General features: G+C 39.9%; 1 protein-coding gene, 1 long non-coding RNA gene and 2 pseudogenes across 3 annotated transcripts; all 4 read right to left on the reverse strand.

The window, feature by feature from the left end:
- Positions 1 to 1,295: 1,295 nt before the first annotated feature.
- On the reverse strand, positions 1,296 to 6,769 carry LOC103933368 (annotated as a pseudogene).
- Positions 6,770 to 24,043: 17,274 nt separating this feature from the next.
- Positions 24,044 to 36,923, reverse strand: LOC103933353 (annotated as a pseudogene).
- LOC125478570 (triosephosphate isomerase, cytosolic-like) lies at positions 30,328 to 30,883 on the reverse strand. The gene has a single exon (XM_048586854.1). It carries the CDS (start codon positions 30,823 to 30,825, stop codon positions 30,328 to 30,330), a length of 498 nt encoding a protein of 165 aa, XP_048442811.1. The 5' UTR covers positions 30,826 to 30,883.
- Positions 36,924 to 53,902: 16,979 nt separating the features above from the next.
- Positions 53,903 to 55,277, reverse strand: LOC125478627. 2 transcript variants are annotated; one of them, XR_007259420.1, is made up of 3 exons: positions 55,197 to 55,277; positions 54,376 to 54,545; positions 53,903 to 54,093 (listed from the first exon to the last, which is right to left on the reverse strand). It is a non-coding gene; the product is annotated as an uncharacterized LOC125478627 (long non-coding RNA). The 2 variants fall into 2 exon arrangements; XR_007259419.1 differs by lacking the exon at positions 55,197 to 55,277 and adding an exon at positions 54,847 to 55,061.
- Between the last annotated feature and the right edge of the window lie 7,620 nt (positions 55,278 to 62,897).

Consider the following 62,897-nt stretch of genomic DNA (forward strand, 5'->3'; position numbering starts at 1 on the left):
AGAAGTAATCAAATCAAAATGCAAGCATAAACATATATTTCGAATCCCCCCCTAGCCAAGGGGGGGTTTAGTTCCTCATACAAAACAAAGAGAATTGAAATTAAACATTGAAATCAAAGAAACACCTAAACATTCCAACAACTCAAACTTGAATTGTATGAACGTTTAGGCCCTCTTCTCTTCCTCTTTATTGTAGCATAAGGTCTAAGGATAATTGGTTTGGGGGAATGGAAGTGTGGAATGGAGTGAGGAGTGATGGAAATGGAAAGATGGTTTTTGGATTACAAGGGAACTCACGGCAAAGAGAAGGGATGCATGTGTGTTGGTGTGTTGTGTGATTGTTTTGTGGTTGAATGATTAAGTGGCTGAATTAAAGAATGGGAGTGCATGTGGCTTAGGTGGTGTAATGATGAAGTGGGAATTGAAAGAATGTGGTTGGAAAGTGGAAGGGAAGGCACGGCACAAAGGGGGAAGTGTTGGAAATGCATGTGATGCATGCCAATGTTGTCTTTTGGTGCATGCGTGTGTTGAATGGTGTCCTTTAATTATGCACGGTTTAGGGCTGTTAAGGGGAGAGAAATGGGAGTGAATGTGGCTTAATGATGAAGGGGGAAAGCTTGGAAAGCATGTGGCAAGGTTGGTTGCATGATGATGATGCATGTGAGTTGAAATGCATATGTTTAAATGGTTGAAATGTGTAGATGATTATGAGTATGATAAGTGATAAGTGAATGATGTATTAAGTGATAAATGAATGATATGTTAAGTGATAAATGAATGATATGTGGTGAGTGATAAGTGAATGGAAGTGATAAGTGAATGGTTTGATAAGTGAATGATATGATAAGTGAATGCTTATAATAAGTGAATGATATGATAAGTGAATGCTTTAAGTGTTTAAAATAGGGAACAAAGCCCTTCCTTGCATGGCAAGGAAGGGAGACACAAGGAAACACACGACAATGTCCTAAGGTTGCAAGGAATGTTGTTTTTGTGTTCTAAAATGCGTAGGAGTCTTCAATGATGCTTAAACATGAGGTCTTTTAGGATTTAACTTTCCTACTTCAAGTCTTTAATTTCGTCCATCCTCTTGGCTCCAAGCATATGATATCCATTCCAATCTCTAATTTGCTCCAAAAGGCTCCAAAAGGCATCCTTTTGCATACCTTGCCCTTAGAACCTGAAAACACACAAAAGAAGCATAAAGGACTAAAATAACTAGAGAAACATAACGTAAATGCACGAGAACAAGCCATTTAAGTCGCATGAATATGCTCCTATCAAACTGTGAAGAATTAGAGTGCTTTAACAATATCCTGAGAATTTGTTTGACCTCTTTCTGAACTAATAGTGTCAGTGGAAAAAATTGAGAGTGACGTTGCAGGAGCGAAATAGGTGGCCACCGGCATCTTTGATGGGAGATTAGGCAATGCAACTTCGGAGTTAAGCACTTGAATCGCTTGTTGTACTGAAGGTCTGAAATGAAAATCCGGGTGAGCACACCACAGCCCAACAATCATCAAGCGCTCCATCTGTTCCTCATCAAAATGTCCGTTGAGTTTTGGATCGCCTGCTTGAATAAATTTCCCTTCTCCGTAAAGCTCCCAAACCCACTCCACTATTTCAATTTGACTACTTGCTAAACTGAGATCGATGGCTTTTCTCCCGCAGGCTATTTCCAAAGCAACAACTCCAAAGCTGTAGACATCTGATTCCTTGCTTGCCCTTCCTGTGGTAATATATTCCAGAGCCATGTAGCCCCTGGTTCCCGCCACAACTGTTGTCTGTGACTGTTTTCCATGGTCCACAAGTCGAGCTAACCCGAAATCCCCAAGTTTTACATTGAAGTTTGAATCCAGCATAACATTGCTAGACTTGATATCCCTGTGCAATACACATTGTTCCCATTGTTCATGTAAATAAAATAACCCAGAGGCTAAACCTTGAACTATCTTGTATCTTGCCGGCCAAGATAACAAGCTTGTTTCTTTAAAAAGATGGGAATCTAAACTACCGTTGGACATGAACTCATAGACGAGTAGTAGTTTGCTCTCTTCATGGCACCAACCAATAAGTTGTACCAAATTCCGGTGTCTAAGCCTACTGATGATCCTTACTTCTGATGCTTCAACCCTTGTTTAGATCCGCCGGATATCTTCTTAACAGCAACATATGAGTGTAAGTCTTTTATGAAGCCCTTATAAACCACTCCGAATCCTCCTTCTCCCAACTTCTTGCCCTCCTCAAAATTACTTGTCGCTTGAGCCAACTCGGACCAGCCCCCTTTTCAATTTCCTCATCGATCAAGTTATTAAGAAAAGGATTCTCATCACGTTCCTCAACTGCCTTCCTCTTCTTGCAGCAAAATGAACCAAACCAAACCCAACCCACCAACCAAGATTAGGGACCCGACAACACCCAAACCAATCAGGAGTCCACTATTGGCATTTCCTGACTTGGGTTGAACACCGGGGCTTGGTGCAGGAATTAGTGGTGTGTTGTCTGTTTCATCCAAATCAACCAGAGCAGTTGATGTAAAATTCCATGAGACGACCTTATGCGCAGCAACTTCATTACCCGTTGCAGCAGAGAAACCGACAATAACCCAATCCGGCAAGTATTGTTTCAGATCAACCGTGTAGGAAAGATAACTGATTACATCCACTTGGGTATCATTTGTATTATTTCGAAAGCTAGTGAAGGAAACAGTTAGATTTTTTGAGCTGGAGTTGTAACTAATCCAAGCACTATTTCGTTTTCCTTCCTCAATACCACCATTCCAAGGCGTGGTAATATTAGACTTGAGAGAGTTGATGTCGATACCGACATGATCACCATCGGGATCCCTGATAGTTGGTGCCGTATTCTTGAAGATATCAAACTCCACAGCCACAAACGGATACTGAGCCCTCGAGATGTCTCCTGGGAGGTCTTCGACAGGAAGGCCAAGCTTAGCACCACTCCCTGCTGCACTATTGAGTAAGGATCCGTTTGGCGCTACAAAGTGTTAGGATAAAAGATTAGGATTGTTTTACATTGCCAGGTGTCACAATTGTATTGGGTACTCTAGAAGTCAGCTATGTGTCATTGTATTTATAAGGATGTATGATGTAATAGTTGGATATAATGATAATACTGCTTCTCTCTCTGCATTCTCTCTCTTCGAATGCTTTCTTGAGTTCTTTATAATTTCTTCTTCATAGTTTGTTCTTAGCGTTATCATGGTATCTTCGCCTGCCATGGTTAACACCTGTGATTAACGATTCCTGTGCTTCCGCTCGTCGTCGTCGTAGTCGTAGTGGTCGTGGTTGTTCCGGTGACCGACATCGGATCCTTGCTGGTTGTTCGCAATTTCAGAGCAGTGTTAATTTCTCAAACCCTAAGTCGGTGGCATTTCTTCTTGTCGGTTGTTCGTTCTGCTATTGGAGACTGTTGATCTGTTCGTCGATCTGTGCAGCTACTGCCGTGCCGTGATTCGTGTAGTCGTCAACGGTTGATTTGTTCGTCGATCTTTGCAGCTGCCGTCGTGATCATCTTGAGGTGTTTTCTTTCGATTTCTCAGTATTGATATTTGCAAGATTTTGTCTATCAAAATTATTGCTTCGTGGTACTTCTTGCTGCGTGATTCTTGAGGTGTTTCTCTGTTGATTTCTTGATCTATTGATTACTGTTCGTTCATTATGGTTACGGCTGCACAATTAGCCCTCACTCAATCTCCAATTTCGTCGCTTATCCCTAGTGTTGGAAACACGGTGACTGTGAAGTTGGATGATTCCAATTATGTTACTTGGAATTTCCAGATTTGTTTGTTACTAGAAGGGAATGGAATTATGGGATTTATTGATGGAACCATTCCTTGTCCTCAGAAATATACTGCGTTGGAGTCTGATGCTGAGTCGATTGTAAATGATTCTCCACCGACTGTTGCCTATCAAGTTTGGCATATTCATGATAAAGCTCTTATGACCTTGATCACTGCCACACTATCTACTGCTGCTTTATCTTGTGTTATTGGATGTCAAAGCTCCAATGCTATGTGGAATCATTTGAAAGAACGTTTTGCTCATATGACTCGCACTAGTATTGTTCAAATGAAGATTGATCTGCAGAACATTAAGAAAGGGTCAGAATCGGTTGATGCTTACTTGCAGAGGATTAAAGAATGTAGGGATCAGTTAGCTATTGCTGGTGTTGTGATTTCTGATGAAGATATTGTGATTGTGGCTTTAAGGGGATTACCTACAGAATACAATATCATTAAGTCCGTGATTCGAGGCAGAGAAAGTTTGGTCTCTTTGAAGGAACTTCGGTCTCAGTTGAAGGCCGAAGAGTCTACTTTGGAAGAAGGTCTTAAACAACCACATTTAATGGCAGCTATGTTTGCTAATGCTTCCAACACAACTTATGAAACTGGTGGATCTTCCAATTCTCGTCCATATACTGGAAACTTTGATCTGGGTTCTCATACTGGTCCATATGCTGGTGGTTCTTCATTTTCACCAATGGCTCAGTTTCAACAATTGCCATTTCCATCTCCCAATGGTCCTGTTGCTTTTGTTTCTCAGACTGGTTCTGGAACTTACAACAATTTCAGGGGGACTAACTATCGGAACAAGGGTAAAGGGAAAAGGTTCAACACTGGTTTTCAACAACCTTCTGGACATCACAACTTTGCTCAACCCTCTCTTCCGTCACAGTCTCAGTTTCAGAATTCTGGATCTCCAATGGCTTCGGGACACTCTTTTCAACCACTGCTGATTTGTCAAATATGTGATAAAAAGGGCCATGTAGCTTTGAACTGCTTTCAGAATGGCTGCCAAATCTGCCACAGAAAAGGACACACAGCTGCCACTTGCTTTGACAGGAACAATACTGGATCTACACCTATGCCTACTTTCTCCGCATCTCCTCTGATGTTTCCGCAGCATTCATATCCTCAGACTTCTTCACAGTTGCAGCCTCATCCTCACTCTTCACCTTCATTTTCCTCTCAAGTGCAGCATCCTACTATGCTGTCTTCATCACAGTATCCTAATGGAATGATGTCTCCTCCCAATAATTCGCAGGCTGCTTTTACTGCACGCACTAATTTCTCACCATCAGCCCCCACACATGAGTATTGGTTGCTGGATTCGGGAGCAACTAATCATATGACATCTGATTTGTCAAATCTGCAAGCTGCTACTCCATATGCTTCATCAGAAACTGTGACTGGTGCTAATGGTGAAGGTTTACAAATTTCTCATATTGGTCAAGCTAGCTTATCCACTCCTTCTCATACACTTGAGTTAAAATCTGTGTTACATGTTCCACAATTGTCACAGCACTTACTGTCTATGTATCAATTATGCAAAGACAACAATTGTAGGTGTATTGTTGATGAGTTTTCTGTGTGTATACAGGACAAGGTCACCAACAAGGTTCTCTATCAAGGACTGAGTAACCAAGCTGTCTATCCTCTTCCACTTCTCAAACCACCAAAGACTAATCCTGTAGCTTTTCTTGGACAGAAAATAAATGATTCTTCTTGGCATTGTCGATTGGGTCATCCCACCAATTCTGTTTTACAAGTAGCTCTTAGTAAGTCAGCTATTACTTCCTCTTGTAATTCCCCATCTCAAACTTGTACTGCTTGTCTCCAAGGCAAGTTCACCAAGTTGCCTTTTCCTGTAATGGCTTCCAAATCTTTTGTTCCACTTGAGGTCATTCACACAGATGTATGGGGTCCATCTCCTACCAAGTCTATAGAAGGGTATAGCTATTATGTGTCGTTTATTGACGAATGTACACGATATACATGGATTTTTCCCATGAATAATAAAGCTGCTGTCTTTGAGATCTTTGTTCAGTTTCATGCCTATATTCAAAATTATTTTTCTGCAACTGTCAAAGTTTTGCAAAGTGATGGGGGAGGGGAATATGTTAGTGCTCGATTTCAAAACTTTCTCACCACCAAAGGCATTGTCCATCAAAAATCTTGTCCATACACCCTTGAGCAAAATGGTTTAGCCGAAAGGAAAAATAGGCATCTTGTTGAAACTGCTGTTACATTACTTCAAAAAGCCTCTCTTCCATCTAAGTTTTGGTTTCATGCATGTGCCACAAGTACATATCTTGTTAATAGACTACCTACTTCCGTGTTGAAGATGCAGTCTCCATTTGAAGTGTTGTATAACTCCCCACCTACACTTGATCACTTGAGGGTTTTTGGTTGTGCTTGTTACCCTTCCTTAAAACCTTATAGAACCAATAAACTTGATCCTAAGACTACTATGTGTATATTTTTGGGGTATGCTGCTCAATATAAGGGGTATATTTGTTATGCTATAAGAGATAATAAACTAATTGTCTCTAGGCATGTTTTGTTTGATGAATCTGTCTTCCCTAGTACATATGGTCTGTCTTCTTCATCCTTCAGTCCTACTGTCTCTTCTGCATCAATTCCAGTTTCACAAAGAACACCATCCCATCAGCACTCCCTGAATCGATTATGAATGTGAAATTTGTGGTAAAGTCTGCGAGTTTTCCAGTGGCATTTTCCTTCAGAAGGAAGGGCTCGCGGTAAGTTGCTCGACCGACGTTCCCAGTTTCTCCAGGGCTTCTGGTGAGTCTGATGAGTTGGGTATCAATATATGCTTCTCCCTCAAGGGATATGTTGGTCATGCCATTGGGAAAGCTTGGGAAGTTGAAGGTTAAAGCAGTTGCAAAAGGGTAGAACAGAAGGAAGAGCAGGAGATATAAGAACACATTCCCGGAGTTATTAACCATATCTAACATTTTGTAGTGGTTTTTTCCCAGAATTATCATCTAATTATATGACTTGTATACTGAAGAACACATCTGCAGAATAATTGTTCGGTAAATGCACCATTTTGTATACCAATTCAAATCGAAACAAATTCATCGACGACCTGAGTCTTAGTCCACACTCAAGAAAGTGCTGGGAAACAAACAAGCAATTGAGCTTGATGTATTGTTTGACATTGTATTTATTTATGTGAACTTTTATCCATATTTTGGTTTGTAATGGTATTTAATTATGTTTTGGATTTTTATCACAAATGATCCATGAAATTGACTTATCCCATCAGGATGGTCTTTGAAATTGAAAATCAATCAATGTAGTCCCTGAAAATGGGTGTCACAAATCATTGTGATCATTTCATCACAATTCCGTTAAAAATTCAGTTAAGTGTTGATGTGACACTTAAATAGGTTCCACAAATTTAATAACATATTATTTTATGAATTAAAAATATTAAATAATCAACAATGACCGTATTTATTCTACAGGAAGTTGCACTCGTATTATAATAAAATATTATCTTTTGTTGCAAGCCAATCGCTCTCGTATATACCTTTGAACCATATTATCGTTAATTTAGTGTGAGATTAAGATCATCTTCTTTTTTTTAGTGTAGATAATATCGGTTGTTAAAAAAAAAAAAAAGTTAAAAAAAGTAGAGAGTGACTATACCAGACCACGGTGACGGTCTGAAATTTGTTGTTTAAATTAAAGAATGGCTCATGTAGTGTGTGGCAGGTGAATTTTTCTTTCTGTCCAATAAACATTGACATAGAAACGGCTAGGACTTGACCAAAAATAAAAAGACGAAACGTCTTGGAAATGGTTAGAAATCAGATCTTCGAGAAGGGTTCTTCCACTAATTTTCTCATGAAAGACTTACGTACATGCGTGCACGGTTATCGTGGCTTTTTATGCTAATGGTACAAAAATTTATGTAAATTTTTAATTACATGGCATTATATCATAGAACGTTGCGGTAACAGTGTAATCGTACCTTATAAATTACTCCTAGTCATGGGTACATTTCTTTCTATTATTTTTCTCTATCAAAGATCTAGAATTATCTCATTTTTTTTTGTTTTATTTGTTTGTTTTTTAATTTGTTTTGGTCATAGCCATATGAATGGGTAAAAGAAATGAATTATAGAAGTGAGTACTTGACCCCTTCATACACGAAAGAGATTTTATCTAAATACTTACGCAGTTAAAAAAAAAAAAAAAAAAAATGAATTATAGAAGTGGAGTACTTGACCCCTTCATACACGAAAGAGATTTTATCTAAATACTTACGCAGTAAAAAAAAAAAAAAAAAATGCCGGTAGGTTTGCTTAAAAATCAGAACAAAAAACTAAAAGGTTTGGTATGGCCAAATTCGTAGGAGATTTCCTACAAGTTTCACATTACTTTTCTTCCTCCGATGATATTGTATGGTTACTTTGTAGTAAGGTTTGTGGTTATTTTTGGTGAAATTCGTGTTCTCTTTCACCTTTTACTAGCAATCACACATGTGCTATGAATGTGTGGTTGGGTTACATAACCCATCATATTTTTCTTATTTCAGATGTGTAGCCAATTTAGTCCATGTTACAATTTTTCTCACCAAACGTTGATTGGATTATAAGTCCAATTTAATTGGAAAAAACCCATCCCATCTTACCCACCAAACAGGGCCTCTAAGTCCAAATCCGTTTTGATGGTTGTGACTGGACATGAGTAGTATCCTCAAGTAGAGCTCCAATCTTGGGGAAGGAGCTTGTGTCTCTAATATGTAGGACATTTTTTTCAATGTAGTTGATCTACTCAACCCATTGTTACGTTCATCAAACATATGGGACACGACATGTTAATCCATTTAAATTGCTTCTATTTAGTCTCAGCCAACAAATAGTAAAATCAGTTCATCCGTTTTGTGAAGCAGGTTGCTTGCATTGCAAGAAACAAGCACTAGGGGAGATTCTAGGCGTGAAATGTAAAAGAGCTCTTCTTTCTGCACTTCTTCTCCTTAATTATGTCAAGTGCTACTGAATCCCCTCTTTCCTTCTAGTCATTAGATTGAATTAATCAATTGAAAAGCAAGGTAAATACTAGAAACTTCATCTTTCCTTTAAAGAAACGTAAAACTTCTTCTACAAGATTGTATTTGATTGAATGAATAAACAATTACATGAATGTGTATACATATAGCCTTTGGCTCTTTACATTTATACCCTTAATTGCCTTAACTAAACTTTAACCATTCGAACTAATCACAACAAATAACAAAGCTGACCACATTTGGTTTTTACCAAACTATTTTTCCTTAACAGAAATGGATGACTTATCATCTTCCTCAATACACCCCTCAAGCGAGATGAGGAATCAGAATTGATGCCAAAAGGAAGCTTGGAACATAAGTATCGAAACCTGCTTTTGGACAAGGACTTGGTGTGAAGATCAGCTACTTGATTTGCACTACAAACAAACTGCACTTTAAGAAGATTGGCTAAAACCAATTCCCGAATGTAGTGGTAGTCAATCTCAACATGTTTAGTACGAGCATGAAAAACAGGATTAGAGGCTAATGAGATTGTGGAGATGTTATCACACCATAGTGTAGGCAGTTTAGGGAGAGGACAGTGAAGATCACGAATAATTTTGCAGACCCAAGTGAGTTCTACAGCCGTGTAAGCCAGAGACCGATATTCTGCTTCTGTAGAGGAACGAGCAACAGTGCTTTGTTTCTTAGCACTCCAGCTGATGAGGTTTGAACCAAGAAATACACAATAGCCACTAGTTGATTACCGATCAAACGTGCAGCCAGCCCAATCAGCATCTGAATAGACTGACCAGATCCCTTGGTAAACCATAGACCTTGTGAAACAGAGCCCTTGAGAAAATGAAGAACTCGTTTGGCTGCTTGAAAATGTTGGTCTTGCGGAGCATGCATGAATTGACATAACTGATTAATAGCAAAAGCAAGATCCGGTCGAGTCCAAGTGAGATATTGAAGTCCTCTAACAAGAGACCAATATTCAGTTGGATTGGATAGAAGAGACCCACTGTGATCCAGTTTCTGGGAGCCAAGAGGTGTGCAGCAAGGTTTTGTACCCTTCATATTTGTCTTTTGGAGAAGATCAAGCAAATATTTTTTCTGATGAAGGAAGATCCGTTTGGTAGACCGTTGAACTTCCAATCCTAAGAAGTAGTGTAAAGGACCGAGATCCTTCACTGGAAATCTATCACTAAGCTGTTTAATGAACTGATGGTAGAGGGTAGAGTTAGGTCTAGTGACTAGAATGTCATCCACATAAATGAGAACGATAACCAACTGAGGACCATGCAGTATAAATAAAGAGGCATCATATGATGATTGAGTGAAACAAAGATCATGCAGTGCTTGAAACAATTTATCAAACCAAGCTCGAGGAGCTTGTTTGAGACCATACAAGGATTTTCTGAGCTTGCACACATGACTGGGAAAGAGAGGATCAATAAAACCAGGGGGTTGTTGCATGTAAACCTCTTCTTTTAAATCACCATGAAGGAAGGCGTTGCTAATATCTAATTGGTTTAAAAACCAATTGTGTTGAACAGCAAGAGTAAGAAGAATCCGAATTGTAACCGGTTTAGCAACTGGACTAAAAGTTTCTTGAAAATCAATGCCTTTTTGTTGATGAAAGCCTTGGCTACTAGCCGGGCTTTGTATCGATCGACAGTGCCATCAGTTTTTGTCTTAACACAAAACACCCACTTACAGCCTACTACATTTTGAGAAGAATAAGAAGGAACTAAAGACCAAGTTCTTGTAGAAAGTAATGCATTATATTCATCTTGCAAAGCAGCTCTCCAGTGAGCATATTTAGATGCTTGTAAATAGGTGTGTGGAACAAAATCAAGAGCAACTGAGAGTGGATGTTTAGTTGCTGCATAAGCCTTAGGTTTGTAAATGCTTGTCTTAGATATGGTAACCATTGGATGTACATTAACAGAAATGGGAAGATGACTTGGTGTAGATGGGAACAAAACTGAGCTTTCAGAAATAGAGATAGGAGGAGATGCATCTGGAGGTGGAGATGAATGCGGGCTAGGGAAAATGAAGAGGCATCACCAGGGAGAGAAGGTTGAGTATACTTACTAAAGTAAAGATCCATAGAAGGAGAGGAAACTGGAGAAACACTGTCGGATCGAGATTGATGAAGTTGCAGTGACTGAAAAGGATAGGTGTCTTCATTAAAGGTTACATGTCTCGAGATATAGACCCGGTTGTCACTATGATCAAAACACCGATAGCCTTTGTGTTGAAGACTATAGCCCAAAAACGCACAACTTTTGCTCTTAGCATCCAGTTTACTATGAACATAAGGTTTGAGCCATGGGAAGCATTGGCAGCCAAATACTTTGAATTTGGAATAATCTGGATGCTGATGAAATAGAATTTCCCAATGAGACAGTGTAATACCAGAGATGGGAAGACGATTGATCAGATAGATGGCAGTGGAGAAAGCTTCAACCCAAAACACATGAGGTACATGAGAAGCAACAAGCAAAGTTCGAGCTGTTTCAACAAGATGCCTGTGCTTTCTCTCAGCACAGCCATTTTGTGCAGGAGTATATGGACAGCTAAATTGATGAAGTATACCATGTGCACGGAGAAAAGATGCAAATGAATGACCCGTGAACTCACCCCCTGAATCTAAACGCAGCACTTTTATTTTATTACTTACATAGTTTTTGAAGACAATAAATGTAGAAAATACATCGGACTTGGCCTTCAAAGGAAAAAACCAGCTGTATTTACTAAAGTCATCAACAAGAAGTAAGTAATACTGAAAACCACCACTAGATTTAACAGAAGCAGGTCCCCACAAATCACAGTGCAAAAGTTGAAGATTATGAGTTATGGTTGAAGAAGCCACTCCAAAAGGAAGCTTGTGGTTCTTAGCTAAAGCACAGTCTGAACAGAAGAAATTAACCGTAGACTTGTCATGCACTGCAAGATTACTAGTAGACATTACCCTGTGAAATATGGAAGAAGACGGATGACCCAAGCGCCTATGCCACACTTTGACAGAAGCTTTAACACTGAGGAAAGCAGAATGCAACGGAGGAGGAGAATGATTAGAACTTTGCAGTGGATAGAAACCATCTCTAACCAGTCCCCGCAAAAGCATTATCCCCGAAGTACGATCCTTGACAGTGGATCCATAAGGGTTAAGTGTTAATGAACAATCATTATCCTTAAGAAATTGATAAGCAAACAAAAGATTATGTGTCATGGAAGGAACATGAAGAACATTCCGCAGCTTAAAAAAATGATGAGGAGTGTGTAGAGAAGAAGAACCAACATTATGAATGGACAAACCGTTACCATTGTCATCATACACTTTGTCTTCTTCAGTGTAGGGAGTGGGAGAAGAGATATTTGCAACATCATTGGTGATGTGAGATGTTGCGCTGGAATCAATTAACCAAGGCTGAGATGATTTAGCAAAGTGATGTTGCACACACATTGCAGCAAGTTTAGCCGGAGGAATACGACCATAGATATCCGGATTCATACGATTGAAATAGTCAATAGCCTCATGACTGGTAGAGCCACAAATTTGACAAGGAACTTTGAAGGTAGAAGAACCTTGGTGATTTCGCAAGCCTTGATAAATTCGATTGCCATGATTTAAAGTGAAATTGCCACGATGAGGTTGAAAATTGCGCTTGCCCCGATTAGAAAAGAAGTGACCCCGAGGAGACTTACCACGGTTAGAGTTGTATCGAGAGACAAATTAAAGATGTGAAGACTGAGCAGCAAAGACAAAGGGAGTAGGAAGTAGAAGAGGTTGAGATTGCACCGAGAAAGCCTGAAATGGTTTAACAACAGAGGCTGAGGTGACAGTCTTCCGTCGAGCCATAGAAAGTTCCTTGGTAAGTAAGAGACCGTGGAGCTCATCAAGAGACGTAGAAGACAAGCGAAGCATAATAGAGTCAATGAAGGACTCAAACTCATCAGGCAAACCATGTAAGGTAGCAGTAAGAAGATCACGATCGGAGACGGAAGCACCCGCAACATGTAATGAATTTACAATTTCCTTGATTTGCTGAAGATATACAAAGATAGAATTTGAGCCTTTCTGAACCGATTGAAGGCGCGAGCGCAACTGATGAATGTTAGCCTCGAAACACCATCGAAACGTTGTTCAAGCTTCACCCAAAGTTTGTGAGAGGACGAAACCCCAACCGTGAACGAATTATCTCTTCAGAAAGTGTGGAATTCAACCAGATCATGAGATTTTGATCTTTTTCATACCATTCCTCAAAAGCAGGATTCAGCAAACTATCAGGCAAGAGAGGCGGTGGACAGATCTCAGATCCATCAATGACGCCCAGAAGCTTGTAGCGCCTAAACATGGGAGCAAACAACACTCGCCATGGAAGATAGTTAGAGCTTTTCAGTTTAATCGGCACCATACTTCCAATGTTATGAATCGTAAAAGCAGTATACGAAGTCAGAGAAGGGGTATTAGAAGAAAAATTAGGGTTTGGAATCGGAGAAGACGATCCAATCGGAGACGATTCAGAGGGAAAAACCATGACCCAAACAAGAACAAATCAACGAACAAAAGTGAGATCGGAGAATTAAAGTTGAAATAATAAGAAATAATCAAGAGAAGATCAATCGAAGCGGAAGGTGGAAACGATGCTGTGAAGCGAAATGGCGAGATACCATAAAGAAACGTAAAACTTCTTCTACAAGATTGTATTTGATTGAATGAATAAACAATTACATGAATGTGTATATATAGCCTTTGGCTCTTTACATTTATACCCTTAACTGCCTTAACTAAACTTTAACCATTCTAACTAATCACAACAAATAACAAAGCTAACCACATTTAGTTTTTACCAAACTATTTTTCCTTAACAGAAATGGATGACTTATCATCTTCCTCAATATCCTTATTTCAGTTATTATAGGTTGCGTCATTCTCATTAGTCATCGCTTTGCATTTGGGGAACTTCCAGATTTTTAAAATTGGTGCCTAATCACAATTTCTGGTATTTTACGCAAAACTCATATCTCTTTCGTTTTGTTTCAATTTTTTTTTTAATTTGTTTGTTTGATCATTTTCTTTCAATGTGGGTCTTGAATCTGGATCAAATTTTTTTTTTTTTTTTTTTGATAATTTCGATATGAGCTAAGCTTTAATTGAAAAATGAATGATCAACGATTGAAAGTTCATGAGACAACAAAGCTCTCGAATACAGAAGGTACAAATTTTGCTACTCTTTTTCTGTACATGCTGACATTTCTTCTGAGTGAAAACCTACAATCGAAAACACAGCTACTACTACAAATGTCGATTCGACCTTGCGCTTTTTTCAGAAATTGAATATAGGAATTTGATTTGAAATGCACCGTCCGCATGACTTTGGTAATTCAAATAACAAATGCACTTTTATACTGAACTATATGTTTATCTTAGCCTTATTGTGCACTTTGAAATGTTGTTGATGGTGTCACAAATTTTGTTGTAGAAGATGGGGTGATCGTGAGGACAGGGGGCGTTCTTGAAGACTGAGTTTGACCTCTTTCAGAAGTCATAGTGTCACTGTCACTGACCAATGTTGAGAGTGATGTTGGAGGAGTAATATAGGTCGCCACCGGCATCTTTGATGGGAGAATGAGCAATGGAGCTTTCAAGTTAAGCACTTGAATCGCTTGTTGTATTGAAGGTCTGAGTATATATTCCGGGTGAACGCACCATAGTCCAACAATCATTAAGCACTCCATTTGTTTCTCATCAAAATGATCATAGAGTTTTGGATCTGCTGCTTGAATAACTTTCCCTTCTTAATAAAGCCACCCACTTCACCGGTTGGATTTGGCTACTATATGACTTGAAATCGATGGGTTTTCTCCTGCAAGCTATTTCCAAAGCAACAACTCCGAAGCTGTAGACGTCTGATTCCTTACTAGACTTTCTTGTGGTAACATATTCCAGAGCCATTTAGCCTCAGGTTCCAGCCACAATTGTTGTTTGTGACTGTTCTCTGTGGTCAACAACTCGAGCTAACCCCAAATCCCCAAGTTTCTTCATGTAGATACAATAACCCAGAGGCCAACCTTTGGCAATGTTGTATCTGACCTGCCAACTCAACGAGCTATTTTCTTTGGAAAGATGGGAATCTGAACTTATGTTTGACATGAACTCATAAACGAGTAGTAGTTCTCTTTTTCCAGGGCACCAACCAAGGAGTTGCACCAAATTCGGATGCCTAAATCTGCTAATGATCCACACTTCAGATCGTACTCCAATGATTTGCGTTAAGATTGACAAGAATTGAAAATCTTCGATAGTAACTCGCAAGTAGGGCTAGGTTCGGTTCAAAATGGTTCGGTTTTTTGCCAAAACCGAAACCGAATCGAAATTTCGGTTTGGTTCGGTTCATTTTTTTTTCGGTTTGGTTTTTTTTCGGTTTCGGTTTTTCCGGGTCGGTTTTGGTTTTTTTCGGTTTTTTATTTTTATTTTTAAATGATGTAAATGGAAGGAACCTACCTATCAACCTCCCAGTTCTCATATATCAGAGAATTGAGAGCCTCAAAATCATAAATATATTCAAGTAATTCAACTACTTGTGATCAAGCAGAACAAATTCAAATTTTCAAAGGTTAAGCAAATACATAAACATATATTCTTCAAGGAAATGTACATCGTCAGGATTCAAAATTCAAAAACTTTAAAATTTACAAAATCATGAAATAACTCAATAAATTAACTGATCGATGCAAATCGAAAAAAAAAAGCAATTGGGTTCTTCTAAATACCATAATCGGACTTCAATAGTGCATGCCCAGTGCCCACATTCAAATTCATAGTCAAGTCCACAATAGATCTAGAAAATTCCAAAACATATTCAGAGAAAAATACAAACTTTTTCACCTTAAATTACATAAATTTCAAATGGGTAACCATACAAGTAAAAACCTATGAACTGACAAATAAATAAAACCACAACCTTTGTTGCAGCGATATCGCCATGATCGTCGCAAGCTCTTTCAATTCCTCTTTTTGTCGGATCTCGAAAAGGGCAAGGGAAAATCATGGTTTGGAAGAAGGAATCCGCGAGGAGGACAGGAGAAGATTGGAAAGAGAGTGATTTGGAGGAAGAGAGGAAGGAGAGGGAAAGGGAGGGGGAGAGAGAGAGAGAGAGAGAGAGAGAGGAAGCAAAGGCAAAGAGGAAGCAGCGGATGGAACAGAGAGGTGTTTGAGATCTGAAATGAAATGGGAGTGAGACGACTAGGGTTTGTAAAGTTAAGAAATTTTATAAAACATTAAACATAAGAAACCTATAAATAAATTACTGGTACAATTATAACAACACAAAGCCTACAGTCAAGTTGGCTTGCAACAACCAACCCCAACCCGCAGGGAAAAGGTTCAAACCTTAACGGCAACATGTATTTTTTAGTATTTATATATGATTTTTTTCGGTTCGGTTCAGTCCGGTTCGGTTTCCAAACCTTATAAACCAAAACCGAACCAGCCAAATTCGGTTCGATTCGGTTTGGTAGTTACGGTTCGATTTTTTTCGGTCCCGGTTCGGTTTGGTTTTTGGTTTTTTGAACCCATCCCTACTCACAAGTCATATTTGAAAATCTTCAGGAGACAACGTTGAGGATCTAATTTTCTTGTCTATATATATTTGGATGACAGCTGATTTTTTTATTTATGTTTTGTTGTCTGAATGCATTGACATTGAGAAGACTTGGATGTCGTCGTTGGAACTTGGTACTTTGGTAGTCCTATTGAAGTATAAAATTTTATCGAAAAACTTTCGATACTGTTCACTTTAATGAAAAGTTATATTTTTACACTAAAAAACCAATCCTGGTACTATTCACTTTACCCTTTATTTTGTCCTTATCGTTCAAACTCAAAGTTTTTAAGTTATTTTCATTTGTTTTCCTATTTAAGTATTGGGTTTTTTTGCTGATCTAGTCGTCACCTTTGTTTTATTTATTATTATTTTTTTTTGTTAGAAGAAGTTCTGAATGCAGGGTGATGAGCGTACGTGACTAACTCAGTCAGTGTTTAACGATGATCATCTCTCTAGCGGAATAATTTATGTCTTCAGAGCAGAACCTCTTAACCCCACATAAATCATTCCGCTAGAGAGATGATCATCGTTAAACGCCGACCGAGTCAGTCATGTATGCTCATCACCCTACATTCGGAACTTCTTCTGACAAAAAAAAAAAAAACAAGCAAAGGTGACAATCAGATCAGCAGAAAAACTCAATACTTAAATAGGAAAACTAATAAAAAGAGCTTGAAAACTTTGAGTTTTAACGACAAGGATAAAAAAAAAAGGTAAAATGAATAGTACCAGAATTGGACGCGAACTCGTAAACAAGTAGGAGCCCTCTGTTTTCATGGCACCAACCAATGAGTTGCATTAGATTCCGATACCTAAGTAGATTGATGATCCTTTGCCGTGTACATTCCTTCATCACGTTTAGACCGACTTGATACTCTCTTAACAGCAACCGTTTATAAACCCCACCAAATCCTCCCTGTCCAAACTTCTTTCGCTCGTCGAAATTACTCTTGTATTGAGCCACTGTCTTGTATGAAAACTTCTTCGTGTTGGAGAATATGATCTCATATTAATCATATGACAACAATACACAATTAATATATGAGAATTTTCACTTTGATATCGATGGTTTTTGTGATAAAATTTAACACATAGTAATATGTGATTAAGTTAAGACAATATTAATGACATTGGTGGTTGGCCATACTTGAACTTATAAAGTTGAACACTTCGGGCTCGTTCCCTTTTCGAATCCTTTATCGATCGAGTCATTCACCATAGGTCTATTGTCATCACTACTTTCCCATGTTTCGCCCTTCCCCCAACAAATGCACTAAACCAAAACCAACCCACCAACCAAAACCACAAATTACCACCAACAAAAAACCGAACTAGTTCGACATTGACCCCATTTCCTTCCCATGCTCAACAATGGGGTTCTGCCGGCACAGAAACCACTGGCGGCACGTTGTTCATCGTATTCTCATCGCACAGTTCCGTCGAATTAAAACTCCATGCATGTGTTGAACTTGTGCAGGGCTAAAAAAAGCCCTTCTTGTGGCACAGAACCCAACGACAACATTACCCTGCAAGTACTCACTCAAATCAACCATGTAATAAAAATAGATAATGCTAAAGAGACTAAATTTGAAGACAAAATTTGTAAATTAAATGATGTGTTATCAATAAGAATGAACACGTTTATCAACGATTAAGTAATAAACCAATCATCAACTTCCATATCCTTTATTTTCTAAAATTTTGTCTACAAATTTAATCTTCATAGCATTTACCCAATAAAAACATATTACTAAACCGTAATAATAAGTGACAAAATACTCAAATATGGTTCTATTTTCTCATTTCCAATTCCCGTAAAATACATTAAATACAAAGATGAGTACTATAAAAATATGGATTATGTAGAGAGAGCCATGGATATGGTATATTTTTTAGGGTAAAGTACAAAAAACTACCTCAACTATTGGGATCACGACAGTTTCATACCTCATCTTTTAAAATTGACAATGTCATACCGCATCTTACGAATTTGTGACAATGCCATACCTCCATCAAATTTTCTGTTAGTTTTTCTGTTAAATGCTGACGTGGCAAGAGACGGAGACCACTTTCTATTAAAAAATTAATAAAATATTATTAAAAACTAAAAAAATATTTAATATTTTTTAAATATTAAAATAATAAATAAAAGTAAAATTAAAAAAAAAATAGGGTAAAGTACAAAAAACTACCTCAACTATTGGGGTCACGACAGTTTCATACCTCATCTTTTGAAATTGACAATGTCATACCGCATCTTATGAATTTGTGACAATGCCATATCTCCGTCAATTTTTCTGTTAAGTACTGACGTGACTTGATTCGGGACATACTTTCTATTAAAAAATTATTAAAAACTAAAAAACATTTTTTAAATATTTTTTAAATATTAAAATAATAATAAAAAGCAGAGGAAAAAAAAAAAAAACCATCAGTTCGTCCCTCCCCTCCCCCTCCCCCTCCTCTCTCTTCTCCCCATCTTCATTTTCTTCTTCCCCCACCTGCAAACCCAAAAAAATTAAAAAAAATTAAAAAATTTTGAAAACCCAACACCCCCTGCGGAAGAACAAGAAGGAGAAGAAGGAGGAGGAGGAGGAGGAGGAGGAGGAAGAAGAAGAAGAAGAGGAAAAAAAGAAAGGAGAAGGAGAATGAGGAAGAAGAAGAAGAAGAAGAAGAAGAGGAAGAAAAGGAGGAGAGGAAGAAAAAATAAAAAAAAATTTGAAAACCCATCAACACCCCCCTGCGGAAGAAGAAGAAGGAGAAGGAGAAGGAGAAAGAGGAAGAAGAAGAAGAAGAAGAAGGAGAAGGAGAAAGAGGAAGAAGAAGAAGAAGAAGAGGAAAAAAAAAGGAGGAAGGATTTTTTTTTTTTTTTTTTTTAAACCATCAACTCCCCTGCGGAAGAAGAAGAAGAAGAAGAAGAGGAAAAAAAGAAGGAAAAAAAAAATTTGAAAACCCATCAAACCCCAAATCCACCACTTTCATCCATTCTCCACATCCTCTTTCGCACCTATCCTCTACCTTCTCTGCTCACCCATCTTCCCGCCGACGGATCTGGGGTTTTTTTTTTTTTTTTTTTTTTTTTTGGGTTGCAGGAGGGAGAAGAGTGGGTGTGGGTGTGGGGAAATTGGGTGTGGGTGTGGGTGTGGGGAAATTGGGTGTGGGTGTGGGGAAATTGAGTGTGGGTGTGGGGAGAAGACAAATTGGATTTTTTTTTTTTTTTTTTTTTTTTTTTTTTTGTTGGGATTTGCAGGTGGGGGAAGAAGATGAAGATGGGGAGAGGAGAGAGGAGGGAGGAGGGGGAGGGGGAGGGGAGGGACGAAATGAGGGGTTTTTTTTATATTTTTTTTTCTGCTTTTTATTATTATTTTAATATTTAAAAAATATTAAATAATTGTTTTTAGTTTTTAATAGAAAGTAGGTCTCGAATCAAGCCACGTCAGCACTTAACAGAAAAATTGATGGAGGTATGACATTGTCACAAATTCGTAAGATGTGGTATGACATTGTCAATTTTAAAAGATGAGGTATGAAACTGTCGTGACCCCAATAGTTGAGATAGTTTTTTGTACTTTACCTTTTTTTTTTTAATTTTACTTTTATTTATTATTTTAATATTTAAAAAATATTAAATATATTTTTTAGTTTTTAATAATATTTTATTAATTTTTTAATAGAAAATGGTCCCCATCTCTTGCCACGTTAGCATTTAACAGAAAAACTAACAGAAAATTTGACGGAGGTATGACATTGTCACAAATTCGTAAGATGCGGTATGACATTGTCAATTTTAAAAGATGAGATATGAAACTGTCATGATCCCAATAGTTGAGGTAGTTTTTTGTACTTTACCCTATTTTTTATCTTGATATAGGTGAAGCCGTACAACTTCCGTACTTTTGAAATTCAAATTAATCTAGATTCCAGAAATTTCAAATTTGATATTAATTTCCAAGAAAAAAAAAGCTAGGAATTGCAAATACAACAAAACGAAAGGGTAAGTAAAAATCATTTTGGAACAGATAAAAGTTCTTATATATTGAATACTATATTAGGTAAATATCTACTGACGACAAACTTGTGTCTCTTATATTTACAAAAAAGATAGGGAAAAATAGGTATTATTTATATTTAATTTTAAATTTTAAATTTAAAAATAATTTCTGATCGCACGATATAATATAAACGGTCATGATCACGGGATCTTCGGAATCCTCACAAAAATAATCCGACGAGGATCCTTTTCCAAGAGATAGAAGACAGATTGTGATTCTATTGACAAATATAATAGGACATTTTTATATCTGTCTCCTATGAACACTCTTTATAAATGGTTTTTTTTTTTTTTTTTTTTTTTTTTTTTTTTTTTTTTTTTTTTCGGTTCTATCCGGCTCAAAAATGAGGCATAGTCCTAATCCAACTTGTATGCGGTTTTAACAATTATTAGGTTCAGTAGCCAATTTTTTTTTTTTTTTTAATATAACAATATATTTTACACTTAGAGAATTTGTCACATCCCGGCCCGGGCGGGACCACTTCCCGGGCCCACTCCACCACTGTAGCACGATATTGTCCGCTTTGGGCCCCGACCATGCCCTCACGGTTTTGTTTTTGGAAACTCACGAGCAACTTCCCAGTGGGTCACCCATCATGGGATTGCTCAAGCCCCCTTCTCGCTTAACTTCGGAGTTCCGATGGAACCTGAAGCCAGTGAGCTCCCAAAAGGCCTCGCACTAGGTAGGGATGAGAATATACATTTAAGGATCACTCCCCTGGGCGATGTGGGATGTCACAATCCACCCTCCTTAGGGGCCCGACGTCCTCGTCGGCACACCACGGCCAAGGTTAGGCTCTGATACCAAACTGACACACCCCGACCTAGATTAGGGCATGCTGGCCGTCACTTCCACGTGACGGCCAGCATGCCCTAATCTAGGTCGGGGTGTGTCAGAATGGAGGAATTCAGTTAAGCCATACAACCTAATTTGGTATCGAATTCGGCATCCACAAGATTCGAACGTAAAACCTCTCACTAAAGGGAGGGAGTAGTTCAGTTGGCACTTAGTACTACGGTGTAGTGATACTCCTCTTTACTTGTAAGTGTGAGATCTTACGTTCGATTTTCACCAAAGGCGAATACATTATTATTGCTAGCCCATTATGACACTAAGCCCACCCTCTTCCCCTAATATAAAAAAAATCATTTGTTCAAAAAAAAAAAATGGCCTGTTCAAAAAAAAAAAAAAATTATTAGGTTCAGTTTTATTAATGGCTTGTTAGATTAAGTCTCAAACACTTAATGCAAAAGGATAACACTTAGTACTCATTTATGAGCTCACAATTGAAAAATATCACGTGTTCCTTGATTTTTAACACCTAAGAAAAATTAATAATGTGTCAATTATTTTTTAAAACAATAAAAGATGTTAAAATATTATTGAACAAAATTAAAAAGTGAGTACCCAAATATTATCCTATACAAAATGAACAGTCTGGAGCCAAAAATAATCACAAGACGACATATGGATTTTTGGATAAAAGATGACAAAAATACTCTTGAGGCATATTGGGATTCCTATGCGCGAGCAGTGGGCAATTATCCCTCAACCAAGTCAAAAATGCCCAAAAAAGGTAATAATTCAAAATTCATCTCATTAAATCCCTTTTACAAGGTAATTCTCAAAACCTATTTCATTCCATATACTTTTACCTCTTTTTTCCTCTTTTAGCTAATCAATTAAGCTTTCATTCCATAACCTCCCAAAAAACATTCCTTTTAATTAGCCAATTAATATATTTATTCCTAATCAATATATTAATTGCTAATTAAATCACCAAATAACACCCAAAAACACATAAAGGGCCGGCCACTCTTTCTCCAAAGATGACCGGCCATGCCCTATAAATATGACCCACTTTTCTCTAAAAACCTAGTTCCACACTTTTACAAAACTCCCAAAAGCTCTCCAAACACTTTTCTCTCTAAATTCTAACTTTGGCATCGAAAGTTCTTCGGCCAAAGCCCCCCCATCCCCATTCATCGTGGACGCGTAAGGCTCTTGGCCTTGACCTAAGGTGTTATTTGTTTTGTAGGTGTAATTTTATCCAAGAACAAGGAGGAAGAAATTTGCATCCACAAACAGGTACGCAAACACATTTGCTTAACATCTAGCTAGAGTTAGTAAATTTTATCTTAAAAAGGGTCTCAATTGTTAACTTAGGTTTTAAAAGTATCATTTTATCTAGAGTTACTAAACACTAAACTTAGGTGGCACTTATTTATGCAGCTATAATTTAGTAAAATAGACAAGTTTTAGATAATAATATTTTAAGATGAAAACTAAAACTAAAAAAGTTAATTGAAACGAATTAATTTTTTTAAGTACTATAAAACTGTCACATAAAATACTAATTATGAACACTTTTAAAGATGGAATTTATTTTTGTGTTTTAAAAAAGGGAACTTTAACGAAAAGTTTTTGGTACTGTTCACTTTAATAAAAAACCATATTTTTACATTAAAAAGTCAATCATAGTACTATTCATTTTACTCTTTATTTTGTCATTATCGTTAAAACTTAAAGTTTTCAAGCCATTTTCATTAGTTTTCCTTTTAAAAAAATGATAAAATTTACCACTCTCTTATAGATATTTACGTGTGACTTGTTGTTGGGGTCGGTGGTTGTAATTTCTTTGTTCTGTTGTCTTCCTTTTTGCTATTTTTCCCTTGCTCTCCTTTCCGATCTGCCCATTTCTTCATACCCCCATCGGCATTCCTCCTTGCTCATCTTTGCTCCGATCTACAGCCACTTCAAAATCGCAGTTTGTTGCAGTTCTTCGAGATGGTGTGTAGAGTTTCGGTGTTCCCACCAGCTTGGATGTTCAACACCACCACCTTCTCACTATTTGCCTTTGTTGGCAGTGTTGCTCGTGGAATCCCACAGGCTTCCTTTACATGGTTCTTGGTTCTCGTATGTGTGGTTGTGTTCGGACAGGTGCTCGTGGTTGGATGTTGTAACGACGAGGTGTTAGTTGGTTGGTGGCGAATGTTTGTGCTGGTAGGGATGCTCGGTGGCGGGTGCTGCAAGGGAAGCTTTGGTTTTCTGTTGTTGTATTCTAGGGCTTAGGCCTATACTGTTTGTTGGGTCTTTTGGGCTAGTTTGGCATGTCCTATTTTGTTTGTTTATGCTTCTGTATCTTTGGACCTTATACTGTTCATTTGTGTTTGGTAATTAAATTTACCCACTTCCAAAAAAAATAATAAAATAATAAAAAGGTAAAAAAGCAAGTCTCCTCATCATATGAAAAGAAAATGTACTCTTAAAATAAATAAATAAAAATCAACACACACTACAATTTTTCTTCATCATTCGAATTGCGCAATAGTACAAAAAATAAATGGTTATAATTAAATTAGGAAAATGTTATTTTTACTTATTTGTTAATAAATATTTTCCTAATTTAATTTAATAAACATAAAGTTAGACTACTCAGTAGTCTGTACAAGTCCTACCTAAAACGTTTGATCTCCACCGGGGTCCCCCTTCCTAAGGGACAACTTACACATGACTTCCAACAAGCACTACTCAATGAAAAATCATTGTCCTTATTAGAAAATTAAATAAAATAATTTATAGTTTCTAATGGGACCATCTTTTAATAATACCATTTCTCAATACCTCCTCACTAGTGAACCCATAAGGCAGTCTTGCCACAACATCTTGAATCATCAACTCTTTCACGCTCGATATGCTTGCATGGTAAACTTGTAACCCTAGGCCTTTGAGTGCATTCATCAACTTAGCATATGGGTAGTCTTGATCCGGACTCTGAACACGTATCTTGGCTTCTGAAGCCATAACCTTCACGTACACATCCACTTCCACAACGGAAGCAGCAGCTGCCCTATTACTATTACTAATAGTATTATTATTAGCATTAATATTAGACTAATGATGCTGGTCAACTATAGCGCTGGTGCTTTGGCTGGATTGATGATCAAGATTGTTACTTGTATTATTGCCCGCTTTAGGCTTTTGTGTTGTTCTTGGACTTTGGCATCCAACTCCTCAACTTTTGATTTGAGTTGATTGATGTACGCCACGGCATCGGCAAGCAAAGCGGACCTGTCCATTTTGGACACATTGGGAACAACTGACCGGAGGACACAGAATCTGTGGTTGAGTCTCTCCCTCCTCTGTTCTCGGCCTCAACGTGGTTTGACAATTGTGATTGTCTACTTGCAGCTCCATTGTTTGATGACCTTCCTCGGTTTTTTGATCGAGTCTTGTTCTTAGTATTCTCGGAGGTGAAATTACCAACGGAGTTAGAAGGTGATTCTGGTGATGAGCCTCCTACATTGATAGGTGCAGCTTCGTTTATTCCACCTGCATCTGGAAAAAAAGAAGTACTGAACATCATGTTAAATTAGGTGTATTACACGTAGGTGACGCAGTGTAATTTACTGATGGACCTTGTAAACACGAAAAATTCCTGAAACAAGAAACAAGAATACGTGTACAAAATATATTTTTTGTTTGTATTGATTTTGGGGTTACAATCTCTTTGTAATTTGATCCTCTGATTCTATCTTCGTAGGGTGTAGGTTTGTGGATGAGCTGTTGATCCAAAGGGCCGTTGGGGCTTGATCTAAGGATGAACGGATGATGAACACTTTCTTCAAGGGCCGTCGGGGCTTGATCTTGAATAATGGTTGTGTGGATTTCTTCAAGGGCTTTTGGGCTTGATCTTGAATGAACGGATGATGAACGATGAACACTTTCTTCAAGGGCCGTCGGGGCTTGATCTTGAATAATGGTTGTGTGGATTTCTTCAAGAGGCCGTCGGGGCTTGATCTTGAGGGTTGATGGATGAGCGGATCTTCAAGGGCTTTTAGGCCTAATCTTGAAGACTGAGTGTATGGATTTCTTCAAGAGGCCGTCGGGGCTTGATCTTGAGGGTTGATGGATGAGCGGATCTTCAAGGGCTTTTGGGCCTAATCTTGAAGACTGATTGGATGTGTGGATTTGTTGAGGTTGTTGATCTAAAGGGCCGTTGGGGCTTGATCTTAGGACGAACGGATGATGAACACTTTCTTCAAGGGGCCGTCGGGGCTTGATCTTGAGTCGGCGGAAGTTCTTCAAGGGCCGTTGGGGCTTGACCTTTGAAGGAGGATTTGACGAAGAACGAAGAGTGTTTTCTTGATCCTTCGGGATTTGCTTGAGAACTTTAGAGTTTCGAGGCTTCAAGGTTTTGGTGTGATGTAAACTCCTTTTCTTCTTTCTTTTCTTCCTCCCTTCTTCCCTTTTTTTTCGAAATGAATGCCTTGGCCTCCTATTTATAGAATTCCAAAACTTGATTTTTGGATTTAAATAATCAGATGAAATAAATCATTTCTGCCAGATATTGACACGTGTCCTATTTGATGACCTTTCCAATTTATTTCGATTTTTCGTTGAGTCACACGCTACATGTAAAATTTATGTGACACGTAAGCGTTGAAATTTTAATTATTGGTTAACATTCATTTCACCGAAATTTCGATGTCTACAAATGCCCCCACTTCAAGGCGCGTCGTTGACATGTGCTTGTCACGTGTATGAGATGCGTTTTGAAGTTCCTTAATGTAGATGTCGATCCAAGGGCCGTCGGGGCTTGATCTTGAATTGGGCTGGAAATTTCTTCAAGGGCCATCGAGGCTTGATCTTGAGTTCGACTGGAAGATTTTCTGGTTTCCTCCAATCGTTGATTTTCCTTTGTGCTACTCTTGAACTGGGCTGGAGGATTCTTTTGGTCTCCTCCGAAGGTCTGAACTTGCTCCTTTTATATGGAGTTGAATTTGATTCAAGGGTGGTGAACACTTGATTTTGAATCGGACTTGTGATTTCTTCAAGGGCCATTGAGGCTTGATTTTGAACTGGGCTGGAGGATTCTTCTGGTCTCCTCCGCACGTTGATTTTCCTTTGTGCTACTCTTGAACTGGGCAGCAGGATTCTTTTGGTCTCCCCCCGAAGGTCTACGAGCGGTTTCAGGATATGGCAGGCAAGTACAAGGTGGAGGTGCTGACCTGTTTCTTTGTTCAATCTTTCCAATTCGTATTGAAGAGGGTTGGAAAGATTGAAGTTTCCTTGTCCCTTCTCTGGCAGTGTATCAACCGTTGAAGATGACTACTCGAGAGCAATACTAGGTAAACAATCAGGAATAGATTCCAGGTAGTCGGTTCCAGATCGGAAGACTGACTCCAAGTGCCGCTGACTGCTCTCTTTCACTTTGCCATGCGAGTAATAACAAAGACAAAGGAAAAGACAGGGAAAAAGCATGATATGAGATACCTTTGCTTTCGAAGAAGCAGCAAATGAATCAGCACATATATTTGTTATGCTTGTCTCCACATGCTTCGATGTATCATTTTCACTTGCCTTACTTGCTCCCCTTTGCAGAAGTGGTATTTCCTTATGCAGGTTTAGCATTTTCTCTTGTAGTATTTGTCCTCCGATGCAGGAGTTGAATGCAACCTTTGCATTTAAATGGTGCTTCACTCCTTGGTGGCAACTGGTTTGAGTGGAGGTTCCGACATATTGCTTCCTCTGTCCTTGTCTTGGCAGGTGAGAACAAGGGCAAAGGAAAAGATAGGGAAAAAGCATGATATGAGATACCTATGCTTTCGCCCTTGATGATATGAGATACCTTTGCTTTTGAAGAAGCGGTGAATGAATCAGCACATGCTTCAATCTATCGTTTCCTCCTGGGTCATCTGTACTCCAGGCATTTGGTATCTTCAAAGGTTGAATAGGTTTTCTCAAGGGAAGAAGAAGAATTGAGTATTTCGAGAGGCTTTGCTGGGAGTGCGCCTTCAGAGGTGAGGAAGAGTTGGGCATTTTCTTCAGGTCTGCCTTGCCATAAGAGACGAAGGTCGACACATATAGGGATTTCTTAATAGCAAGTAGTGGTACCGTTCTTTTACCCTTGTCGACAAACGTCTCTTCGATATCTGAACGACGCCTCTTCGATTTCTGAACGACGCCTCTTCGATTTCTGAACGAGCGCCACTTTTGACAAAGTTGCACGCGTTTTCTGAAAAGCAGAGAAAGCGTCGCCGAACTTTGCGCTTGTCGGCTAAAGACGTGTAGTTGCGATGATGGCCTCCACGTGTTCTCGACTTTGTCAGATATCTTTTGACAAAGTTGAACGCGTTTTCTGAAAAGCTGCGAACACGTCTCCGAACTTCACGCAGGAAAATCCAGATTTTTGAATCGGTGGTCGTGTCGCTTGGCTTTTTACAGAGGTATCGATCACTCCAACATACACACTCTGAAAATTGCCCATTCTTGAAAATCGTCTCTGGCATTTTGAGAATTATCTCCATCCACCCCTTCTCTCTGAACACCTTTGAAAAATGGCTAACTCATCGAACCTTTGCTTAGATTTGAGTCTCAGCAGCGATCCGGTTGTGCCCCGTCAAGGTAATGTATGGCGCCCTTCTTTTTTATCTTCTAACGGTCCTCTTACAGGTGAAGACTCTGTGATGAAGGACGCAACAACAGCTACGATAGTAGCTAGGAACCTCCTCACTCCTGAAGATAGTCGACTGCTTTCAGGACGGTCCGATGAGTTGGCCGTTCAAGAGTCCCTCGCTCTCAGCGTTCAGTGTGCAGGCTCTGTGTCCAACATGGGCCAACGCCTACTTGCTCGCTCCCGTCAGGTTGAATCGTTGATGGCAGAGGTGGAAAGTCTCAAGCAAGAGATCAAGCAGCTGAAGTATGAGAATAGAAGTTTGCACGTACTTGCAAACAACTATTCGACGGGCATGAAGAGGAAGCTTGATGAGCTGCAAGAGTCTGAAGGTCGGATTCAAAGTGACCGTCAAAGGTTTTCGTCTTTCCTCCAGAGGCACCTTTTTCCTGGGTCTTCCAGCGTTTGGCCAAGTATTGAGGCCTGGAATGCTCTAGCTTCAACGCCTCCCGCTTCGATGCCTTCCGCTTCTAGAGTTTTGCCAAGTAATGGGGCTTCACGTGAACATCCTTTGTGAAAGCTCCATCTTTTTTTTTTTTTTTTTTTTTTTTTTTTTTTTTTTTTTGTACACACTTGTAATTTCTTGAAGATTAATGGAAATGCTTTCTTGTATTCAGTGTATTGTGCTAAATACAGATAAAACATATACATCACCGTCCATCATCATTCCTTTTTTTTTTTTTTTTTTTTTTTTTTTTTATTTTATTTTATTTTTTTACTTTTCTTTGCTTTCGGTGGCACTGATCCACCATTTATTTATATATATATATATATATATATATTTCAGATGGTGCCAGAAGCACCATCATTGTTGTTTTTTTTTTTTTTTTTCTTTCTTTTTATTATATATATTTTTTTTTCTTTTAAATTTTTTATTATTCTTTGAAAGATGCTTCCCAGCATCATCATTGCTACTTTTTTTTTTTTTTTTTTTTTTTTTTTTTTTTTTTTTTTTTTTTTTTTTCTTTATATGGCCATCTGCAAGGCTGAGTTCGTGGGTGAAAACCCAGGCCGAGTCCGAGAGAAGACGGAGGAGATCTTTGGGTGTGAGTTGACAAACTTTGATTTTGTCAATCACATTCAAAGGCAGCAGCAGAGGCAAGCAGATGTGAGTTGACAAACTTTGTTTTTGTTAATCACATTCACAGGCAGCAGCCATGGCGGAAGTGCAGAAGCAGCCAGAGCTTGAAGTAGTGCAAAGCGTCGAGCTTCACGATCGGCTAGTCGTTTGACAGCGGTCAATGAAGCTCTTCGTTGATTTTGATCAAGGTGGCCAAAATAACGAACTCGAGGTATGCAAGGCGTCGAGCTCGAAGTGGAGGAATTGCAGCGGCGCTAGGTGATTGCTGCAGTAGCCGTGTCTTCTGATGGCTGCGATGGTGGAACTTTCACCTTTTTCTTTGCTTTTGTGAAAATAAGAAGAGCCAAGTCTTCTTTCTCTTCCTCTGCAAAAAGCTGAAGCAACACCAAGACAAAGAACAAATTATAAACAATAAATTTATACCTAGTACTTTTGCTCGCTATGCCGTGAACCCCACTTTTACCGTGTTTCGATTTTTTTTTTTTTTTTTTTTTTTTTTTTTGAGCTACTGTTGTTGGCGTAGCTGCTTCTTCACGCTCAAGTCAATAAGCTTCGACCCCGACTGCCCGTACCTCACCGTGAACCCCGCCACCAGGCTCGGATCAATCTCCGTCTTGATCCTCACGTTCTTCGCCCCCGTCAGCTTCTGCACCTGCTTCGCTATCTGCGCCAAGTGCTGGGTTTGAGGAAGAGAGATGTTGAAAAATTTCTTTAGACACCCAAGAGGCTGCAGGAAGCTGTGGGAATACGGTTTGCTGCTGTGTTTTGGTGAAATCTCCGCGCTGGAGAAGCTCGTCGACGTCACCGGCATAGACGGAGGAGTGAGTTGCCGAGCTCGGATCGGCGGAGGAAAGCGAGTCAGGCTCGATGGGAGTGGTGTGGTTGAGGAGGATGTTGCGGAACTCGTCCTCCAACCGAGCCATGGCGATCTGGATGGCAGAGTTGAGCTTGGACTGTTCGCCCTCTGAAGCAAGCGTGGCTGAGGACAGAGAGCTGGGCCTGGATCGAGAACCTGGAGGGAGAAGAGAGTAAAGCAGAGGGAGAGAAGAATATGGTTTCCGCCATTGGAGCTCGGTTGCTTGCTCTGGTTCTTCAAAATTCCTGCAAAAATCCCTAAGATTTGAAGCTCTAGAAAATGGCAGAAAGTTGCTGAAGATGGTGACTTGGGCCGAGGAGGAATTTATATATATATATATATATATATATATATATATATATATATATATATATATATATATATACACATTTTCTTTTGAAGAAACTGTTTTTTTTTTTTTTTTTTTTTTTTTTTTTTTTTTTAAACATAGCTTGCTGATCTTGTTCTCCGATTTGTAGCCTCTGCAATTGCCTTGGTTTGTGCGGCTACAACCTCCACAGTAGTGCCAGCTTCTCGCTGCTCAAGGGTCTCACCGACACAAGCTATTACCTTCAAACCTTGAGAAAGTGCATATGCAACCTTGTCCGCAACAAACTCATTGGATTCACCCAAAATAAGTTTTCTTTCGGAATGACCAAGAATTACCCAAGGAACCTCGAGATTGACTAGCATCTCAGCACTAACTTCACCAGTGAAGGCACCACCCTTCTTGACCCAGCAGTTTTGTGCCGCAACATGGAAATCGGGCCTCAACAAACTCTTCACCACTGGAATAAACACATACGGTGGGCTAACCACAACCTCCACAACATCTTGCGACGGAACCTGTCCCTCATTCAGTATGTTGACGATCTTCTTCACCTCATCGAAGGTTCCGTTGCATTTCCAGTTGCCGCCGACGAAAAACTTCCTGCCCATCTTTTCTCGATAATCTCGATAATCTCGAAATCGCACAGCGGATAGTGTGTCTGAGCCTTTCGGATTTTTGGGGTCCGTGGGAAGTTGGTGGTGATGTCAAAGAGGCTAGATCTGCGGCGAGGACTGCGCGAGGCGGCGGGTAAGCCCGGCAAGGAAGTCCTCCTCGTCGCTGCTGCAACTGCCTCCCTTGGTCTCGGTGGAGCTCACCACGGACTCGACAGGGGAGTTCAGGGCAGAGTTGGAGTCGGACGAGTCGAACTCGTAGGGGAACTCGGTGGGGAAGCTGACGCGGGATTCGACGCTGTCTCTGTGAGATTCCGGAAAAGAACAGAGTGAGGTTTCAGTTACCACCTCGTCTCGTGCCACCTACTTCGGGACTTCGAGCAAGTGCCTACCTGCTGCTGATTTGTTCTCATACACTAAAAATGTGCCCTTGAGCTACATCTTTAAAATGCACAGATCCCATAAAGAAGTCCTCATATGTTTCAGTGCAACCCTCAAGAAGGCGAACGAGCATCAGCATGCTAGCATTGAACCTGGGCGAGATAACAGGGATGTGAAATTGGCGGGAATAGCGCCGGTTCCGGTGGCGGCGATGACAGAAGGCTCGGCCTGCTGAAGGAGCCACTCGATGGTCTCACCGTCGGACTTGTGCCCTAGCTTCCGCGTGAGCTGGAAAATCCTAGCTGCGCACGTGGCGGGCAAGCGGATGCGGCGGGTTCTGGATCGTCATCGACTTGGTTGGTTTTGTCGAGGAATTGTAGTGGAAAATTGGGCCTGCAAACTGATCGTTCTCTGAAACTTCCAGCGTCTGAATCGCCGCCACCCTCAGAAGCCTTAGATGCTTCAGTTCCTTCTCCTTGCTGTTGATCTCTACCCCATCATCAACGGTTGCCATTGTTTGCAGATTGTTTTTCTGGGTTTTTGAGGCTCCGGGAAGTCGCGACTGAAAGAGCAAATTGTGTTGGGAGTGTTGGAGCCGAGTAACGATGGGCCTTGAGAGCTGGGCCCGGATTTGTAACTGGGCTCGCTGGCTTTGGAAAGAGGAGTAAAAAGTTTTGGAGCCGGCCCCTTTTTTTTTTTCTTTTTTTTTTTTTAAAAAAAACAAAGTAATATTTTTTCCTTGTAATAAAACTGACTTTTATTTGTAAATCTTTAATAAAACCCTTATTTTTTTATTTTGATGTGACTGAACTCAAAGTTGAATGTTCGAGCTGCCTACGTACTCTTTCAAAGAAGAGATCAAGTCGTAACGTAGTTCAAATGAGTGATAGTTTTGATGATGATTTTGCCGTACACAGTTTATGCTCTTGCGGGCCAGGAGCGTGATGCGTTTGCAGTTTCAGCTCATGCAAGCAAGGAGCGTTTGTTGTCACCTTTTAGGCTCGTGTGAACAAGGAGCTTTTGATGTCGCCTTTTATGCTCGTGCAGACCAGGAGCGTTGGTTGTCGCCTTTTAGGCTCATGCGAACGAGGAGCGTTTTTTAATTTGTCAAACGATCTTAGAGAGGCATTCCTTGCAATCTTTATAGCAAGGAGTCTTGACTGAGTGATTGAAGAAGTCTTTGGGGAAGAAATCGCGCATCGTGATGGCAACGGGCGATCTTTGTGTCATAACTTCATCATCCTCAACACTTTCATGTAGCTTTGAAGGTTGACGGTAGCTGCTTTGCCCCCTTTCCGATTGGTGAACTTGTGGAGGAGACCTATGTTTCTTGTGCATTTTCTTTGGAGTGACATAAGTCCATCCTTCATCTTCACTTGACTTGACTGACATGGTTTTGGAGCATGCCCCCAGCGGTTGAGGTGACGATTTTGAGTTCAAAGAGCCAGAAGTGATGGTGGTATAGTTTGACTTCACCACATCATTAAGATCTAGCTCGATGATCCCTTTCTGAGCCAACTTCATGATGAGATCTTTTAGCACAAAGCACTTTTCTGTCGGATGACTAATGAAGCGGTGGAATTTACAGTACCTTGGACTGTCAGTACGGTTCATATCTTCTGGCCGTTTACACTCAGGTAGGTCGATCACCTTTTTTTTCAGCAAGTCATCTAGCATGGCAGCCACGTCAGAGTCGGGGAATGGATAAGTCTTCTCCTCAAGCTCCTTCAAAGTGCGTCTACGTATCTCTTGATCACGAAAAGCTTCGGTTTGAATCGCCTTGCCTCGTGTATGGGTTTTGACTGGAGTTGTGTTAACCGTCATCGCTTCCTTGGTGGGTTTCCACGTAGCCTTATCCACCTTTGGCCCCAAAACTTTGTCATTCTTGTAGTCGGCGATCTGCTCTTTCTTCCCATGACGGGTGATGCTTAACTTCATATCATGGGCGCGGGTGGCTAACTCCTCAAATGTTCGTGGTTTGATGCCTTGAAGGATGTAGTGTAGTCCCCACTGCATGCCTTGAACGCACATCTCGATGGCGGAGGTTTCAGAAAGCCGATCTTTGCAATCCAGGCTTAATGAACGCCATCTATTTATGTAGTCGATGACAGGTTCATCTCTCCACTGTTTCGTACTGGTCAGCTCTAGCATGCTTACAGTACGACGAGTGCTGTAGAAACGGTTGAGGAATTCCCTTTCTAGCTGGTCCCAACTGTTGATAGACTCAGGTTCGAGGTCAGTGTACCAGTCAAAAGCATTACTTTTCAGCGAACGCACGAACTGTTTGACGAGGTAGTCTCCCTCTGTCCCAGCATTGTTGCAAGTTTCAACGAAATGGGCGACATGTTGTTTCGGGTTGCCTTTTCCATCGAACTGCATGAATTTTGGGGGCTGATAACCCCTTGGCATCTTCAAAGCATCAATCCTCTTGGAGTAAGGCTTTGAGTACAGTACGGAGTCGTGCGAGCTTCCTTCGTACTGTGTCTTGATAGTGCTTGCAATCATCTCCTGTAGCTGCTGGATAGAGAGAGATCCCATGGATGTCATTGCTTGGTCTGGCTTCGCTTCTCTTCAACTTTCTCCACTGGTGGCTCCTCTTCTTCGTCACCTTCTTTCTTTAATAGGCCAATATTTGGGTCGACTTTTACGTCGGGCAGCGCATCTAGTTGGTTGACAAGTGCGGCAATCTGCAAGTCCTTCTCTTCCACAGTCTGTGTGAGCTTTGCGATTGCTTCATTCATCTGAGCTAGCTGTTCTTCAACAGAAGTGACGCCGATGGTCATGACTTGTGCAACCAATAGGCATGACTTTCCTTCAGACATCCAGGGTGCTGATGAAGAAACCCATTGGCCATTGTGGGATGTCATCTTATGCGCCTTAGCAGCATGCTTTGGTGCCCCCAGCAAGGTTAGGTTGATGATAGACTCGCGCCTTTGATGTTCCCTTTGCTCGCTTAGCGGTACCAATTTTGAAGCGGCATGTTGATGAGTGGTTGTGGTGCCAATGGATGCTCCATTCGTGGCGGAAGTGCTTATGCTTCTTCCCTTGGTGGTTGCAAGAACGGCTTGTCCCTTGCTTGATGCCATTGATTTTGGAGGTGTGCTTTGGTTGTTGTCAACTCCGTAACCATGCTCCTTCAACTTCTTTTGAGTTTTGGTGAGGTCGCGATCTTTGTCGTTGACGGTGTTTGAAACCTTCTTTCCAAGATTTGAAGAGGAAGCAAAGTCATGCCTAGCCTTTGACATGAGTTCGTAGGCATTTGGGTTGAAGCCTTCTTCGGTCCTTTTAGTTGGAAGAGAGCTTGGTTTCACCATGACACCATGTTGCGCCTCCAGACGGTTGATGAGTCCGGCGGTTTGCAAGTTTTTCTCCTCTGCAATCTTTATCAGCCTTGCAATTGTTTCCTTCATCTGAACTAGCTGTTTTTCAATGGAGGAAGTGCCGATAGTCATGACTTGTTCTTTGTTTGAAGCCATGGACTGTGCTTGAATATCTTGAACGGAGACAGAGATGAGAGGTAGAGATTGTCCCACTGGGCGTGCCAAATTTGTAAACACGAAAAATTCCTGAAACAAGAAACAAGAATACGTGTACAAAATATATTTTTTGTTTGTATTGATTTTGGGGTTACAATCTCTTTGTAATTTGATCCTCTGATTCTATCTTCATAGGGTGTAGGTTTGTGGATGAGCTGTTGATCCAAAGGGCCGTTGGGGCTTGATCTAAGGATGAACGGATGATGAACACTTTCTTCAAGGGCCGTCGGGGCTTGATCTTGAATAATGGTTGTGTGGATTTCTTCAAGGGCTTTTGGGCTTGATCTTGAATGAACGGATGATGAACGATGAACACTTTCTTCAAGGGCCGTCGGGGCTTGATCTTGAATAATGGTTGTGTGGATTTCTTCAAGAGGCCGTCGGGGCTTGATCTTGAGGGTTGATGGATGAGCGGATCTTCAAGGGCTTTTAGGCCTAATCTTGAAGACTGAGTGTATGGATTTCTTCAAGAGGCCGTCGGGGCTTGATCTTGAGGGTTGATGGATGAGCGGATCTTCAAGGGCTTTTGGGCCTAATCTTGAAGACTGATTGGATGTGTGGATTTGTTGAGGTTGTTGATCTAAAGGGCCGTTGGGGCTTGATCTTAGGACGAACGGATGATGAACACTTTCTTCAAGGGGCCGTCGGGGCTTGATCTTGAGTCGGCGGAAGTTCTTCAAGGGCCGTTAGGGCTTGACCTTTGAAGGAGGATTTGACGAAGAACGAAGAGTGTTTTCTTGATCCTTCGGGATTTGCTTGAGAGCTTTAGAGTTTCGAGGCTTCAAGGTTTTGGTGTGATGTAAACTCCTTTTCTTCTTTCTTTTCTTCCTCCCTTCTTCCCTTTTTTTTCGAAATGAATGCCTTGGCCTCCTATTTATAGAATTCCAAAACTTGATTTTTGGATTTAAATAATCAGATGAAATAAATCATTTCTGCCAGATATTGACACGTGTCCTATTTGATGACCTTTCCAATTTATTTCGATTTTTCGTTGAGTCACACGCTACATGTAAAATTTATGTGACACGTAAGCGTTGAAATTTTAATTATTGGTTAACATTCATTTCACCGAAATTTCGATGTCTACAGACCTATGCAACTAATATGTACTTAGTAAATGACCAAAAGGAAAGAAAAATGTTTGGTAATTGGTACTAGGTACTAATCGTTGACCATGCCATTTCAGAGCTTAATCACTATTTGGTAATATCGACAAATAACCAAGCAAGTTCGAACATTGTACAAATTAGGTACCATATTTTGGTATTTGGTAAGTACCAAAAAACGAACGGCTCTCGAATTTAACATAAGTTTTGGTGCATACCTTGCCGGGTCAGTTCAATTTGATCTGCTGAAAACAGTTCATTTTCTAGGATAGGATCAAGTATATTGCCTTCACGACTGGTCTGCTGCTTTGAGAGCCTCCTGTTGTTGTTGTTGTTGCCGTCTGATCCGAACAGCGACTTTGATAAATGCACTAGACCGTAATCTTCTTTGATCACATCCAAAGAGGCCAGTTCAACCACCCCACAAGGAGTTGCAATGCAAACCAAAGTTTGGATTCCATGCATTCTTGCTTCTTTCACTCTCTCACACTCATAAAACTGAAATTCATGGTCACCTGCAAGCCAAACAAACCCACCAGAACCAAATGCCCTGCCGAGAATGTTGTCACTATTATTACCGTGGCTTGCAGAGAATGACTGGGTTAAAGAAACGGCGTAAAAGTAAAACAACTCGGAGTCAGTGACATCTCCATGATCCACCAGCCTCATGTCCAAATCCATCACGTCCTCATGCAAAAGAGCTTCAAATTCCCGGTTCACTTGATTGCTTATTTTCGATGCCAAGTGGTCGCAAGTGTACTGAAAATGTCCGCCAGCCCACGACAGGGAAACTTGGTCACTACTGCTGTCTTTGGAGGCTCGCCAGAAAACGGAATACACCCACCACTAAGGCACGTTCTGAACTATGAACTGTAGGCGCTGTTGAAATGTGGTTTCCTGGCAGAAATCGGGTGGACAGCTTGAGGATATGATTTCTTCCATAGTATTTGCCCTAGTTTGGTTTTGCTACAGAAGAGGACTTTATGTAACAAGAGACAGGAGGGTGAGAAGCAGAGCAGTGGAAGAAGAGAGTTAAGAAACTAAGAGATCGAGGCTCTCAGTGAGTGGTGTGGTTTTTGTGATTTGGTTATGGGCATAAATGTAGGGGAACCAATGCCCAGCTTTATGCGTTGCACTGTTTATTATTATTATTATTTTATTATCCGGAGAGCTTTGCACTGTTTGGACTTTGGGCAAATGGTGCCAACGTTATAACCACGGTGACATAATAGACTTAATTTGTTTATTTAATTAGAGATATGTTAAATTTTTTTTTTTTTTAAATAAAGGAGTAGGATTCTCTCCCTTTTTATATATAAAATTCAAAACAAAATGTAGATGTGACGTAATCGTAACTATTTAAATATTTAGGAGGGATACAAGGGGAAAAAATTCTACCCTACTTGGTATATGTTGTAAGGACATAGTCAAGAGGAGCAAGGACAATGACTACTACTAAAGCTTATTAAAATTTCAGAAAATAAAAAGAGAGAAAATATAAAATGGTTGCTAAAGTTTTAGTGACGACTTTCAAATGATATTTAGTCGCTGAAGAGGCAGTTGATATGTTAGCTACTTTTGAATAATTATGCGTTATGCATTGCACTTCTTCCCAATTTGGTTATGGGCATAAATGTAGGGGAACCAATGCCTAGCTTTATGCGTTGCACTGTCTTTTATTTATTTTTAATTTTATTTATTATTTATTATTTATTTTATTATCCGGAGAGCGTTGCACTGTTTGGACTTTGGTGCAAATGCCAACGCTATAAACACGGTGAAATAATACATTTAATTTGTTTTTTTAATTAGAAATATGTTAATTTTATTTTTTTAATAAGGGATCGGTTCCTGTCATTTCTCTTAATACCAATAGCATACCAACACATGGTTATAGATTCGAGATCGAACAATAACATATTTTAAAATATAAATTTGGTGAACGCTAAAATTTTATTTTAATATTAAAAAAATAAATATCACTAGACTAAAATAAGGGAGATTTTTGATGCGATCTTTAGTCATCAATATTCTTTGACTGAAACCTTGTTGGTTTTCAATTTTTGGTCGAAGTTCCTGAAATTAATATGATAATTTATTTCTATGTATGTTACTATATTTTTTAAATTAAAAATTGAAATTTATAGTTGTTTATGACACACCCCGACCCAGAAAGTCCACTAGGATTCCGAATCGAGCTGTACTGGCCAACATCTGGAAGGTGACGAAGCCATAAAGTATAGTGATGTGGAAAATGTGAATAAATTTAAACCTAAAAGTGCCTAAAAACAAGAGTGCGCTGTGAGCGGGAATGAACCAATTTCCCACACGACGTTAGAGCATAAGTAAAGTACAGTAGTGTGGGTAAGGATCATACCCTCAGAGGTAGCCACCTATGCTGAGATTCGCCAAGAATCCTAGTCTTTCAGCAGCTAAAACTTGGAAGGGCAAAAAATAAGGGTGAGTGGGCCTGAAAATAAAGTTTTAATAAAATCCTTTTGAAAATGTTATAACCTCTAGCTGTAAAACTCGTATAGTTTACAGAAAATAATACTATGTATATACGTAAAACAATGCACAAAGACAGTAAAAACCAAGTATGCCATGTCATAACGTTTCAACACTGAAATATGTAAGCCAGGTGTGAAAATCAAGGTAAAATAATATGCCAGCTGGAGTCACCTAACGTGACCTGTACGACTGAACCTATAGCTCACCAACTTATGCCTGCATATGAGTTGGAACCATCTAATGTGGTATGTACGATATGCTGAGTGTAAATAAGTACGCTCAAGTGCTATGATCACGTGAAGGCTGTGCGATGAATTACGGGTCACCTACGAGTCGGAATCACCTATTGTGGTCTGTACTACAGGCTGGCACCAAACTTGGATCCAAGGTGAGTGTGCGGTGCGGGAGGTGAACATCACATGAATAACTGTGCTTGGTCTCGGGCAGGAATGATAGGAGCATATTTATGCGACTTAAATGGCTTGTTCTCGTACATTTACGTTATGTTTCTTTAGTTATTTTAGTTCTTTATGCTTCTTTTGTGTGTTTTCAGGTTCTAAGGGCAAAGTATGCAAAAGGATGCCTTTTGGAGCCTTTTGGAGCAAATTAGAGATTGGAATGGATATCATATGCTTGGAGCCAAAAGGATGGACGAAATTGAAGACTTGAAGTAGGAAAGTTAAATCCTAAAAAGACCTCATGTTTGAGCATCATTGAAAACTCCTACGCATTTTAGAACACAAAAACAACATTCCTAGCAACCTTAGGACATTGTCGTGTGTTTCCTTGTGTCTCCCTTCCTTGCCATGCAAGGAAGGGCTTTGTTCCCTATTTTAAATACTTAAACACTACCACTTATCATTCACCACTTATCATATCATACATTCATTTATCACTTATCATAATCATTCACTTATCACTTAACATATCATACACTTATCACTTATCACTCATAATCATCTACACATTTCAACCATTTAAACACATGTACTTCACCTACAACATCCACCTACTTCACCTACAACATCCACCTACTTCACCTACAACCTCCACTTACTTCACCAACCTCACACACTTACTTCACCTACAAATGACATAGCCATATGTTCCCTCCACTACTCCTATAAATACCCTTGCATTCATTCACTCCCCATTCAAGTCAGATCTCATTTCATACACAACACACCACAAACACATCCCTTTCTCTCTTAGCCGTGAGTCTCCCTTAGAATCCAAAAACCATCTTTCCATTTCCATCACTCCTCACTCCATTCCACACTTCCATTCCCCCAAACCAACTATCCTTAGACCTTATGCTACAATAAAGAGGAAGAGAAGAGGGCCTAAACGTTCATACAATTCAAGTTTGAGTTGTTGGAATGTTTAGGTGTTTCTTTGATTTCAATGTTTAATTTTAATTCTCTTTGTTTTGTATGAGGAACTAAACCCCCCTTAGCTAGGGGGTGATTCGAAATATATGTTTATGCTTGCATTTTGATTTGATTACTTCTAATTGCATTTCATAAGTTGTTGATTCAATTTGTTTAACCGTTTGATTGATAACTTATTTATGTATGTTTATTAAGAATGCGCGCTTAATTTTCATGCATGAATATGACGCTAGAATATAAGTGATTTTCACCTAATCGTTATGAACTTATATTCACAAGTAGTGGAGGTTGCTTATAAACAATCGCGTTAAATGAATTCTTGGCACGAGTTTCATGCTCATCATAGTAACGAATGTCTCGTCAACACTTATAGTTTTCATAATGCTTAATGATCTTTGATTGTATCTTTATTGTGCTGTTCACGTAAAGGACTTTTGGAGAATGTTGTGAATTGCGTTGCGCTAACCCATCCAATTCATTAACTTAAGGAAAACTTGACGGTTAATTTAAGCGGACCTAATTAACCCGGGGTGATGAGTTTCATAATTTATCGAAAGTCAACTGGAAATCTTTTTATTATGCAAGTGTAACATATGTGGAGATGACCCCCTTAGCTATTCTATCATCCATTCATTCCATTTCATCAATTTCATATTTACATTCTGTCTAGTTTATTTAACTTGTTTCGTTATTTCAATTTTCGTATAAACTTAAATCCCCCTTTACTTTAATGTCAATTTAGTTAGAAATCATTTTAGTTTGTGTTTTTAAAAGCATTTTGAGTCTTTGGTTTGTCTTAGTGTTTTAAAGTTTAGTTTTACATTCTTTGAGTCTAGTTTAGTGTTTTATATTGTGTTTTTACGTTTTTGAGTCAAATCCAAGTGATTAACAATCCCTCCTAATCCCCGGTCCAGAACGATCCCTACTTATACATATACTACAATTTGACGAAAAGAGGGTTTAATTTGTGTGCGTATAATTCTCGCATCAAGGAACACTAACACTGGGGTGCATGATAATGAGCTCATAACAATGTAATGTAACCAATCATTCACATACTAACTCACTTGAAGCTTACTTGAGCCTCCGCAGCATCATTCCATATAATGCATAACAATAGTAATAAAATACTAAAAATATAATTCATTCACGACATGGCATTCAAAGCATGGTTCAAATAAAAATGTTTCTAGAAACCGTAAAGCATATATATATGTATATATATATATATATATATATACACTATAAAAAGGAAGAAGACCCACTCACCTGGAGTCCGCGCTACAACTCCTTAGCACAAACATCGAGGCATCACGAACGATCAGCGCCTAGAACAATTATCAAACCACATCTCAGAATCCTTATCAATAGAACACATAACTTACAAAAAACACATTCCCAAGGATGTTCTAGAATGATTTAGGACCCATTGATCAAAAGTCAACCGTAGGTCAAATATCGACGGTAGGATCTACAACCCTACATAACTCGATCTGGAAGATCTGTACCTCGGATTTCCGATCCGTAACTTCCAAATATCCACATTATGCTTCTAAAACATCATACAAAAGTTTCATTACAACCCAACGATTTGATCTCCGCCAATTACCAAAACCAAGTGGCGGCCGACCTTTTATTTTACGAACTTACAAATCTAATTCGGAAAAATCCGTACGTTAGATTCCTGATCCGTAAATTCCTATGGTCCTAAAATATTACGTACTATAATTTATTAAAGTTTGGTGACGATCCAACGGTCGGATAGTCGATTACTATTCTAATCAAGTGGCAGACCCTAATGAAACTAGGTTCAAACGATAGAAATTTGTTAATCGAACTTCACAAATGGAATCAGGGTATTCAAATTTAGCCTAGGAAGGTCAGGGGACGTCTCGGTCCACGCGCTGTCGCAGGTGGTGGTTGGCTGCCCCGACTTGCTGGAAAAATCAACAATTTCCAAAAATTACCAAATTTTACAGACAAGTAGATATCAGTAAGGGGAACAATTTTCATACCTATGGCCAAGTCCAATTTGGCCAGAAAACACTTGAAATCCACCTCGGTCTGTCGGAAACCCTTGAAATGGGTGTTCTTAATTCGACTCCAAACAAGCTCTGACACCTCAACCATTACTTAGGCTTTGTTCCTGGGGTTGAGGGGAGTCTATTGGTGGTGGTGGTCGATGGGATTAGCTTCAAATTTTGGTGATTTGAACCCAAAACCGCCGCACCCCACCGTGCGAGTTCTCCTAATTTCAAGGCCAAATCCCTTGATTTTTAGGGTGTAATAGGAAGGGGGAAGGTCATGAAAGGTTTTCCAAGTGGTGGTTTGATGAAATTCGTCGGAAAAATGGACGATTCATCGTCAGAAAATCTCCCAAAAATGGGTCAGGTCACGGGTTAAGGGGAGGGTCCGATTCTTTCTTTCTTTTCTCCCTTATTTCCCCTCCTTTCCTTTCCTCCTGATTGGCCGATTCCCTCCTTCCTTTATCTCCTTTCTCTTCTCTCCTTCTCATCCTAGTCGTCCATTTCTTCCTTCCTTTTTCTTTTCCTTTCATCCCAGCCACACACGTGGCATTTCACATGGGTTCAGATTTTCTGGAGCCTTCTAAAGAAGGTTAAAATTACCAAAATATCCCTGACTTTAAACGTTAATAACTCCTTTGTTATAACTCCAAATTATGTTTCGGTTGTGTCCATGCGTTCGTAACGACGAATACTACGAGGACACGTCAAGAAAATAGATCCTACATGACATGACAAGGCGGTCAAACAAAATCAATGCATTTGCCTTGAAGAGCATTTTCGTACATTCACTTATTAAAATTATAAAAAAAACCCATAAAATTGGAAACGGGTCGTTACAGTTTATGTTAATGATATTTTAAATAAAAAACCATCATTTGTGGGATTAAAAATATTAAAATATAAATATACTATTATGTGTGTGTGTGTGTGTGTGTGTGTGTGTGTGTGTGTGTGAATATGTAAACTTGGGTACATTCATCAAAATTAACCAAAAAATTATTGTACCAAAACATGGGTACATTCTTCAAAATCACAAAAAAAAAAAAAAAAAAAAAGGATATTAGGCTTAATAACATTAGTAAATTTCTTCGATTAAACTTAATATAAATACAGTCTCAAATCAAAGAAAAAAGAATGTACCCATATAAGGTTAAAAAAATTGAATAGATTTTATATTTAAAAAAAAAGGTGCATTTTACCTATAACAAATTGGTATATTTAAGCATGAGTAAATTTGAAGATTAAAATTTTGAAAAAAATACATAAATGGGTACATATAAGATTAAAAAATTGAAAATATTATTTAAAAAAGCTAATGGCTACAAACTTATTCTAATTTTTATTTATTTATTTTGGAAATGTTTTGAATTGAAAATTAGTTAGGAGTTTAATAAAGGTGTGAGTATTAAAATTCTAAATCAATTATTAATTTTTATTTTAGAAAAAAATTATTTAACTGACATGTAAATTCATTATTACATTAATACTAGGGACTTGGATCAAAATTTGAAAACTAATAAGGTTTCAGTCAATAAATATTAGCATTTGCCTATACACTTTGTGTGTATGAACACATTTTTTTAGAAAATGAGAAGGAGAGAGGGAGAGAGAGAGAACGTAGGGGGAGTCGGAGGTTTTTATTTTTATTTTTTTGTTTATTTTTTTTGTTTTTTTTAATATTGGAGGTATTTTAACATCACCTATAAGTGAGGCTTCAATAAAAAACAATAAAATTTAGACCTTTGAAATACCATTATTGCCCATCATTTTTTTTTTTTTGTGATAGAAGACTAAGTAGTTTTTTCACCCTTTTTTGGTTGACAAAGCTTTTATTAATTAACAGAGATTAGTAACTAGGACCGAGTACTAATATTTCTAAAAAATAATCACGTACTATTGTAAACACGAAAAATTTCCTGCAACAAGAAACAAGAATACCGTGTACAAAATATATTTTTGTGTTAATGATTTTGGGGTTACAATCTCTTTGTAATTTGATCCTCTGATTCTATCTTCGTAGGGTGTAGGTTTGTGGATGAGCTGTTGATCCAAAGGGCCGTCGGGGCTTGGTCTAAGGATGAACAGTTGATGAACGGATCTTCAAGGGGCGTTGGGCTTGATCTTGAAGAATGGGTGTATGGGTTTGTGGATGAGCTGTTGATCCAAAGGGCCGTCGGGGCTTGATCTAGGGATGAACAGTTGATGAACGGATCTTCGAGGGCTTTTGGGCTTGATCTTGAAGACTGGGTGTATGGATTTCTTCAAGGGCTTTTGGGCTTGATCTTGAAGGTTGATGGATGAGCAGATCTTCAAGGGCTTTTGGGCTTAATCTTGAAGAACGATTGGATGTGTGGATTTGTTGAGGTTGTTGATCCAAAGGGCCGTTGGGGCTTGATCTTAGGATGAACGGATGATGAACGCTTCTCTTCAGATTTGACGAAGAACGAAGATAGCTTTCTTGGTCCTTCGAGATTTGCTTGAGAGCTTTAGAGTTTCAAAGCTTCAAAGTTTTGGTGTAATGTAAATTTCCTTCTTTCTTTCTTCCTTCCTTTTTTTCTTCCTTCCTTTTTTTCTTTCTTTAAAATGAATGCATTGGCTTCCTATTTATAGAATTCCAAAACTTGATTTTTGGATTTAAATAATCAGATGAAATAAATCATTTCTGCCAGGTACTGACACGTGTCCTATTTGATGACTTTTCCAATTTATTTCGATTCTTCGTTGAGTCACACGCTACATGTAAAATTTATGTGACACGTGAGCGTTGAAATTTTAATTATTGGTCAACATTCATTTCACCGAAATTTTGATGTCTACAAATGCCCCCACTTCAAGGCGCGTCGTAGACATGTGCTTGTCACGTGTAGAAGATGCGTTTTGAAGTCCCTTAATGTAGATGTCAACCCAAGGGCCGTCGAGGCTTGATCTTGAATTGGGCTGGAAATTTCTTCAAGGGCCATCGAGGCTTGATCTTGAGTTCAACTGGAAGATTTTCTGGTTTCCTCCAATCGTTGATTTTCCACAAGCTTAATCTTGAACTGGGCTGGAAGATTCTTTTGGTCTCCTCCGAAGGTCTGAACTTACTCCTTTTATCTGGAGTTGAATTTGATTCAAGGGTGGTGAACACTTGATTTTGAATCGGACTTGTGATTTCTTCAAGGGCCATTGAGGCTTGATCTTGAGTTCGACTGGAAGATTTTCTGGTTTCCTCCAATCGTTGATTTTCCTTTGTGCTACTCTTGAACTGGACTGGAGGATTCTTTTGGTTTCCTCCAATCGTTGATTTTCCTTTGTGCTACTCTTGAACTGGGCAGCAGGATTCTTTTGGTCTCCCCCGAAGGTCTGAGCTTACTCCTTTTATCTGTTTCTTTGTTCAATCTCTCCAATTCGTATTGAAGAGGGTTAGAGGATAGCTCAGCATATGCAGTTGTTGCTTGTCTCCACATGCCTCAATGTATCATTTTCACTTGCCTTACTTGCTCCCCTTTGCAGAAGTGGTCCCTTCTCTGGAAGTGTATCAACCGTTGAAGATGACTACTCGAGAGCAACGCTAGGTAAGCAACCAAGGAATAGCTTCCAGGCAGTCGGCTCCAGATCGAAAGACTGACTCCAAGTGCCGGCTGATTGCTTCTTTCACTTTGCCATGCGAGTAAGAACAAGGACAAAGAAAATGACATGGAGAAGGCATGATATGAGATACCTTTGCTTTCGCCCTTGATGATATGAGATACCTTTGCTTTGGAAGAAGCGGCGAATGAATCAGCACATGTATTTGTTGTGCTTGTCTCCACATGCTTCGATCTATCGTTTCCTCCTGGGTCATCTATACTCCAGGCATTTGGTATCATCTTTGGGGAAGAAGAAAAAATTGAGTATTTCGAAAGGCTTTGCTGGGAGTGCGCCCTCAGAGGTGAGGAAGAGTTGGGCATTTTCTTCAGGTCTGCCTTGCCATAAGAGATGAAGGTCGACATATATAGGGATTTCTTAATAGCAAGTGGTGGTACTGTTCTTTTACCCTTGTCGACAAACGTCTCTTCGATATCTGAACGACGCCTCTTCGATTTCTGAACGAGCGCCACTTTTGACAAAGTTGCACGCATTTTCTGAAAAGCAGAGAAAGCGTCGCCGAACTTTGCGCTTGTCGGCTAAAGACGTGTAGTTGCGATGATGGCCTCCACGTGTTTTCGACTTTGTCAGATATCTTTTGACAAAGTTGAACGCATTTTCTGAAAAGCCGCGAACGCGTCGCCGAACTTCACGCAGGAAAATCATATTTTTTGAATCGGTGGTCGTGTCGCCTTGGCTTTTTATAAAGGTATCGATCACCTCCAACATGCACACTTTGAAGATCGCCCGTTTGTGAAAATTGTCTTCGGCCCTTTCTGATTTAACTTCATCCACCCCTTCTCTTTGAACACTTTTGAAAAATGGCAAACCCATCGAACCTTAGCTTAGAATTGAGTCTCAGCAGTGATACGGGCGCGCCGTGTCAAGGTAACGTATGGCGCCCTTCTTTCTTATCTTCTAACGGTCCTCTTACAGGTGAAGACTCCGTGATGCAGGACGCCACAACAGCTACAATAGTAGCTAGGAACCTCCTCACTCCAAAAGATAGTAGGCTGCTGTCAGGACGGTCCGATGAGTTGGCCGTTCAAGAGTCCCTCGCTCTTAGTGTTCAGTGTGCGAGCTCTGTGTCCAACATGGGCCAACGCCTGCTTGCTCGGTCCCGTCAGGTGGAATCTTTGATGGCAGAGGTGGAAAATCTTAAGCAGAAGATCAAATAGCTTAAGTACGAGAATAGAAGTTTGCACGTGCTTGCAAATAACTATTCGTCGGGCATGAAGAGGAAGCTTGATGAGCTGCAAGAATCTGAAGGTCGAATTCAAAATGACCGTCAAAAGCTTGCGGCTTATCTCCAGAGGCACCTTTTTCCTGGGTCATCTAGCGTTCCACCCAGTATTGAGGCCTGGAATGCTCTAGCTCCGATGCCTTCCGCTCCGAGAGTTTTGCCAAGTAGTGGGGCTTCACGTGAACAACCTTTGTGAAAGCTCCAATCTTGTATTTTTTTTTTTTTTCCATATGTAAGCACATATCTGTAATTTATCAGAGATATCAATAAATAAACTTTATTTTATTTAGCGTAATGTGCTAAATAGAGCGCATATATATATATATTTTTTTTTTTCACATGGTGCCGGTGCACCAAGATCCCTTTTTTTTTATTATTATTATTTTTTTTCTTTTCTTTGCTTTCGGTGGTGCTAATCCACCAAGATAGATCCTTTTTTTTTTTTTTTATATTTTTTTTCTTTGCTTTCGGTGGTGCTGATCCACCAAGATAGATATATTTTTTTTATATATATATTCCCCACATGGTGCAGGGAGGAAATGCAGAGGAGCTTGGAGTAGTAGGAGGTAAGAGACGGAGAAAGTCTTTGGGTGTGAGTTGCCAAACTTTGGTTTTGTCAATCACATTCAAAGGCAGCAGCAGAGGCAAGCAGATGTGAGTTGACAAACTTTGTTTTTGTTAATCACATTCACAGGCAGCAGCCATGGCGGAGGTGCAGAAACAGCCAGAGCTCGAAGTAGTGCAAATCGTCGAGCTTCATGATCGGCTAGTCGTTTGACAGCGGTCACTGAAGTTCTTCGCCGATTTTGACCACGGTGGCCAGAGTGAGGAGCTTGAGGTAGTTAATGGATGCTATTGCTGGCATGTGCATTGAAGCCACCGAGAGCTCCAGCCATTGCAGACCCAGTAAGGTTCTTGAGCATGTTAAGTTCACAGAGGGACGCCACGTTGGTTTTCAACACCTTCTGCACCACATCGCCCTTGATCACAGCCTCGCAGACCACTGACTTGCCGCGGCCTTCAATCCAGTTCACTGCAACGGGTTTCTTGTCTGAGCAGTAGTTGAAAGGAGCCGCTCTTGTAGCAGATGGCCTGGAGGGAGTTGGGCGTTTGGGTTCCGTCGGTGAACTCCGAATGAGGGGCCATTTCGAGCTGAGCCTAGTACGAGGAAGTTTCGAATGGCGTTGGAGAGAAAGAGGCGACGTTAAGGTTACCAGACGGTGCTGCTTCTGCTTCCAGTCAACTTCTCTCTCTCTTCTTCGTCTTCTGTGCTGCTGTTGGCGATTGTTGCAGCAATATGAGAGGAAGGAAGGGCTGCAGTGTGCGTTGAAGGAGAGTCCAAGAGAAGTAGAGAGAGAACTGTGGTCTCCGAATGTCACCACTTTGCTACTGCCTTTCCGTTGTTATCGGCCGAGACGAGGGTGCACGTTGTGGTCTCTGGGCTCACGGATGACAGTCTCGCTGGGCAGAGAGGAACAAAAAGCAGCCGTCTGGACCTTGGGTTGTCGACAGCGGCAGGGAGCGGAGAGCGTCTCTCTTTCTTCTCTGCGTTTTCCTTCTCTGCTCGCCAATCGCACCTTTGGCTTCGTGTTCCGCTGCCTTCTCCCCTTCTGCAACTGTTTCTGTTATGCGGCAGATTGTTGCTAATCTTGAGAAGATGAAACTCCCCACCAAACTATCTGGTATTACTGGAGAGGCTACCCGCCATGGATCTGATGACACAGCTCGTCGCCCACCTTCTGTGAAAGCCGCTCTTTCAGTTTCCTTTGGTCAAACGACCCGTCGCAGTCAGAGCCGTGAATATCCTGACAGAGAATATTCAGACAGGGACAGGGGAAGGGACCGGGATCGCAATCGGGATAGGGACAGTGATCGGGATCGAGAAAGATACAAGGAACGAGAGCGGGACCGAGACAGAGCAAGGGATAGAGTTAGGGATAAGGAAAGAGAGCGAGAGAGAGATAGAGAACGAAGTTCTGATTATGATCGGAGGTCCAAATATGGAGAGAGAGAAAGCCGAAGGGATCCATATGAGAGTAGCCGTGATGGCGGTAGGCATTCCCGTAGGAGTAGGAGTCGGAGTCGGAGTCGCAGTAGAAGCAGGAGTGGAAGTCGGAGTTTACAAGCGGGCAGCACACTTCATTCGAGCCCACAGAGAGATGTAACCAAGGATAGAACATCTGCATCTAGCAACCTGGCAAAACTTAGGGATCTTTATGGGGATGTAAGTGACCAAAAAGGTGATACCAGTATGGACAGGATTCCCAGGGGAGATGGTGACTGGTGGTGGAGGCCACCTTGCTCCGGGTGTGCGCACCATGTGTAGCAGATGGGGTTTGGCGGAGTGAGGTAGCAAAGCTGATGCTTCACTTCCATGGTAGTGGAGAGGTTGCTGGGCATGGGTGCGAGGAAGAAGAAGGACGCCATTGGGCTGATGCCAATAGGCTCACGGTTTTGGGCTTTATCTTTAACAATCTAGCCCACGGTTTGGGCTTTTATTCTCAACAATCCAGCCCAATCATGGTTCTGGGCTTTATCCTCAACAATCCAGCCCACCGCCATTATTATTATTTGTAATACATTATAACATAAGTATATTTGTTTTTTTTTTTTTTTTTTTTTTTTGAGTAGAGAATATATATATTTTTTTCTAATACATAGTAACATATGTATTTTTTTTTTCTTTTGTAATAAAATTGACTTTCTTTAATGAAACATTTATTTATTTATTTTGATGTGACTGTACTTGAAGTTTTGAAGTTTCAAGTTGCCTACGTACTCTTCCAAAGAAGAGATCAAGTCATAACGTAGTTCAAATGAGTGATGGTTTTGATGATGATTTTGCCGTACACAGTTTATACTCTTGCGGGCCAGGAGCGTTTGATTGTCGCCTTTTAGGCTCGTGCAGACCAGGAGCGTTTGGTGCCGTTTGCAGTTTCAGCTCGTGCAGGCAAGGAGCGTTTGATTGTCGCCTTTTAGGCTCGTGCGAACGAGGAGCGTTTGATTGTCGCCTTTTAGGCTCGTGCGAACGAGGAGCGTGTGGTTATGGATTTGTCAAGCGGTCTGGGAGAGGCATTCCTTGCAATCTTCATAGCAAGGAGTCTTGACTGAGTGATTGAAGAAGTCTTCTGGGAAGAAATCGCGCATCGTGATGGCAACAGACGATCTTTGTGTCATAATTTCATCATCCTCAACACTTTCATGTAGCTTTGAAGGTTGACGGTAGCTGCTTTGCCCCCTTTCCGATTGGTGAACTTGTGGAGGAGACCTATGTTTCTTGTGCATTTTCTTTGGAGTGACATAAGTCCATCCTTCAACTTCACTTGACTTGACTGACATGGTTTTGGAGCATGCCCCCAGCGGTTGAGGTGAAGATTTTGAGTTCAAAGAGCCAGAAGTGATGGTGGTATAGTCTGACTTCACCACATCATTAAGATCTAGCTCGATGATCCCTTTCTGAGCCAACTTCATGATGAGATCTTTTAGCACAAAGCACTTTTCCGTCGGATGACCAATGAAGCGGTGGAATTTACAGTACCTTGGACTGTCAGTACGGTTCATCTCTTCCAGCCGTTTACACTCAGGTAGGTCGATCACCTTTTTTTCCAGCAAGTCATCTAACATGGCAACCACGTCAGAGTCGGGGAATGGATAAGTCTTCTCCTCAAGCTCCTTCAAAGTGCGTCTACGTATCTCTTGATCACGAAAAGCTTCGGTTTGAATCGCCTTGCCTCGTGTATGGATTTTGACTGGAGTTGTGTTGACCATCATTGCTTCCTTGGTGGGTTTCCACGCAGCCTTATCCACCTTTGGCCCCAAAACTTTGTCATTCTTGTAGTCGGCGATCTGTTCTTTCTTCCCATGACGGGTGATGCTTAACTCCATATCATGGGCGCGGGTGGCTAACTCCTCAAATGTTCGTGGTTTGATGCCTTGAAGGATGTAGTGTAGTCCCCATTGCATGCCTTGAACGCACATCTCAATGGCAGAGGTTTCAGAAAGCCGATCTTTGCAATCCAGACTTAAAGAACGCCATCTATTTATGTAGTCGACGACAGGTTCATCTTTCCACTGTTTCGTACTGGTCAGCTCTAGCATGCTTACAGTACGACGAATGCTGTAGAAACGGTTGAGGAATTCCCTTTCTAGCTGGTCCCAACTGTTGATAGACTCAGGTTCGAGGTCAGTGTACCAGTCAAAAGCGTTACTTTTCAGCGAACGCACGAACTGTTTGACGAGGTAGTCTCCCTCTGTCCCAGCATTGTTGCAAGTTTCAACGAAATGGGCGACATGTTGCTTCGGGTTGCCTTTTCCATTGAACTGCATGAATTTTGGGGGCTGATAACCCCTTGGCATCTTCAAAGCATCAATCTTCTTGGAGTAAGGCTTTGAGTACAGTACGGAGTCATGCGAGCTTCCTTCGTACTGTGTCTTGATAGTGTTTGCGATCATCTCCTGTAGCTGCTGGATAGAGAGAGATCCCATGAATGTCGTTGCTTGGTCTAGCTTTGGCTTCTCTTCAACTTTCTCCACTGGTGGCTCCTCTTCTTCGTCGTCTTCTTTCTTTAATAGGCCAATATTTGGGTCGACTTTCACGTCGGGCAGCGCATCTAGTTGGTTGACAAGTGCGGCAATTTATAAGTCCTTCTCTTCCACAGTCCGTGTGAGCTTTGCGATTGCTTCATTCATCTGAGCTAGCTGCTCCTCGATTGAAGTTGCTCCAGTGGTCATGACTTGCATGGTTGTACTGCCGCTCGAATCAGCGTCGGAGAGTAGGGACTCTGAGTATTTCCTCGGGCTTTCCCCCCTTGATGCCTTTAGCGAGGCTAGGGTGATCACAGGCTCGTACCTCAGGTGCTCTTGTTCCTTTGACAGAGTTAATGCAGGGGCGGAAGCAGCAGCAAAAAGAGCTCTTGCCTTACTTCGGGTTATGATGCCCGAAATATCACCACTTGCGGCGATGATGTTCTTGTTCTTTGCTTTGATTGCAGGAACAGCTTGATCCTTTCTTGATGCCATTTGCGTTTTTCGATGATTTGAGGATAGAGATGAGAGGTAGAGATGTCCCACTGGGCGTGCCAAGTTTGTAAACACGAAAAATTTCCTGCAACAAGAAACAAGAATACCGTGTACAAAATATATTTTTGTGTTAATGATTTTGGGGTTACAATCTCTTTGTAATTTGATCCTCTGATTCTATCTTCGTAGGGTGTAGGTTTGTGGATGAGCTGTTGATCCAAAGGGCCGTCGGGGCTTGGTCTAAGGATGAACAGTTGATGAACGGATCTTCAAGGGGCGTTGGGCTTGATCTTGAAGAATAGGTGTATGGGTTTGTGGATGAGCTGTTGATCCAAAGGGCCGTCGGGGCTTGATCTAGGGATGAACAGTTGATGAACGGATCTTCGAGGGCTTTTGGTCTTGATCTTGAAGACTGGGTGTATGGATTTCTTCAAGGGCTTTTGGGCTTGATCTTGAAGGTTGATGGATGAGCAGATCTTCAAGGGCTTTTGGGCTTAATCTTGAAGAACGATTGGATGTGTGGATTTGTTGAGGTTGTTGATCCAAAGGGCCGTTGGGGCTTGATCTTAGGATGAACGGATGATGAACGCTTCTCTTCAGATTTGACGAAGAACGAAGATAGCTTTCTTGGTCCTTCGAGATTTGCTTGAGAGCTTTAGAGTTTCAAAGCTTCAAAGTTTTGGTGTAATGTAAATTTCCTTCTTTCTTTCTTCCTTCCTTTTTTTCTTCCTTCCTTTTTTTCTTTCTTTAAAATGAATGCCTTGGCTTCCTATTTATAGAATTCCAAAACTTGATTTTTGGATTTAAATAATCAGATGAAATAAATCATTTCTGCCAGGTATTGACACGTGTCCTATTTGATGACTTTTCCAATTTATTTCGATTCTTCGTTGAGTCACACGCTACATGTAAAATTTATGTGACACGTGAGCGTTGAAATTTTAATTATTGGTCAACATTCATTTCACCGAAATTTTGATGTCTACAACTATAGATTGACGATTGGGTCTATGTTGGAAAATAGTTATTTACTAGAAATGGGTACCCGCGCGTTGCTGCGGCATTAGAAACTATAAGAAAAATTATGTCATGGACGATTAATATAATATTATTAACATTAAAAATGTTAGAAGATTTTAACAAACAAAAGATTTAATCGACACAATCCACACACAAACAATCGTAGAACTTTTGTGTCTACATAAAAAAATAAAAAAAATAAAAAATCAGTCATTCACTGAAGCACCTATTGTTTCCCTTCATTATTCTTGATTGTCAAGAAAGCAACCTAGGCAAGGAAAAATACGACATATTAAAATGCATGCAATTAATTTATACAATTTATACTATAAAAAATAAGAATAAAGTATGGTTACCTAGTCTTTTTTGGTGGAAAAGAATATGGTTTTATACCAGTTAGAAAGGATTTTTTTTTCAGTGATTTAATAGTCTCTTATTTAGATCAGTGCATTCTAATATTGTAAATGTAAATATTGAAATTTTATGTTATAACTAAGCAATCAATCTAAAAACCAAGTTAACACCCATAGAATCATCCCCTGCATTCTCAAGAGCACCTAATTCACTTCTTAATTCTACCTAACATGTATAACACTTCATCTGTAGCTTAAAACAATAGAACAATAATAAAAATGGTAGAAATCAGACATTAATTTTGAAAGGCTGAACAAATACAAATTAGAAAATATAACATTAAAGTAATTGGTAGATTGAAGACTAACCAGGTTGAGAGTGGAACTTGATCTGTTCACTTTACAAAAAGTCATAGAAAGTACGACTCTAAACACTTGGGTTAGTCTATGAACAATGAGTGGGTAAGGAAAACATTGGCCTATTTTCCAATCGAATAGATATTTATGAAAGTAAAAAGAGAATCAAGATGCCTATTCTAATACTCCAAAGCAGTAATTTGAGAATTTTCCACGACCTACACTAAAAGTAGGATAGCCAAGGAAAACATAAAGCAACAATTATCTTGGTTAACAAAGAAAAAGGAAAACTTGGACCTTTTCTCTATGTTCCATAAATCTGGAAAAGAATGCAGGTGCATCTGTTTGAACGATCACATGGCAACACAAAAGAATTACCGAAAACATAAGAAGAGATAGCTCAATGCATGGAAACAACATAAATACAGATTTTTGGGAAACAATTGTCTAGTTACGGAACAATCCCATTAACAACTCAGTGTGAAACGTGTGCAATAAAGTGATAAGGGATCTCCACCACTTGTGCCGGCAACGAAGGCCAGGGTCAATGAGATAATCAACAATCTTCCCGCACTGTAAACGAATAAGTTAAAAAGAAGAATGCTTAGGAAATCATTTCTTAATAAATTAACCAAGAAAGAGAAGACTACTACCTTTCTTGGGTGTCATAGGCAGAAAATCCTTTTTCCTTCCATAACTATGGCTCTAGAATAATCTGAAGTTGCAAATACATAAATGAATATCAACCTTGATGCCAATGCAAGATAGGTTGCAAGGGTATGAATTACGCTTGTCATGTTAAAACAATAAATTGTTTATACAAAAAAAAAAAAAAAAAAAAATCCATTTAAAAGAAAAAACCTAAAAACAACAAACCATTCGCTAATTTTTCATACGAAATTGAACGAAGCCATAGAGTATACCTTTTCAAAGTGAGTATTGTGAAAATACAACATAGCTTGAGACAATAGGAATTCATGCGTTTGGAAAAGTCTACCTGCGTGGTGGTGGAATGTGGGAGTAGGTCAGCAACACGATTGCTTCAGCCTGGACAATAGAAGGCAGGAAAGCATTGATAGAGCAGATGCTCTGAGAACAACTCAAGGATGAAAAGACCGATGCTCGACTAATCGAATTGTAGTTGTGTAATCGTCACACAGATAAACCCTTCAATTCAGCAAGAATTTATATATTACAACTCAATTAAATACACGACCTTAATAAAAAAAAAATCAGTAAATAAAAAACCAAACAGTCAAAACTAAATAACCTGGGTAATCACTAAAATTAAAAAGCTTCATAAGCGATAAAGAAGGGAGAGGGGTACAGACCATGAAAAAATTTGGAATTACTGAAATTAAAACCCAAATTCCAGAAAGTCTAAATGTAAATTCACAGAAATAGTTCAAACCAACTCCACATCATTCATGATAATTACTGAATAATCCAAAAAATTGAAATTGCTCACCTTGAATAAAAAGGCCAAAACATAAACCAATGAATAAAAAATTAATACAACTTCATACAGAGTAACAGTTAAAAAATTTGGAAGACCCCAAATATAATTCATTTAGCTATAAACAGTATGCAGAAGCGTGGAAAAAAAAAACTTAGATATGCACTAACACCACAATTCATGATCATTATCCAAAATCTCTAAAGTAAACATACATTCAAATATACACCTCTCTATTTTTCATCTCTCTCCCTGTTATTTGGTATTGTGATAAGGTTTATGATACGCAATGATTTTGCCAAAATTTAATAATAAAAAAATCACAGTAGAAGTTTAACATCAGAGAAGGAGCCGACCTCTACCTTTGATATGAAGATCCTACCATTCTTATGCGTACTTGATTCCTTTTAAGGCCACCTGTTGGGAAAAAAAAAATAAATAAACACAACCACATTTTGTTTTTCCTAAATTTTTTTCACAGAAATACAAACCTGTATGAGTGTTAAAAAACCTGGTTTGGTTATATATATATATAGACACCTGCAACATTAAAGCAAATGAGGGACAATTGATATCAGCAATAGTACCTGTCATCAACATGAACTTTTCATCCAAAGTAAGATTTAATTTCTTTAATTCTCATCATCTATGATATAAATGAATATTACGAGAGAAAAGGCGTAGCTTGGGTATGAGTTCTATGTGTCGTCCTATATGCCCACAGTTATTCTTTTGTGCCAGTCTCTCTTTGTTCGGCCGATTACCTTCTTTAGGAGGTTGCACAACATTTTGTTGAATGCTTCTGCAAGACCGTTGGCCGGAGCATGATACATGGAACATTTGTGCTGCTTGAACTTGCATTTCTCGCAGAGCTCGTCCATGAGTAAGTTGGAGAACTGTTTTTCATCATCAGTGATGATGTAGCGAGACACACCATAGCGGTGGATGATATGCTCCTTGATGAAATAGACGACAGTTTCCCTCTTGAGTTCCCTTAGGGGTACAACTTCAGCACACTTAGAGAAGTAGTCAGTCGCAGCTAAGATGTAGGCTTTTCCTGCAGATGACCTTGGTGTAATTGGTCCTACAACGTCCAATCCCCATGCATCAAATGGCCATGAAGCAACTGTAGGGTGTAATGGCTCAGGCGGTTGATATATGAAGTTGGCGTGGATTCGGTGTCTTTTGCAGTTTCAGCTCATACAGGCAAGAAACGTTTGTGCCTAGTGCAGTTTTAGCTTGTGCAGGTGAGGAGCGTTGTGTCTAGTGCAGTTTTAGCTCGTGTAGGTGATGAGCGTTGCCTTCTCTTTAGGCATTGTATTGCTTCGAGTCACGAAACTCTATGCAAGTGCAGAGTTACCCTAATTTTTTAAAGACAACATTTGAGTTCCATCTCAAGTTTATGACCTCTTAAATGAAATCAGCTTCGATCATTTTGAGAATTTCAGCTTCATCCAAGCTTGAAGTGCATTGACAACGGTTTCTTGCCCTTTGTCCTTGAATTATGGTGGTGTAGCAGTGACGTCTTCCTTGGGGACTTCGTCTTCTTTGATTGTGTGACGTGGAAGACGTCTTGGACCTTCTCTTCAGTGTTGTCCTCTTAGACTTGTTGGCGTGAAGATTGGCTAGTGTAGTTGATGGTGCGCCTCTTTACCTTTAGTTGTCCTTTTGTGTCAACTTCCAAGGTTACTTGGCGCTTCATCCTTGAAGGAATCGAGCTTCGAACATCGTCTCTTCTTGTTAGACGGTCGAGCTTTTCTTCCTTTGGCATTGTCTTCCTCTTCCTAGAAGGCTTCTTGGTTTCTTCAAGTCTTTCCAAGGTCGACCATCGTGGAGAAGAGCTAGCCGTGTTGCTTTGTTTCTTAGGTTTTGACAACCTTTCAAACACAGAGCTTTAGGGTGTTGGCGTGTTAGGCTGTTTGAAGACAGAAGTTCGATCTCGACCACCAATGCGATCAATTGCCGAAATTCTAGGTTTTGAACGATTCAGCTTATCAAAGACTGACATTTCAGGGGCGGGTTTAGGCTCCTCTTAACTTTGTTCAACGCTCATGCTAATGTGTTGAGCGCTAGCATTTTTTGCTTTGCTTGAAATCTTCACTGGTGTATTTGGTGTGAAGCCAAGTCCAGCTTTGTTTGTCAACTCCGTAACCATGTTCCTTCAACTTCTTTTGAGCCTCGGTGAGGTCACGTTCTTTATTGTTGACGATGTTTGCATTATTCTTTCTAAGATTTGAAGAGGAGGCGAAATCGTACCCAGCCTTTGACATGAGTTTGTAGTCCTCTTGGTTGGAAGAGAGCTTAGTTCCGCCCCTTTTGGCAGGGGTTTTACGAAACCTTGTGGTGGTTTTGAAACTTTAGCGTTGCCTAGCTGTGTTAGAGGTAAAACTACATTTATCTTGAGTAACTTTACATCGTCCTTGTGCAGTTGTGTGTCGACTTTGCTTATTCTAGTTTTGAATGGAGATTGCCTATTTTTTTTTCTCAACATTGGGATGTATCGGAAGACGAGTGTGCTCGGTCATTTTAAAGGCGTCACACTCTCTTTGGTTGTTGCGAGCTTAGCCGGCTCATTATCGTTTTTTCTTGAAGATGGCACGACTTCCCCTTCTTGCTTCTTGGGTATGGTTTGCCACTTCTGCTTTTTAGGTGCTATTTTGCCTGTGGATTTGATCTCTTTTGGAAGAGCTTCGGGCACCATGTCTTCATCCATGTAGAACTTGGCATTCGTGAAGTGTGATTTGGCTTCGATGAATGGCTTGGTGTCGCCTTGCATCACCTTTACTCCTTCTTGGTAGAACTTTAAGCATTGGTGAAGGGTGGACAACACTGCTCCATTTTCGTGGATCCAAGGTCTTTTTAAAAGTAAGCTGTAGGAAGTTCTTGCATCAATCACATGGAATAGCGTGCTTGATTTGATTTTGTGCTCCCTTATGTACCCAGAGACGAAGAGAGGACGATTGTGAGGCTTTGAGCACAACATCAAGTCTTCGTCAGTGAAGTTGATTGTGTCATGGGTGGCACAATATGTGGCATATTCGTGTGGCCGAAGCTTCAAGCTTTCATCCTTGCTTTCTTGCACTTTGTGGTCGTCGGGATTAACCAAGATGCTACTAGTGCTTTTCGCATCTCTTGGGGCAATCTTAGTGCTTCCTCAATGCTAAAGTGTGTTGGTAAGCTTTCATTGGGTGTGAGAGTTTTCTCTTCCTCGATGATGATAACTTTGCCTTTTGAGGCTTCTTCTATCTCTATTTCAACCATGTGTCAGGCAGAAGTAGTGCACTATTGGAAGAAGTCTTTAGGGAAGTACTCGTGCAAAGAGACGGGAATGCGTGGCTTTTACTCTATAGGTTCCCCTGCGTATGTTGGCTTGGTAGCTCTTATGCTCATTTTGGGCTTCCTTGTCTTTTTGTAGGTCACTAGTGTCCATCTTTCTTCATCGTCGGTAGGTGTATTTGGTCGTTTACCCTCAACGATGGTTGTGCAAAAGGTGCCGTGTACCTTGAGCATAGACAGGAGTGGTCATGCGTCACTTGGAGAGGCACGGGATCAAAAAACCCAAACACAATCATAGTAGTGTGTGTTAGGACCGTTTCTTCGAGGTTAAGTTCAATTTGCCCTTGCGGTGCCAGCTTCATGATGAGTTCTTTGAGGACAAGGCATTTACCAATAGGATGACTCACGATATGATGGTATTTACAATACCTAGGATCTCTAACGTGATTCATCTATTCGGGGCACTTGCACTCAGGTAACTCGATTACCTTCTTTTCCAGTAAGCCGTATAGCATTGCAGCCACGTCAGAATTCGAAAAAGGGTATGTCTTCTGCTCCATTTCCCTTAAGGTGTTTTTGAACCTGTCTTGGGTACAAGAAGGCTTGCCTCTCTTCATCTCATTTGTTTTTTTTTTTGAGGAGATCTTGATGGGCGTGGATAAGGTCTTGATGGGGGTTGTATGGACGGCAAAAGCTTCATTGGCAGGCTTTTTCCCAGCCTTGTCTACCTTTGAGGCAAACACCTAATCCTTGAAGTTAGTGATTGGCTCATTCTTCCCATCATTGGCGATACTCAGCTCCATGTCATGGGATCGAGTTACCAACTCCTCAAATGTTCTCGGCTTTATGCCTTGGATGATGTAATGTAGCCCCTAATGCATACCTTGAACAAACATCTTAATGACGGAGGTTTAAGAAAGCTGATCTTTGCAATCTAGACTTAATGAATGCCATCTATTAATGTAGTCAACGGCAGACTCATCCTTCCACTGTTTTGTACTTGTTAGCTACAACATGCTTAAGGTACAACAAGTGTTATAAAAACTGTTGAAGAATTCACTTTCAAGCTAGTCCCAGTTGTTGATAGACTCGGGCTTAAGGTTGGTGTACTAGTCACAGACGTTACTTTTAGCGAGCACACGAATTGCTTGACGAGGTAGTCTCCCTCTGTCCCAGCATTGTTGCAGGTTTCAATAAAATGGGCAATATATTGTTTGGGATTGCCATTTCCATCAAACTGCATGAATTTTGGCAGCTGATAACCCCTTGGCATCTTCAAGGCGTTAATCTTCTTAGAGCATGGCTCTGAGTACAACACTGAGTTATGTGAGCTTTCTTTGTACTATGCCTTGGTCGTGCTAGTGATCATCTTTTACAGCTATTGGATAGAGATAGATCTCATGAGTGTTATAACTCGGTCTACCTTGAGCTTTTCCTTGGCTTTCTCCAGTAGCAGCTCTTTTTCCTCTTCGGTTTCATTCTTTGGTTGATCAACCTTCAGGTCGTGGTCAACTTTCTCGTCATGCTGCGCCTCCAAACGGTTGACGAGTGTGGCAATTTGCAAGTCCTTTTCCTCCACGATCCTTGTCAGCCTTGCAATTGTTTGATTCATTTGAGCTAGCTGTTCCTCGATTAAAGTTGCACCAGTAGTCATGAATTGCATGTCTACAGGATACGAGCTGCTGCTTGAGTCGGCATCGGAGGTTAAAGACTCGGTTCTTCCCTTGGCGCCCTTAGCGAAGCCAAGTGTTGGAAATATACCCTGAAAGTCAATCTTTGGAAGAAACCTTTCAGGACAATGAATTGATGTATATATGACTCTTATACATCGGAAGGCAAAGATACTAATTAGGACTATCTCAATGAACAAAATATGTCCTAAATAGTGAATCCATGGACAATGGATCGATGGAAGAAGTAACCTAATGATGTTAGATTACAGAGACCTTCTTCTCATAACCATTATGTCCAAAAAGGTTCCTGGTCATAAAGATTGTCGGAGGGATACTGACAATCCATAGACCGGTACATACTATGTTCGCTTCAATTGGAAGGATGGAAAGTCTCATCCCATTCGTGTAGCGACACTAAGACAAGCATGTAGGTGCTCATTAAGGGAATGAGTTCACTGAACACAATCGAACGAGAGTACTTGCATGGAGGTCTACTCACATGTCAAGCAAGTAACTCTAATGGTTGGAATAATGTAAGTAATCCTTTGACCTGAGGCATCGCCGTTGTCTTGTGGTTAAGTACTTAATCTTTGATTATGTTAAAGTCATTCCGTTCGCGAGTGTCCAAGGCATCGTTGGGGTTAAGCCACTTAGCCATGAAGGCAAGTGAATGCGCAACAAGGAATCTCTAATCCTCGATAAGAGAGGATGAATACTCTAAGATATGATTCGGGAATCTTCGGCCGAAGTATCGAGCGTAATAAAGGAAAGCGTTCCTATACGTCTCAAATGAATCGTATAAGAAAGAATAATCACATTAGGGGTTTGACATTATAAATCCATACCCTAGTAATGTGATTGAGAGTATTGTTTTAGAGAAGGATCGAATTACATTGTAATTCCAACTGAATAGGTTCTCCGAATAACTTCTACATTAGCTTGGTTAGCCATGATATATGGTTAGATGTCACTCATGGCTTGTGAGTTCTTCTAGATGATTAAATGTAGTCATCAAAAGGAAGGTGAATTAAAAGTAAGTTTTAATTCACTAAGTGATTGGATAATCAATTGGATTGGTGCCAATCACCTCACTGCCTTGCTAATTAGAACCTAAAAGATTGTTCACCAATACACTCTTGTAGTGAGTAACTAATGGATGAAGGAAATAATTAATTGGATTAATTAAGTGTTTTGATTAATTTAGAAAGTCTAAAGAAATCATAAACGCGATAAAGATCGTTTTGGGCTTAAAGAAACGTTCGGGTTTAATTAGGCCCATTGGGCCAAAACCCATTGGGCTTTTATTCAAGCATTGGATGACTTGAAATAATTAAAAGCCCAAAGCCCAAACCAAACACATATGGCCGGCCACCAAGGGAGAGATAGGTCAAAATGTTGACTTGTTTCTTTTGTCTATAAAAGGAACTTTATAACACAAAGTTCATTAGGGGTTTTGATGTGTTCTAAAAACAACAAAAGAGAAAAGAAAAGCTCTCTCTCTTGAACACAAAGGGCCGGCCACCAAGGGGGTGATTTAACTAATCATCTATACACCCTTTTGGTTATTCCTTCATCTTTCTCATTACAAAGTGGGTGAGGATCTTTAGAGGTTTTCATATCTTTGGAAACTTGAAGAGAACCTAGAAGCACTTACTTTACAAAGTGGAGGAAGCAAGGAGGGAGGCTAGGCTCAAGGAGTTTGAGGAGCAAAGATCTTGAAGGTGGTCCATCCTTGGTGTAAGATCTAGATCAAGAGGTATAAAACTAAACCTCTAGTTTGTTCTTCTTCTAAATTTTGTTTTGATGCATCTTATATAAACCTATGCATCTTGAAGGGGATTTGCATGACTATAGCTTTGATAAAATGTATGACATGCTTCCGTTGCTTTCGTATATAAATTTTGAATTGTATATGCATGCTAGTCACTAGAAATCCCACATGAATCTCATAGATTTCCCTTCACCAAGGTGATCATAGGCTCGTGCCTCAGGTGCTCTTGCTCATTTGGGAGGTTTGATGTGGGGTGGAAGGCACGGCAGAGAGAGCTCTTGCCTTGCTTCGGGTTGTGACGTTGAAAGTGCCACCATTTGCAGCAAGGATGTTCTTGTTCTTCGCGTTGGTTGTGGGAACAACTTGATCCTTTCTTGATGCTATTTGCACTTCTTGCAAATTTGAAGACAGATATAAGAGGCAGAGAAGTTCCACCGGGTGTGCCAAATTTGTAAATACGAAAATTTTGTATCAAATGAAATGAGAACACATGTACAAAGTAGATTTGTATTAATGAATTTGTAGGGTTACAATCTCTGTTTACAACTTTCCTCTTATTCAATCTTCAAATTTGATGTAGATACATAGGTTGTTGATCCAAGGGTTGCGATGACTTGATCTCGGAAGAATGATTGAACAATTGCTTCAAGTTTTGAGCTTAAAACAATGCGTGGATGATCTTTACCTCAGGTTTTGGGTTACGGCAAAGGTAGTGTTGATGTAGGATTTCGTTGAAGGGTCTTGACAACTTAATCTTGAATAGAACATCGTTACAAGTTTTGAGTTTGCAACAACATCTTGAAGGAATCGGCACAAGTGCTTGTTGATTCTTTAAGGGTATGCTTCAGCTTTGGTCAAAAGAAAGTTCGGCTTTGGTTGTGTGTTTTTCATGGAGGGCTTTGACAGCGTATTAGTCTTCAAAGATTTGACAGAGGTTCTCTTTTTGTGAGAATTTCGGCCCTTCAATGTAAAAATTATCGACCTTTTTGTTGTCTTAGGACCTTGTATTTATAGACTTCTCAAAGCTTGCCTTTGGATGGATTTGGCTTTGATTTGTGTCTTAATTCATCCATGGGAGAATTTAGGCATGTTTTGTGTCTTAACTTCAGCCATTTTCCCTTGCTTGGCCGAAATCTATGGGGCTTATTGCCTATTTTGTGAGCAATCTTCAATTCTTGCTTGTTTTATGAAGATGCTTTAGCTTTCTTTCCAGTTTTAGGAGCAATTTTGACCCCTTGCCGATTTTAAGAAGAGATTGCCCCCTTATATGCCGAATTTTGGGGAAGTTTTATTCTTCCTTTGCTTGATTTGTGCCACATATCATTAATGACTTGCCTATTTGT

The sequence above is a fragment of a genome, unplaced genomic scaffold (assembly GCF_019419815.1).
Source record: "Pyrus x bretschneideri cultivar Hongxiangsu unplaced genomic scaffold, Pyrus_bretschneideri_v1 Contig25, whole genome shotgun sequence".
Lineage (NCBI taxonomy): Eukaryota > Viridiplantae > Streptophyta > Magnoliopsida > Rosales > Rosaceae > Pyrus > Pyrus x bretschneideri.

Bases quoted from the DNA above. Each gene is read 5' to 3' on its own strand.
- LOC125478570 (XM_048586854.1), bottom strand. From the start codon at position 30,825: ATGGGCAGGAAGTTTTTCGTCGGCGGCAACTGGAAATGCAACGGAACC.